The sequence below is a fragment of the Vigna umbellata genome, chromosome 7 (assembly GCF_029865625.1).
Source record: "Vigna umbellata cultivar VRB3 chromosome 7, Vumbellata_1.0, whole genome shotgun sequence".
Taxonomy (NCBI): Eukaryota; Viridiplantae; Streptophyta; class Magnoliopsida; order Fabales; family Fabaceae; genus Vigna; species Vigna umbellata.
The window spans coordinates 49,009,386-49,081,474 of NC_142171.1; the positions used below are offsets into that span (position 1 = coordinate 49,009,386).

At 38.4% G+C, this 72,089-nt stretch overlaps 3 protein-coding genes across 3 annotated transcripts; 1 reads left to right on the plus strand and 2 right to left on the minus strand.

Annotated features, from left to right (window-relative positions):
• Positions 1–37,850: 37,850 nt before the first annotated feature.
• LOC124836565 (uncharacterized) lies at positions 37,851–55,477 on the minus strand. Its single transcript, XM_088094307.1, has 18 exons — positions 55,276–55,477; positions 54,913–55,198; positions 54,183–54,401; positions 53,281–53,339; positions 52,271–52,408; positions 50,799–50,873; positions 50,641–50,724; positions 50,493–50,554; positions 50,259–50,328; positions 40,384–40,459; positions 40,154–40,284; positions 39,333–39,392; positions 39,109–39,183; positions 38,918–39,022; positions 38,748–38,843; positions 38,564–38,644; positions 38,398–38,499; positions 37,851–38,300 (listed from the first exon to the last, which is right to left on the minus strand). Exons 1-18 carry the CDS (start codon positions 55,315–55,317, stop codon positions 38,232–38,234), a joined length of 1,830 nt encoding a protein of 609 aa, XP_087950433.1. The 5' UTR covers positions 55,318–55,477; the 3' UTR covers positions 37,851–38,231.
• A 620-nt stretch (positions 55,478–56,097) lies between these two features.
• Positions 56,098–56,698, plus strand: LOC148196487 (uncharacterized). Its single transcript, XM_088094146.1, has 2 exons — positions 56,098–56,312; positions 56,389–56,698. Exons 1-2 carry the CDS (start codon positions 56,121–56,123, stop codon positions 56,659–56,661), a joined length of 465 nt encoding a protein of 154 aa, XP_087950272.1. The 5' UTR covers positions 56,098–56,120; the 3' UTR covers positions 56,662–56,698.
• An 840-nt stretch (positions 56,699–57,538) lies between these two features.
• LOC148196488 (uncharacterized) lies at positions 57,539–58,679 on the minus strand. The gene is made up of 3 exons (XM_088095407.1): positions 58,519–58,679; positions 58,190–58,447; positions 57,539–58,109 (listed from the first exon to the last, which is right to left on the minus strand). The coding sequence occupies exons 1-3, from the start codon at positions 58,677–58,679 to the stop codon at positions 57,539–57,541; spliced, it is 990 nt and encodes a 329-aa protein (XP_087951533.1).
• Positions 58,680–72,089: the final 13,410 nt, after the last annotated feature.

Sequence of the window (72,089 nt, forward strand, 5' to 3'; positions counted from 1 at the left end):
ATGATTTGAATGTTGAATTCCTAAAATATATGAGAGTGGATAAGATGAAATTGACCCCCAACAACATATTCATACATTAATATCATTGAAAGTGTTTATCTTTTGCTTTTTGCCATTGATCAAAACTTCATGCATACATGTTTATTTTCTGTCTTGCATATTAAACTCCAAATATTTTGTCTGTAAGTCTTAGCTAATTAAGAAACCACATAACTAAACTAGGCCGTGAGTCCTTTGGGAAGAACGATACTTGGTCTTACCAAGTTTATTACTTGAATGATTCGGTCATACTTGCCGATTGAAAAACAAGTTTGTGACATCATATTTTGGTGTTCATAAATTTGTCCATCAGGAATCTTCTTCAATGTTTCCATGTCCATCAGACATTCTTCAATTAATTTCTCTTCTCCTTCATCTAAATCTTCACAACCATCAATAAGAGTTTCCTCTAATGGAGAGGTACATCAGTTAAGAGTTTTCTCTACATCAATTAAAACTCTAGCAGTCTTCATAAAAGGTCTCCCAAGAATGAGAGGTACATCAGTACTCCCTACCATCTCCATTACAATAAAATCTACTGGGAATACAAACTTGTCAACCTTCACTAAAACGTCTTCAACCACTCCATATGGATATTTAAGAGACCTATCTGCCAGTTGAAGAGCCATTCTGGTAGGTTTGATTTCCAAACCCTCAATTGTTTTACACATGGTTAGCGACATTAAATTAATGCTAGCTCCCAAATCAATCAATGCTCTTCCAACTTCCAAGTCTCCTATGGTGCACGGAATAGTGAAGCTTCCTGGATCTTTAAGCTTAGGAGGTAATTTTTGTATGATTGCACTACAGTTACCCTGTACCTTGATAGTTTCCTTCTCAATGTACTTGTTTTTCTTTATAAGGAGTTCCTTCAAAAATTTTGCATATGATGGCATCTGTTGCAATGCTTCAGAGAATGATATAGTAATCTCCAGCTTCTTAAACAACTCCATGAATCTTTCCAACTGTTTTTCTTTCTCCTTCCTTGAGTAGTTCTTTGGATAAGGTAGTGGTTTTTCAAACTCTCTTTCATTTTGTCTCTCATCTCTCTCTCTTCTCTCTCTTTTTTTTCTTTCTTTTCATCTTCTTCTTTCTTTTTCTCTCTCTCAACTCTTTCTTTCCACTCACATGTTTCTTTTTCACTCTCATTTTCTTTCTCCTCTCTTTCTATTTTTCTCTCCTCTAACACCTTACCACTTCTGGTCACAATAGTCTTACATTCCTTTCTGAGATTACCATTTTTCATCTTGTCAACTATTCGCTCAATATGGATCTTCATATTTTTAAATGCAACTTCCACATTCTTACAATAAGATGCATTCGTCTTCAAGAATTGTTGGAAAGTCTCATCAAGTTTTGTTGTCTTCCCAGATAGAGTAGGTTGCATTTGCCATTTTTGCTGCTGCCATTGAACCATTGAAATTTTGTATTTCTTGTGGTAATTGAGAAAGTTTCATAATTACTTCTTCCAACTGAGAAATAATTTTATTTTGAATAAGCAGGGCATCATTTGAGTGTAGCAACTCCTTCTGACTAGGAGCTCCTCTTTCACTGTTCAGCTCATTATCATTAGTAGACATGTTTTCAATTATTTTTGTGGCTTCCTCTGGAGTCTTCCATTTGATATTGCCTCCAACTGAGGCGTCAAGCATCATCTTGGTTTGTGAACCAAGACCTCCAAGGAAGGTTAGGACTACTTCTACTTCATCAAATCCATGCGTGGGAGTCTTTTTTAATAGGCTTTTGTATCTATCCCACGCATGACCTAGTGATTCCTTCATGCCTTGCCTAAAATATGATATCTCTTGCTTTCCTTTATTTACCTTGGATTGTGGGAAGTATTTGTTCAAGAATCTTGTCACCACTGCTTCCCACTCTGTAAAGCTCCCTTCTGGGAAAGAGTTCAACCAAAGCTTAGCATTGCCTCCTAATGAGAATGGAAACAGGCTAAGTTTGATTGCTTCGTCAAGCACCCCATTTATCTTCACTGTATTGCAAATCTCATCAAAAGTTGTGAGGTGCTCATATGGGCTTTCATGAGACAACCCATTAAATTGGTTACTCTTAACCAGGTTGATTAATGCCGGTTTCACCTCCATATTAGCTGCATTGACCCTTGGTCTTGCTATGCTATTGAAATGCTGAGGGCTAGCTACATTAGTGTAATCTGCAAGAGTTCGTCTGACATTATTATTCTCCATCTCCTCAGTGCTATGGTAAGAACCTTGTGGTGAAGGTTGTAAGAGATCTTTCGGAGGAGGGAAGAGTTCTCTAGATGTACGGATTCTTCTTCTCCGTCTACTCTCGTCTAAACCTTCAAGAAGAGGTTCCGAGGTTTTCTTGCTTCTAGTTCGAATTGCTTCCTGATACACAAGAAAACAAGTCCCTAGAAAAATATAAAATCAGAGATAAGAAGATAAAATAAAAACAGAAAAAATAAAAATAGAAAACAGAAAAAATAAAAACAGAAAATAAAATAAAATAAAATAATAACTGAAAAAAATAAAAACAGAAAATAAAATAAAATAAAATAAAAACCGAAAAATAAAAACAGAAAATAAAAACAGAAATTCAAATTTCAAAATTCAAAATTCAAGTCAAAGATAATCAATAATCACACAAATGAACTAGTTAAACCATGAGTCCCCGGCAACGCGCCATATCGATAAGACCAATAATCCTGACATCAAATGAGTTAAACAATGCATGCTTTGAGCAAAGAGGAAAAACCCTAACTAATGATGAGAGAAAGCATGTATCTCAAATAAGATGTTTAAACACAAATTCCATATATGAGAGCTTCACAAGATTTCATTGATTCCCCAACAACAATACAAGGTTTAGTTCACCATATTCTTGGTGAAACTAGATGAACAATAATGAAAGAATGAAAGATAGAACCCTAGAAAGATGAGTAGGTAGCCTGAGCATCCAAGATCTTCCTCCAATGGGTGGAAAAGTGAGTGTTTGCTTCGTCGCCAAACAAAGATACTAACCCTAGGAAGTCCTAAAGCTTATATACTATTCGAAATATTACAGAAAAGTGGGCCTAAGCCCAAAAGACCACCGCTCAACGGTAAACTGCCGCTCAGCGGTACCAGCGCATAGTCAATTCTCCCCTCAACTGCACTTTCACCCCTCAGCGGAGCCAACAGGTGTTCCTGAGTGCCGCTCAGCGGTAAACTGGCGTTGAGCGGTACTTGCAGCTTCTCTTCTTTTGCACGTTTTGAGTCCTTTTCTGATCCCATCTCTATCCTTCTTCACTTCTTTCACCAAATTCACCTTAAAACCTGCATAAAAACTGAAATCAAGCATAAACCTGTCCAACTCTCTTATTTCTAAAAATATGAACAAAAGCATGATTCCAAGCTAGTTTCTAAGTGTTAAAGGTTGCTTTTAGTATCAATTTTAACATGAAAATAAGAGTTTTTCAACCGTTATCAACATTCTCAACATCAATCAATATCAAAGCATCATCAAGCATTACTTATCACACAAAAGTCACAAGCAAACCATCATAACAGACCAAGTTTGAAATTGAGTACATCAAACCCTATTCTACTAATAGAAGCAAATAAGTTCAACAGATTTAGAACAAAAGATAGAAAAAAAAATTCCTGCTCCAGTGCTGATAGCATCCATTAGTAAATGTTATCTCAGCTCCTCATCAGCCTGTGTTGTCATCTGTATCTTCCTCCTCTTCATCATCCTCAACGTCTTCAAATGCGTCCTCATCATCATCATCTTCATCATCCTCCATAGCTGAAACTTCAGCTGCTCCAGTTCTACTACCCTGGGCCTGCTCCTCTGGCCATGCCACCACGTTATGAAACTCATCCCGGTCCACCTGTGTGCTGGGGGTGTATCATACATCCCAATGATCATCTCAGCTGTGGCCACCTGTCCTCTATGGATGGATTGCATCTAGGCATCTATAAAAGACATGTACATGTCCCTCATCTGAAATGGCTCTGCCTCATGAGTCTATGCAGATGCCTGACCCTGTGCTGGTCCTCTCCCTCTATAAGGACGATGTGGTGGGACTGATTGAGCTGCCTCCTCACCTTCACAGTACTGTCTGTAGTAGGCCTCATCAATAGCTTTCCTCGACCTCTCAAACGGTTGGGCAGAAGTATTCACCCCAGCTACCTCACACAGGTGCGTAATCAAGGACGAATTTCCCAAAGATGCCTTGTTGTTCTTAGTGTTTGCACACACGTGTATCTCATTGGCTATCACCTGGCCAATGTTAATGCTCATATCTCTGAGTACACAATATAGAAGAAGTTCCCTACTGACAGCGATGTCTGAAACATGGGAGCATGGTTGAATGTTGGCATGAGAGAATGTCATCAATACTTTGCTAGAAGAGTTAAATCAGTTCTCCTAATGTTCATCACTGCACCATTTCTGTTCCTCTAGAAGTGTCCTCTAGGTACACATAGAACACTCTCCACATCATCAAAATCAGTTCCTTCCTCCATGTAGGGAGCGAACTGACACTGCTCACCAACCCATTCAATATCTAAGAATCTGTTGATAGAGTCAGGATCGTACCGAATGATGTGGCCTCTAACATAGCTCAAGTAATCTTCAACAGGATGATTACCCAACCTCTTTGCGTTGGTGTAAACTTCTTTCACCACTGCTATGTTAGCTAGTGCAGGGTATGTGGCTAGTCTCCTCCAGTTCTTGCTCACCAATTGCTCTCCAAACTGTGGAGCAATATTAGGAATCAGTCCATCTTTCCTTTCAATTAGGAGCCTCCTATCTTGGACAATCTTAAAGTGATTCTCATGCTTGCGAGAAAGGAACTTGCTAGAATGGGTGTGTTCTGGTTCCTTATCCTTCCTCTTGGAAGTTGTAGTCTTGAATCTCTTGCTTGAAGAGGAGGCCATCCTTACATCAAACACAATTCATAAAACCAAAGACATGTTGTTAATCATTAGTAAACCACAAACATCATCCCAAACCAATGCCAAACCACCGCTGAGGGCAAACAGAGCCCCTCAGTGAAACCTGCAAGCAAACCAGCAAGCAAAAGAACCAAAAATTCACTTCTGCCAGAATCGCGCTCAGGGGAAATTTCCGCTGAACAGCGATTCTGCAGATTTTTCAAAACTCCTTTTTTAATATCCTATTCTCCACCCACATGCAATCTTCTTAGTTCCAGACCCAAATCAAACATTTTAATTGGTTCAAACAACAATTAAGTCATCAAATCATGTATAGAAATCAAAATCCCTAAAGAATCAAGCTTAAACAACCATATTCATATCAATTCATGCTTTCAAGAACCCTAGAATGAAAATTTCTTGACTTACTTGGGTGGAGATGCTAGATGAGTGAAGAATGCTCTAAGAATGTCAAGAAATCAGCCCCTAATAGCAATGCTCTCACCAAACCCTAAACTTGGATGGAAACTAGATGCAAAAGTGAGTAGAAGAGAGGTTTTATGAAGGGGGAAGAAGGGAAAAGTGAAGGGAACTCTTGGGAGAGTGCTTGAGAGTGTGTGGGAGGAGTGAGATCTAAAAGTGCCTACCAAATCGCGCCCTAGGGTATGAAAAAGACCTAATGAGCCAAATCCCACTGAGCCCAATTGAACCAAACCAATCCACCCAACTTTGTAATAGTCGCGCTCAACGGTATTTACAGTTGAGCGGTACTTGCGACATCAACTCACCTTCTTCCGAGCTTGCCCTAGGTGTCTTATACTAATGCCTCTCACTCACCCAATGCATTTTAAGTTCTCTCAACACTCAAACATTCAATCCCTATAATGCATCTACATCAAAATCAAAACAAACAAAAATAAAGTAAATCAACTAGGTTGCCTCCCAAGTAGCGCTTGTTTAACGTCGCCTGACCTAAAATCTTCCAGCACCCTTTAGTAGATGCAAATCTTTCTTACCAACACCCATCAGTAGGTGTATACATTTTTCAACAACACTCATCAGTAAGTGTCTAGTAGCATAGTATCCTTCAGTAGATACTCTTCCACCCAACATCCATCAGTAGATGTAAACCCTGTAATAAACTTATAACCAAAACAAAAATACCAACAGTTCAAAATTACATCACCAAACCAAAAATTAAAAGTTTTTAAATCACTGGGTTGCCTCCCAGCAAACGCTCTTTTAACGTCACTAGCTTGACCCAATAAAGCTCAAGTTCCATCTTCTTTTTTTTTTTGCTGAACTTCTTCAGAAATTTGATAAAATCAGGAACCTGTTTCAATGTCTCAATCATAGGAACTCTAATCTCCAACTTCTTGAAGATTTCCATAAAGCGTTTAAAATTCCTTCTCCTTCCTATGATACTTCTTTGGACAAGGAGGGGTTTTTTCATATGATTCTTTCTTTTTTCCTCTCGTCCTCTTTTTCTTTTCTCTCACTTTCTTTATCTTCACACAAATTTTCTTTTCTCTCACTTTCTTTTTTTCTTCTCTTTTTCCACTCACTTTCTTAATCTTCAAACAAATTTTCTTTCTCTCTTCTCTCTCAACCACTTCTCTTTCTTTTTCTACATCTTTATCTTTCTTACTCAGCTCTTCTTTTTCTTTTCTCTCTATCTCTTTCTCATCTAAAGTCTTGTCACTTCCAAATATCATGGCTTGACATTCCTCCCTAGGGTTAACTTTAGTTTCAACCCCAAAATCTTTCAATCTCTCAATGAAGTGACCAATCTGCATCTGCATCCTTTTACATGATGCTTCAATGCTTTTCTGAGTGGAGATGGAATCTTGCATAAATTGTTGAAAGAGATCATCCATCTTTGCCATTGATAACGAGCTTTGTTGCTTCCATTATTGTTGTGGTTCTCAAATTGTCCAGCAACTTGCCAAAATTGACTTTGATTCATGCTTGAGTGAGATTCCTTCCAATGGTTGAAATTACTTTGGTAGAATTAAGTGCCCATATAGTTAAATTCTTGTTTGTACTGCATCCTGCAAGCATTAGGCACAAAACCCTAGAAAACATTTGTTAGCAAAAAAAAATATAAAAGATAAACCAAAAAGATAAAATGATAAAAAGATAAAAAGATAACAATCAAGTCAAAGTTAATCAATAATCACACACATAGAATAGTTCAACCATGAGTCCACGGCAGCGGCGCCAAAAACTTGTTAACCCTCGACAAGTGTAACCGAATCGTATCAAGTAATAAACATGGTAAGACCAAGTATCGTTTTCCCAAAGGACTCACGGCCTAGACAATTATGTGATTTGTTGATTATCTAAGACTTGTGACCAAATATGCATGCAATTTGATCAATTGGACAAAAGTGCAAAGATGAACGGGTTTGACATTATGGAATGAATATGTTGTTGGGGTTAGATTTCACCTTGTTTACTCTCATGTATATACGAATTCTACTTCTTCATTAATGTCAATGTCACTCTCTAAAACCCTTAAAACCTGATTCCTCGGCGAAGTAAGCCTATCCTTAATTATTAGTTCATACAATTCCTAACATTCCTAATAATTAATTATGAAGAACAGGAGCTTAAAACAACCAAAACTCATACCCCCATTCTTGAGCAATACTACTTCTGGGAATAATTCTCCATATCATGAATTGTAATCTACCTTCCGGTACTCTGTTAACCCTCGGCAAGTGTAACCGAATCGTATCAAGTAATAAACATGGTAAGACCAAGTATCATTTTCCCAAAGGACTCATGGCCTAGACAGTTATGTGATTTGTTGATTATTTATGACGTGTGACCCAATTCTTGTAGGTTTAAATGCAAAATACTGATAAGTAAATATGAATGCATGTATTGATCAATGGGCAAAAAGAATCAAAACACGTGGTTTGAATATATGAATGAATATGTTGTTGGGGTTTATCAATTTCATCCTACCCACTCTCATGTATTCAATAATTCATCTTTCTTCATTAATGTTAATGCCACTTTCTAATTTACCTTAAACCCGATGTCTCGGCGAAGAAAGCCTAATCATAATCACTAGTTTACAATGTCTTGTCTCCCTAGTAATTATTCATGCATTATAAAGCACAGAAGCTTAAAGGCAACCAACCATCATACTCCTATGTATAGGTTTATACTACTGTTTGGAGAGATTCCCCAGATCTAGATTTCCCCGTATGTGTCCATATCGACAAAATCATCTATCATGCTATGAATGAGTTAAATAATGCAAGCATTAAGCAAAGGAGAAAAACCCTAACAATTAATGAAAGAAAACATATATATTAAAGAACAAATTCAATACATGAGAGTTTCAAAAGGATTACATTGATTCCCCAACAACAAAAGAAGTTTAGCTCACTATATTCATGGTGAAACTAGATGAAATGCAATGAAAGAGTGAAGGATAAAACCCTAGAAAGGTGAGAAAGGAGTTGTAGCATCCAAAATCCTCCTCCATAGTGTGAAAGAATGTGTTTTTGCTTCGTTCCAGCCAAAGATACTAACCCTAGAAAGACTAAAGCCTTATATAGACTTCTAAATATTATAGAAAAGTAAGCTCAAGCCCATTAGAATACCGCTCAGCGGTAAGTGCGTGACTTCTATTCTACCCCTCAGCTGTAGTTTTGCCCCTCAACGGTGACTGCGGGTCTTCAAATTGCCGCTCAGCGGTAAATGGCGTTGAGCGGTACTTACGGCTTCTTCCTTTAATGCACTTTTTCTTCCTTTTATGAATCCAACTCCTAGCTCCTTGACTTTTTTTACTCAATTCATCTTAAAACCTACAAAAACAAAGAAATCAAGCATAAAATTTGTCTACCTCTCTTATTTCCAAAACTTCAACAAAAACATGATTCCAAGCTAGTTTCTAAGTCATAAAGGTTGTCTTTAAAGTCAAATTTAAGTATAAAAATAACAGTTTTTCAACTATTATCATACTCATGCAAATCAGACATCATGCTAAAGAATGAGTTAAACGAAGCAAGCATTACGCAAAGAAGAATTATCCTAACAATTAACGAAAGAAGCATATAATATCAAGAATCAATTCAATACATGAGAGTTCACGAAGGTTACATCATCCCTAACAACCAATAGAGTTTAGGTCACCATTAACATGGTGAAACTAGATGAACAATGGAAAAAGAATGAAAGATAGAACCCTAGAAATTGAAGATAGGAGCTTCCGCATCCAAATCCGCCTTCAAGGGAGTGAAAAGTGCGTTTCTGAGCTTATTTCGTCCAAAGATACAAACTCAAGGACGTGCAAGTCCTTAAATAGAACATAAAAATAACAGAAAACGGGTCCAAGGCCACAAGACCGGCGTTCAACGCCCCACTTATGGCGCTCAGCGGTGTGCGGGTCAGAAGTTGCCTCAGGGTCATCTTAGAAGGCAAGCAAGTGTGGTGCATCTCGTCGTAGTTGCACTCAGCGCCCCTGAAAAGGGCGCCCGGGCACGAGCTTGGAACATCCTGCATTGAGGGCTTCAGAAAAGGGCAGCCAAGCATGAGACAGTTTACTTTGGCGCTGAGGCCCCAAAAGTGGCGTTCAGGGCTGTTGCGATCTCCCTTCTTTGATGCTTTTCCATCTTGTCCTGAGTTCCAACTCCTTACTACTTCCAAATCTTCTTCCAAATCATCTCAATTCTTGTTGAAAACACTGAAATCTAGCACAAAGCCATTAAATTCACCTTCAACTCTCTTATTCATCAAAACCATGGTTTCAAGCTAGTTTCTAAGTCAAAAAGGGTGTTTTTAGTATCAAAATTAAGTATCAAATAACTGTAAATTCAACCATTATCACATACCACCACCAATGGCCATCATTTACAATTGGGATAAACACCTACAAAGAAATGCATATGTCAAAACATTTACAAACAAATAAAAAAACACCTATGTGGTTACAATTTACAGCTTACTCACAAACTCAGCTGACATTATGTCTTGAAGTCCAATTAGATCAGAACAAAAATAGTGGTGGTCATCATGAACTTACCACACATGTTGATTGACTGGAAGTTTCCTATAGTTGTGGAGGATATGGGTCTGCAATCAATAAAGAATCATCAGAAAACAATGCCTTCTACATAAATTGTACCATGAAAAAAGAATGCCTTCTTGATAAATGTTTTACCTCATACATACGACTGAATACAATTCTATTTACTACTCTAGACAACTTTTTCTCAAAATATATGAATATTGTTGATGCAAAAAATAACACCTACAAAATAATAAAAAAGTTACCATCAATATAATCAAATTAGTATATTCATTAACATCATGATTAATTAAAGTCATGTAAGTGTATAATTACCAAGTTGTCTACATATCTCCTTGGCCTTAAAGACTGACATTCATTTCTGCTGAAGATTTAACCAATTATTTCAGATACAAGCCTGAAAAAAACAACAATATTAAATCACATACCAACATGTTTGTTCAATGAAAAAACAACACTATCATCCATTACCTTCATGGAGTGTCTCTTAAGTTGATTGAGTGGTACAACTTATCAACATCCACAGTCGTTGCAGGATCACCAACATAACTACGCAACAAGGGAATCAACAAGGGTACATCATGAACATCTCCTTCATCATCATCATCAATGTGAATCACAACTCGTGGATGGTCATAGGCTACACCTGCAGGTTCTTCATCAGCTTCACTTACAGGTTTTCATTATCTTCACCTGCAGGTTCTTCATCACCTTCACCTACAGGTTCTTTATCGACTTCATCTGCATCTTCTTTATTCCCCTGACCTTCATCATCAACACTAACTACATGACTTGAAGGACCCTCTTCTAACTTTGAAGACTTTCGATAACGACGAAGTTCCTTCTTAAGGACTCAACGATCATTCCTGACAGTATTTTCTAACTACATTGATTTAGACTATGTAAAATAATTTATGTACAACAGTAGCCCAATCGTAATGAAACAAACTGTCTAAGTCATCTAACATTGAACAAGGCATGTTAGAAACAAACTTAGACTTCCTAGGAAAATAGAATACCACAAAACACACTAATATATACAAATGAAAACTACATCTACCTCAATATCATCATTATGCACAATCACATTAAACATATTTATCATGTCTTTCAAAGATGTTGTTTTCGAATTAAACATTTCACCTACAATACCAACTACTGATTCATCGTAGGGCACGTCTAAACCCCCTAATCCTAAACCTAAAGTCATGTTTAAACCCCCTAATCCTAAACCTAAAGTCATGAATACATCCACCACATTGAATGGCACCATATGTTGGCTAACCCTAAAAGGTTGATGGTGCCCAACCCACCAACAAACCATCTCCTTCAGCAATTTTAAATTGACCTCTAACGGGCTAACAATGTCCAAACACCACTTGAATAGAGTCCTAAAGATGCGTGTTTCATGTCGTACTCGTAGTAAGGCTTTCATATCTATAATGTAGGATGTATCCATCCATGTTTGTAGGCACCACTACAAGATATCCATAAAACAGTACGAATTTCAAACTAACAATCAATGTTCCAATACAACACACAAAACATAAATTATCAAACTCTACTTACATTGCTATTAGATGCTTCCATTTGTGTTTCAACTCAAGTATACCTTTAAACTCGAAAATTCACCTGCAATAACACAACGACAAGGGCAAAACCAAAAAACCAAAATCAAATTTCCAAAAGCACAAAATATTCATAAGCTTGGTTTAGGACGAGAGTGAGAGTTCACAGAGAACGTTCCTTATCGCTCGGTTTTTCGACTTAGGAGTTCGTTTTGGAACTTCCTAGTGGACGAGAGTGTCAGTCCTTGGAAGGTACAACACCGCTCGGTTTAAGACAAGAGTAAGAGCTCACAGAGAATGTTCCTCACTGCTCAGTTTTTTGACTTAGGAGTTCGTTTTGGAACTTCTTAGTGGACGAGAGTGTTAGTCCTTGGAGACATGCAACACCGCTCGGTTTAGGAAGAGAGTGAGAGTTCACGGAGAACATTCCTCACTGCTTTGTTTTTCGACTTAGAATTTTGTTTTGGAACTTTGATGACAAATTTATAAACACCGAAAAACAGCGCCACAAACAAGTTTAACAATCGGCAAGTGTGACCGAATCGTATCAAGTAATAAAACTAGGTAAGACCAAGTATCGTTTTCCCAAAGGACTCACGGCCTAGTTAGTTATATGATTTGTTGATTATTTGAGACTTGTGAACAATTGTTTGTAGGTTTTAAATGCAAAAGACAGTAATTAAACATGTATGCATGAATTTGATCAATGGAAAAGAGGAAAACAAACACTTTAATGAATTAGATGGATGAGTATGTTGTTGGGGTTATCAATTTCATCTTATCCACTCTCATATACTTTTAGGAATTCATCATTCTTTTCATCAATTGCTAATGCCACTCTCTAAATCACCTTGCAAGAAGGCCTATCCTTAATTACGAGTTCATACAATTCCTAGCATTCCTAGTAATTAGTTCTGAAGTGCATCCTCCAATGCTGGCATTTTTGCCGATAGAAAGGGTTGTTGCTGCCATTGTTGTTGTGGTTGATTCTCAAATTGTCCAGCAGCTTGCCAAAATTGACTTTGATCCATGCTTGAGTGAGGTTCCCACCAGTGGTTGAGATTACTTTGGTAGAATTGAGTGCCCATATAGTTAAATTCTTGTCCGAATTGCATCCTGCAAGCATTAGGCACAAAACTCTAGAAAATATTTGTTAGCACAAAAAGATGGAGAAGATAGATAAAGAATCAAAAGAAATAATTGAAAAGATAGGAAGATAGGAAATAAAAACAATAAAAAAAATAAAAAAATAAAAAAAATAAAAATAAAAGCAGAAAATAAAATAAAATAAAATAAAAACAGAAAATAAAATAAAATAAAATAAAATAAAATAATAACCAAAAAAATAAAAACAGAAAATAAAAACAGAAATTCAAAATTAAAGTCAAAGATAATCAATAATCACACAAATTAACCAGTTAAACCACGAGTCCCCGGCAACGGCGCCAAAAACTTGATGGACAAATTTATGAACACCAAAATATGATGTCACAAACTTGTTTTTCAATCGGCAAGTATGACCGAATCATTCAAGTAATAAACTTGGTAAGACCAAGTATCGTTCTTCCCAAAGATAATTAACATAATCGGGGAATAGGTCATGTGCATTACCTTTTGCTGGTCCGACATGAATGTAAATGATGAACTTACTTCCTCCCCACCGAGATCTTCAACCAGAAGTTGAAGGAACCATTTCCAAGTATCCTTGTTCTCTACTTCGACCACGGCATACGCAAGAGGTAACATTTGATCATTTGCGTCTCTACCAACAGTAGTTAACATTTCACCACCATACTTTCCTTTCAGAAAAGCACCATCCAACCCAATTATTGGCCTGCAGGACACAAAACTATCCTTGCAGGCCTTCAGACATGTATAAAACCTCATAAAACTGATTCCATCCACATTCTCTTCAACTTTGACTTTTACTGTGGATCCTGGATTACGAACTAAAACCTCATTGGCATAATCATAAATCCTTCTATATTGGTCTTTGAAAAACCCATCAACATTTTCTGAAGCAATGGCCTTTGCCCTATAAGCCATACATCTAGATACACCCACATTCCATTTTCGATTTATCTTCTCACGAATTTCCTTTCCCTTTACTTGTGGATTTTCTCTAACAGTTTTTTCCAACCTTTTACTGAGCCATTTTGCATTAACTAATCCTAATTTGTGCTCTCTACTACATTTGTGGTCATCAACAATAGTCCTTAATTGCCACGTATGAATGGCTTCCATATAACCACAATATGCCATCCAGGGGAACTCTCCTTTAGCACCCATACATTTTACCCTCATTCTCTTCTTATCATTTTTAATATATTTAATATTTCTGCCATTTTCTATTGCATATGTTTTAATGGCATCCACAAAGTCTTCCTTGTTAGCAAAATAAGTTCCCACATCCCATTTATAATCTACCATTGTCTTAGGCATGCAGAAGGTTACAAACTTCCCATAACCCTCCTCTTCCGCATCTTCTGCTTCACTTTCTGCTCCACTGTCTAATTCATCAGATTTCCATTCATCATCGGACAAACCTCTATGATGATCACTATTGATTCCATGATCCACATCACTATCATCAGATTTCACATCAACTTCAACATTACCAAACCAATCTGCCACTCTATCTCCTACCTCCTCTTCTAAATCACACTCAACATTAACATGAACCAGACCTTCCATACAGTCGTAATTAACCTCCTCATTGCCATCATCATGACCACTACTGGTCCAGCTTCCAACATCACAACCATCCTCTTCAACCTCACCCACACCAACATGTGTTTCAATTTCTCCTTCAACAACATCATCATCCTCACCTCTCTCACCTTCATTAACAGCCACCTCAAATTCTCTTTCACTGTGTTGTTCACATTCTGTTTGAATTTCTCCTTCAACAACATCATCAGCCTCAACTCTTTCTTCTGACACCACAACAGCCTCAACATCATCACCCTCACCAACCTCTGTTTCAATTTCTCCTTCAACAACATCATCAGCCTCAATTCTTTCTTCTAAAACAGGTTCAACAACCATACCCCCAACTTCCTCTTCACCTTCACCCATAACCATACCTACAGGTTCAACTTCTACTTCATCTGTATTTTGAGGAATATATTGTAACATATTTATCACCTCAGGTTCAGAGACATTGTGAACAACAAATAGATGAACCTCACCATTAAGCCTGGCTAAGGTAATCATGTGCATGGCTCCTATGTCATCCAACAAAGGTTCCAACCTATTTTCCAAAACAGAACCACCACCAACGCAGTACAACAACTCCTTAAACCCATCATAACCTAGACCTTTTACTACACTGACTACAAGGAAATAGCTCCACATGTCTGGGTCAAAGGATAAACTTGTACTCTCCCCCTCATACTTAAGTTTTCCTTCATTTATGAACTTCCCACCATGGTGAAAAACAACTTCAAAATTTCCTTCCATTACGTACAACACAACAATTATATTTTAACCTATAAAGTAAGAAAAGACTTTAACAATGGGGGACCACAAAAAAAAGCATTAACAATATACACAACCCACTGAAAAAGACAATCAAACAACGCTTTAATAACGAGGGACCACATTGCAATCGAAAACGAAACAATATACAACATACAACAGGTTACGACAACCATAAACGACAAAATCATCACAAAATTCAATCAAAAGCACATTTACTAACCTGAACACGTGGTTCACTTCGAACACTTTCGTCACTGCTTTCCACGTGCTTCACCGCCAACACCTTCCTGATTCTACCGAAATACCACCGATAGATCACTCGCAAATCTAGAAACGATACCTATTGTCCGCCAAATTGGAACCACAAAACACAACCGACAACCCTCGACAAAACCCTCTGCAATTTAGGGATTTCTCCTTCTCATAAAACACTCACTGATTGTGTTCAAAATCAAAACGTTGCGTTTTGATTTACCATAAAAAAACTCTTTTTAAAGCCAGCTCAATGCCACGTCAGTAACATTTCCTCATCTCAGCATCCCAGTCATCAATTTTTTAAACGCCGTCCACCCAACTTAACGGGAAGGACTCAATTGATATGAATTTTCAAAATTAAGGACCATTTTGATACACTTTAAAAAACGAGGACCCAATTGAGACATTCGTACATAAATAGGGATGTACTAAAGGATTAAACCTAAAATAAAATAAAATAAAATAAAAAACAGAAAATAAAATAAAATAAAATAAAATAAAATAAAATAAAAACAAAAAAAATAAAAAACAGAAATTCAAATTTCAAAATTCAAAAAGAAGTCAAAGATAATCAATAATCACACAAATGAAATAGTTAAACCACGAGTCCCCGGCAACGGCGCCAAAAACTTGATGACAAATTTATAAACACCGAAAAACGGCGCCAAAAACTTGATGACAAATTTATGAATACCGAAAAATGGCGCCACAAACTTGTTTAACAATCGGCAAGTGTGACCGAATCGTATGAAGTAATAAACAAGGTAAGACCAAGTATCGTTTTCCCAAAGGACTCACGGCCTAGTTTAGCTATGTGATTTGTTGATTATTTAAGACTTAAGAACAATTTAATTGTAGGTTTTAATGCAAGAGACAGTAATTAAATATGTATGCATGAGTTTGATCAATGGAGAAAAACAGAATACAAACACTTCAATGAATTAGATGGATGAGTATGTTGTTGGCAGTTTACCGCTGAGCGGCCCTATTTTGGGCTTGGGCCTAATTTTCTGTATTTTTTAGAATAATATATAAGCTTTAGGACGTCCTAGGGTTTGTATTTTTGGCAGAGACGAAGCAAACACTCTCTTTTCCACCCCTTGAAGGAAGATCTTGGATGCTCAGGCTACCTCCTCCTCTTTCTAGGGTTCTATCTTTCATTCTTTCATTATTGTTCATCTAGTTTCACCATGAATATGGTGAACTAAACCTTGTATTGTTGTTGGGGAATCAATGTAGTCTTATGAAACTCTCATATATGGAATTTGATTTAATGTCTTATATTAAGATATATGCTTTCTTTCATCTTTAGCTAGGGTTTTTCCTCTTTGCTTATTGCTTGCTTTGTTTAACTCATTCATTGCCATGATTATTGATTTTGTCGATACGGGAACGTACGGGGAAGTCTAGATCCGGGGAATTTCTCCCAATAGCATATTGGTTGCCTTTAAGCTCCTGCACTTTAAGAACTAATTACTAGGAATGCTAGGAGTTGTATGAACTCGTAATTAAGGATAGGCCTTCTTGCAAGGTGATTTAGAGAGTGACATTAGCATTGATGATAAGAATGATGAATTCTTAAAAGTATATGAGAGTGGATAAGATGAAATTGATAACCCCAACAACATACTCATCCATCTAATTCATTGAAGTGTTTGTATTCTGTTTTTCTCCATTGATCAATATCATGCATACATATTTAATTACTGTCTCTTGCATTGAAACCTACAATTAAATTGTTCTTAAGTCTTAAATAATCAACAAATCACATAGCTAAACTAGGTCGTGAGTCGTTTGGGAAAACGATACTTGGTCTTACCTTGTTTTATTACTTGATACGATTCGGTCACACTTGCCGATTGTTAAACAAGTTGGTGGCGCCGTTTTTCGGTATTCATAAATTTGTCATCAAGTTTTTGGCGCCGTTGCCGGGGACTCGTGGTTTAACTAGTTTATTTGTGTGATTATTGATTATCTTTGACTTGTTTTTGAATTTTGAAATTTGAATTTCTGTTTTTTGTTTTTTCTGTTTTTATTTTATTTTATTTTATTTTATTTTATTTTATTTTTCTGTTTTTATATTTTCTGTTTTTATTTTATCTTCTTATCTCTTATCTTATATCTTCTTTTATATCTTTTTGTGTTATCCAATTTTTCTAGGGTTTTGTTTTCTTGTGTATGCAGGAAGCAATCCGAGCAAGAAAACTGCAGAACCTCTTCTTGAAGGTTTAGACGAGAGTAGACAGAGGAGAAGAATCCGTACATCTAGAGAACTTTTTCCTCCTCCGGAAACTCTGTTACAACCATCACCACAAGGTTCTGACCATAGCATTGAGAATATGGAGAATAATAATGCCAGAAGAACTCTTGCAGATTACACAAATATAGCTGGACCTCAACACTTTAACAGCATAGCAAGACCAAGGATCAATGCAGTCAACATGGAGGTTAAGCCAGCATTAATCCAACTGGTGAAAAGTAATCAATTTAATGGGTTGTCTCACGAAAGCCCATATAAGCACCTCACAACTTTTAATGAGATCTGCAACACGGTGAAAATAAATGGGGTGCCGGATGAAGCAATCAAACTTAGCTTGTTTCCATTCTCACTAGGAGGCAATGCTAAGCTTTGGTTAAATTATTTTCCAAAAGAAAGCTTTACAGAGTGGGAAGCAGTGGTGACCAAGTTCCTAAACAAATACTTTCCACAATCAAAAGTAAATAAAGGAAAGCAAGAGATTTCATCATTCAGGCAAGGCATGGAGGAATCACTGGGGCATGCATGGGACAGGTATAAAAGCTTATTAAGAAAGACACCCACGCATGGCTTTGATGATGTGCAAGTAGTCCTAATCTTCCTTGGAGGTCTTGGTTCGCAAACCAAGATGATGCTTGACGCCTCAGCAGGAGGAAATATCAAATGGAAAACCCTAGAGGAAGCTACAGAAATCATTGACAATATGGCTACTAGTGATAATGAACTCAACAGTGAAAGAGGAGCTCCTATACAACAAAAAGGAGTTCTACAGTTACAAACCCATGATGCCTTGCTAGCACAAAATAAGATACTAACTCAACAACTGGAGACTCTTACGAAAACACTTGCACAACTGCCAAAAGAGTTAAAGACTGTTGCACAGGCTCAATCACAATTGTGTGAATTATGTGGAGGTGACCGTATCAATGGTCAATGCGATTTTCCAGGAGAAGCATTAGAGGATGTAAACTTCATGGCCAATCAATACCGTCAAGGGAATTTTAATCAAGGGTGGAAACCACACCCAAGCATTGGTCACGGACAAACTGGGCAAGCTGGACAAACTGGGCAATTCAATAAGCAACAACAACAACCAACCTTATGGCAACAGATTGCTTTACTTAATGAAAGGTCAATAAGGATGGAAGAAACTCTTCATCAATTCATACAGAAAACTGAGTCTACTCAAAAGAGCACTGAGGCTTCTATTAAGAATTGGGAGACTCAAATGGGTCAGATTAAGAAGCAGTTGGAAGAGAGGCCAAACAAAAATTTTGGGGCTAATACTGAGGTTAACCCCAGGGAAGAATGCAAAGTGGTGGAGAGTACAAATGATGAGAGAATTGAGTTAGAAGAAGGAAAGCAAGAAAAAGAAGAGAGAGAAAAGAGAGAAAAAGAAAAAGAAGAGAGAGAAAAGAGAGAAAAAGAAAAAGAGAGAAAAGAGAAAGGAGAGAGAAGAGAGATAGAGAGTAATGATATTTTTCCTTTTCCAATAAATCAAGAGAAGCAATTTGATTTTACAGAATTATTCAAGATGGTGGACAATGATGTAGCTTGGAATCAGATACTACAACAAATTGCAGTTTATACTAAACCTGAAGAAGAAGTCTCTACAAGGAAAAGACGTAGAGATGCTAATACAAAAAAGTATAAAGCTGTTAAAAAAGAGCCATTCCCTCTAAAGGCAAAAGATCCAGGAGGTTTCTTCATTCCATGCACAATAGGGAAGAAGAGGATAAACAAAGCCTTACTTGATTTAGGATCAAGTGTTAACTTGATACCTTATTCTTTACTGGAGCAGATCGATGATGTTGATGTGAAGCCTGTAAAGGTTAACTTAGTAATGGCAGATGGATCTTCAAAGGAACCCTGTGGAATCGCAGAAGATATTATAGTTTGTGTGGGCAAACTCCAGTTCTTGGTAGACTTTGTGGTGATGGAGATGGAGAATGAAAAGATACCCATTATTCTTGGAAGACCATTTATGAAAACGGCCAAAGCTATCATTGATGTGAACGAAGGTATAGTGGTGCTCCAAGACAGAGAAGAGAGAGTTGTTGTAGACGTTTTCAAAGATGAGAGGCAGATGCAGGAGGAAGAAGCTAGTCATAAAGCTGCATTTCAAGATGTACTCATGACTAGCTCTCAAGATGAAAAGCCCAAGGTTAAAGGTAAATATTGTTTATTGTTTCAGGTACCGGAAAAAGAGAAGATTGGAAGAGGAAGGAAAGTTCCTGATGACTGGATGAAAGAACAACTCCAACTGGGTACACGTGTGAGAGTCAAAAACAAATTGTGGGTTGTGAAAGGCTATAAAGAAAAGGAGATGATAGAGATAGAGTCTCCATATTCTAGAAGAGTCAAAATAGTACACCGGAAGCAGTTGAGGAGTTGGTGGAATATGGACATCAACCAGGAAGAAGGAACTTGAACTTTATTGGGTCAAGCTAATGACGTTAAAAGAGCGCTTGCTAGGAGCAACCCAGTGATTTAAGAACTTTTAATTTTTGGTTTGGTGATGTAATTTTGAACTTTTGGACATTATTTTTGTAAATATTTTGTTGGGAAATAGCATCTACTGAAGGATGCTAGGTGGTTAAGTATCCACTGAAGGATACTAGGTTTGTTACACCTACTGATGGGTGTTGGTAAGAAAGTTTTGCACCTACTGATGGGTGCTGGTGGATTTTGGGTCAGGCTTGTGACGCTAAACAAGCGCTACCTGGGAGGCAACCCAGTTGATTGATTATATTTTTGTTTGTTCTGCTGTAGTTGCATAATAGGATTTTGCATGAGTAATCTGAACGTGTTATTGCAGGGAATAAGTGAGAGGCATGGGTAGGAGGCACCTAAGTTAAGCTAGGAAGAAGAAGAGCACTTCCCGAAAGTACCGCTGAGTGGCAAACTACCGCTGAGCGGTAGTGTCGCAGACTGGGCTTAGGTTGCCCCTAAGCGGAATCCGAGCCCATTAGGGTATTTTTATACCCTAAGCTGCGCCTTAGTTTATCTTTTCAGATTGTTCTTTGCACACACACTCCTACATACTTTTTCAAAGGTTCTCTACAACTTTTCCCTCATCCCTCTTGAGAAAATCTCTCTTTCACTCATTTTATCACTAGCTTTCCATCCAAGTTTGGGGTAGGAAGAGAGAGCATCATAGCTTGAAAGCATTCTCAATTCATCTAGCATCTCCACCCAAGTAAGTCAAGCATTTTTCATTCTAGGGTTCTTGAATTTGAATTTGATTGTTAAAGCATGAATCTTTAGGGGTTTTGATTTTTATGCATGATTTGATGATTTAATTGAAGTTTGAACTGATTGAACTGAATGATTTTGAATTGGAAAACTGAAAATTGCATGTGGGTGGAGTTAGAACAGGTTAAAACGAAGTTTTCAAAAATCTGCAGAGTTACCGCTCAAGGGTAAATTGCCGCTGGGCGGCACTCTGACAGACAACAGATTTTTTCTGAATTGTGTTCTGGATTGCTGCACTGGTGGCGCTGAGGGGTGATTTTTGACCCTCAGCGGTGGTTTAGCTTCGAAATAAGGTGTTTTCTATGTTTTACTAATGATTAACAACATGTTTTGTGGTTTGGTATCTGTGTTTGATGGAGGAATGGCATCCTCTTCAGGCAAAAGAATAAAGACCATGGCATCCAAAAGAAAAGAAAAGGAACCAGAACAACCCCATTCTAGTAGGTTCCTATCTCGCAAACATGAGAAGCATTTCAAGGTGGTCCAAGATAGGAAGCTACTGATGGAGAGAAAGGTTGGAATGATACCTAACTTTGCTCCTCAATTTGGAGAGCAATTGTTAGGGAATGATTGGGGAAAGCTAGCCACATACCCTACACCTGCCAATATAGCTGTGGTGAAAGAATTCTACACTAATGCAAGAAAGATTGGTGATTATCCAGCTGAGAATTACCTTGGCTATGTCAGAGGCCATGCTATCAGGTATGATCCTGATTCCATCAACAACTTCTTGGATATTGTGTGGGCTGGTGAGCAGTGCCAATTTGCTCTCTGTATGGAAGAAGGAGCTGATTTTGAGGATGTAGAGAGAGTTTTATGTGTGCTTGGAGGACATTTTCAAAGGAATAGAACTGGATTTGTGGTAAACATTAGGAGAACTGACTTGACTCCTCTTGCAAAGTATTGGATGGCATTTTCTCATGCCAACATTCAGCCATGTTCTCATGTGTCAGACATTATTCTTAGCAGGGCACTCCTCCTTTACTGTGCAATCAGGAACTTGAATGTCAATATTGGACAGGTAATAGCTGATGAGATAAGGGTATGCGCTAACACAACAAACAACAAAGCACCCTTAGGACATCCATCTTTAATCACGCACCTCTACAAGATAGCTGGGGTGGATACTTCAGCTCCACCCTTTGAAAGGCCAAGAAAAGCAATTGATGAGGCCTATTATAAACAATACTGTGGAGGTGAGGAAGCAGCTCAACCAGTTCCACCACGCCGTACTCGCAGAGAAAGAGGGCAAGCACAGAGTCGGGCATCTGCTGAGACACATGAAGCAGAACCGTTCCAAATGAGGGACATGTACATGTCTCTTATAGGTGCACAGTTACAATCTATCCACAGAGGGCAGGTGGCTACTGCAGAGATGATTGTTGGAATGTATGATACACCTCTAGCACACAGGTGGACTATGGAGGACTTTCATAATGTGGTAGCTTGGCCAGAAGAGCAGGTACAAGGAGGCAGAGCTGAAGCAGCTGAAGCTTCAGCTATGGAGATGGAGGAAGATGATGAAGCTAATGATGATGATGCATTTGAGGATGCTGAAGATGAAGAAGAAGAGGAGGATACACATGACAGCTCAGATTAATGAGGAGTTGAGATAGCATTTACTGATGAATGCTATCATAACTAGAGCAGGACTTATGCTTTTGTTTGGTTTTGTGTTCTAAACTTACTTTTGTTTTTAGAATAGGATTTGATGTACTCAATTAAAAACTTTGTCTGTTATGATGGTTTGCTTGTGATTGTGATTGCTTGATAAAGTAATGATTGATGATGCTTTGATATAGATTGATATTGAGATAAACACATGCTTATACAGGTGGTTCACAAGCTTTGTGAACAAATGCATGATGTTGTGATTGTGATTGTGATATTAAGCAGGATGTTTATGTCAAATGTGAATGAGCTTATGTGTGAGGTTTTGAGCTCCAGAGTTGTTATTGAATGAATGCTATTACTTTGGAAGCATGAATGACTTTGCCCAGGTTTTCTATGATTGAATCAATTGCTTGTTTGCATCATATGATCAAGGCCATTTATTGGTAACCCTTATATTAGCCAAATTTCATGATTAGCCTACTAAAAGAGAACACTATGTGTTTTATCCTTTGAACCCTTAGCCTTGAACATGATTTGGAAACCCTTGTTGAAAAGTTTTACCTTGAGTTAAGTAGAAAATATTTTGTGGTATTGATAAATGTTCAAGTTTGGGGTTGTTGTAAAATAGAAAGGGAAATTGAAAGCATTGAGCTAAGAGCTAAGAAATAAGAATATGAAAAGAAAAGGAAAAAGAGAAAGAAAAGAAAAGAAAAAGCAAAGCTCAATGCAAAGGAAAGTTGGGAAAAGTAAGAATGATTGTGTTGATATGATTCTCTTAACTCAAGGGTTTTGTGATCCAGAAAAACCAATTTTCTTGTTAGCCCAGCCACATTATGAGCCATTGAAAAAGTCCTTGTGATGATGCATGCTTGTGAATTTATTTGATTGTGGTTAAATGAAAGGCAAAGACAATTCATGTGACATTATGATAGTAGAGTGAATGAGTGATTACCTCTTATACACTTGTGTTTGAGTGAAACACTTTACCTAGTGAGGAAATATTCATTGAGCACATGAACATCCATGTTTAGTTGATTGATCATTCATGAAAAATAGCATTTGTTGGATAATAAGTGACTTTGTGAACACCAAAGCATGTGCACGTCTTGATTGAAATCTTTGTCATGAGTTTGATTGAAGTCTTTACTTATCTTGAAAAGAAGATTTTTGAATGAGTGAACCATTATAAGGATTAGTAGAAGATTGAGTTACATCTTGTTTGCTTGAGGACAAGCAAAGTTCTAAGTTTGGGGTTGTGATAACAGTTGAAAAACTATTATTTTCATGCTTAAAATTGATACTAAAAGCAACCTTTAACACTTAGAAACTAGCTTGAAATCATGCTTTTGGTTATATTTTCATAAATAAGAGAGTTGGACAGGTTTATGCTTGATTTCAGTGTTTTGTGCAGGTTTTAAGGTGAATTTAGTGAAAGAAGTGAAGAAGGATAGAAATGGAATCAGAAAAGACATCAAAAAGTGCAAAAGGAGAAGTCGAAGTTACCGCTCAGCGGCAGTTTACTGCTGAGCGGCACTCAGGAACCCAAGTTGGCTCTACTGAGGGGTGAAAAGGCCGCTGAGGGGAGAAAAACAACTCACGCACTTACCGCTGAGCGGCACTATTTTGGGCTTGGGCCTAATTTTCTGTATTTTTTAGAATAGTATATAAGCTTTAGGACGTCTTAGGGTTTGTATTTTTGGCAGAGACGAAGCAAACACTCTCTTTTCCACCCCTTGAAGGAAGATCTTGGATGCTCAGGCTACCTCTTCCACTTCTCTAAAGCTTGGAAAAGTGGTGAAAGATGAAAATGGTCTACCTGGCTCACAAATGTTGCTCATATATGCCTGGTCCTCAAAATCTTTCTCGGTCTCCTCAGGTGCAAGAGTGGGACCATCTGAAGGTGGGAAAGTATGTGGCGCAGTAGTAAGCTCATGACTCTTCTCCCCATCTTCTATGTTGATGCCACTATCATCATCATCTGGAATCTGAACAGTCTGAAATGGTAACTCTGAATCTTGAGACTGTTCCTCAGTGAGTTGAGTGGCCATCTGCCCTATCTGATCAGTCATACTCTGAATGGCAGCTCCTATTTCTTGCTGGAACTGCATGTTCTCTTGCTGAAACTGAAGGTTCTGCATGGTCATCTGCTCCACCAACTCCTGCAATGTAGGCTCAGAAGTAGAAGGCTGAGGAGCTATTTGGGCAGGAGCATCATATTGCTGACTCTGATATTGCTGGACTGGTGGAGGCATGAAAGTATTCTGGAATGGTGGTTCTTGATATTGATGTTGTGGAGCATTATACCATCCCAAAGTAGGGTCATTCCATCCAAGACCGTTGCTGTAAGCATATTGCACAAGGGAAAATTTGCTCAGAAACTGATGCTCAAGATATCCCCAATCAGTAACGGATCTCAGAGGAAGAGAGTTCTTCCAATCCTTAGCTGCTCCTTGTAATGAATGCGGAAATGCGCTCAAGAAAATGTAATCAAGAGGGACATCTGGAGGCTTCATTGAAGAGCACATGATGTGGAGCTCCTCCAAATGTCTGTGTGGGCATTCTCCTGCAAAACCATGAAACTTAGGCAGCAAATGTATCAGTCCAAGGGTGAGATCGCAATGAAGATCATCCTCCTTAAGTGAAACCGGCTCACAAAGAGCACTCTCAGAAATTAGAGGATGAGTCGTATTGTTCTCAACATAGAAATCAGCAGAATATGAATTACAATCAGAGTAACATGCAGAAGGAGAATCATAATCAGAGGCACTAGCAAAACAAGCAGTGTTCACGAAATCAAAATAGGTAGACATGGAAAAAGAAGAATACTAAAAATCACGAAACAAATAAAACACAACACATTTATACATGCAACACGCACACACAAAACAGAACATCACATCACATCACATCACAACACAAGACAAAACACAACACACACAAACACAACAAAAACCTAAGACCGAACCGTTGGTCCCCGGCAACGGCGCCATTTTGATGAGAGGGTCGCACCTCCCACAAAAATTGTGCATAAAAGAATGCAGTATAGTGCTAGGAAGTGACTCCTAGGTCGTCTCACAAGGACCAAATTTGGTTCAAGTCTCAGATCAAACACGTGGTGGGGGGGTTTTGAAAGTGTTTTTGTGCTTAGAAATGAACTAAATTAAAACGCGAATGTAAGCACGGATGTAAACACAGATATAAACACAAAATTAAAATGACAGGTCACTTGAGCTAACATCGTAACTAAAATATCACAACCACGAAACATAGAGGACATTTAAATTAAAAAGTGCTTAAATCAAATTAAAAGTGCAACATTGATCTACACAATTAAATGCAAACTGAGAATGGCAGGCAATTGAAATGAATGCTTAAAGAACATTTAACATTAAATACTTGAAGTAGTAGGAAAACTAAAACCACTTGGCACTCTGCTTCATCCAATACTGTCTAGCTTGAATTAAATAAAAGAAACTTTGACCCATGCACCGTGTGCTGCACCAAACGTGACACCAAGTGCTTCATTCTCCAAGAAAGAAATTAAAATTCATTACCGTGCAGCACCTCTCCCAAAGACTGAATCAGCGTGCACCAAACAAAAAGTAAATTCAATCTCAATCTAATAACCGCATGTGCCAGCTCCTTTCTCTTCCGTGGAGCACCTCATTCCAGCATGGGTGAATCACCGTTCCATTTCTCTTTTTCTCCAAAGCAAAATGAATCCCTTCTAAATGAAAGATGATGCTTCTAGGCTGGCGTGAATCACCGTTTGTGTGCAGTCCATACAATGAAAGCAGCATTCCAATTCTTGAAGCTGGATGTGGCAGCGGCAGCGTGTCCTTCCCCTTCCGTGACACCACACTTCTTAACTCCGAATCACTACATCTCAACGCTTCTCTCTTCTTCACGTGACATTGCTATTTAAGCTAAAAAAAATTGAAATCCAAGAATCAGCGTGCACCATCTTTTTTTTAAGCTAAAATATAAAAACATTCCTACATAATGAAGCACCCTCCTAGAAGAAAAGAAAGAAAAGGTTTATCCCATTCATCCCCTGAAATGATGTATGCACCCGTTGGCAAAAGAAAAGTTGCTTCTTTTTATTCCATTGTAACAGCGTTAAGAAAATGTTCCAAAAACCTTCAAGCCTCAAACAACGTTCAACAGTAAAAGCCAAAAACCAAAACCGAGAGACCCCAAGTGAGTGGCAGCTGCACTCCTTTTCTAAGGGCCGTGTGTCCTCTTTTTTTAGGGTAGGGTCCACACAATAAAACCCTAGGGTGCCAAGTCACTAACTTCTAATTTTTGGGTCTAATCTAATTTACCAAAAATTGACCCAAAATATAAGAGTCGATACAAAAATTCTAAACTACTCAATTACAATTTAATTAATTCACAAATGTCTGTGTGGAGAGTCTTGAATTTATTTGGCACTCTTCCTGATGTCCCAAAATGTATTTCCGAAATTTTCCTGCACTTCAAAAATGCACTTAATCAGCTCAGAAAATCCAAATTAGCACAATTACAAATTTCCGACCAAATTAAGCAGAATTCGGAAAAACGGGGAAATAACAAGCAATTAAACACAATTCCCTGGTTTATTTAAGTGCAATAAACTAAATATAATTCAAGAAATAACGACTCATCAGTCACACTTGCCGGTTGTTAAACAAGTTTGTGACGCTGTTTTTCGGTATTCATAAATTTGTCATCAGTCGACAAAACCAATAATGATGACATCAAATGAGTTAAACCCTAACTATTAATAAAAGAAAGCATGTATCATATAAATGATCTTGAAGAACAAATTTCATACAAGAGAGCTTCTAAAGATTTACATTGATTCCCCAACAACAAAATAAGTTTAGTTCACCATATGCATGGTGAAACAAGATGAAATATGATGGAAAAGTGAAGGATAGAACCCTAGAAAGTTGAGAAATGAGCCAGCATCCAAAATCCTCCTCCAAGGGGTGAAAGAGTGCGTTTTTGGTTCGTCGCAGCCAAAGATACAAACCCTAGAACGTCCTAAAGCTTATATAATATTCTAAAAAATACAGAAAAGTAGGCCCAAGCCCAAAAAAAGTGTCGCTCAGGGGTAATAACGCGTGACCACTTCTTCCCCTCAGCGGCTTTTCTCCCCTCAGCAGTGTCAACGGGTCTTTGAGAGTGTCGCTCAGCGGTAATTGGCGTTGAGCGGTATTTGCGTTTTCTCCTCTTTTGCACTTTTTGTGTCCTTTTCTAATTCTATCTCTATCCCTTTTCACTTCTTTCATCAATTTCATCTAAAAACCTGCAAAAACAAGGAAATAGAGCATAAAACCTATGCAACTCTATTATTTCCAATAATTCAACAAAATCATGAGTTCAAGCTAATTTCTAAGTCATAAAGATTGTAATTGAAGTCAATTTTAAGTATAAAAATAACAGTTTTTCAACTGTTATCAGGTAATAATTTGAATCAATATTATGCTAAGAATTATAAGCAATAATTAAAATAGTATATTAATATAATTTGTTGCGTCAGTTGCTTTTAAAGAGGAAAATATGATTTTAAAAATGGACAAATTTTCTAACAATAATTATAATTAATATTATTTGATTTCTTTTTCTTCGAACCAAGACACTTTCTTTCCCTATTTTGTTCGTTTTCAATTAATTCACAATTAAGGGCAAGATTATCATAATATTACAATGTGTGTATATAAATACACACCCTGTCATGGAAAAAAAGGGGACGGAAAATAGAGAGAGACTCTGAAATAATAGAGATAGAAAGAGTATGGGAGAGTATGGAGAAAAGTAAGTTCTCATGCTAGACGGACTCTACCAACAGAAACTATCAAGGAAGAACTAGAGCAGTATTGAAAGCTGAAAAGGTATGTGATCTCTGCACCCTTCTTTTTTTCTTTTCGTTGAAGGTCTTTCTAAAGGTATTATTTTTTTTTACTACACACCAATAATGTTTTTTTTTCAAAAAAAAAAGAATATCTTCTCTCATCTATTTTGATATTGGTTATATCTCCTTCATCACGTGATATCTATTTTTATAAAAATAAAAAAAAAAATATTTTTTATCACGTATTTTCTTATAAAAAAATAATAGTAACTCATAAAATAAATTCCATAAGTACTCGTCAACCTATGGCCAGTTTCTTTCCTTTTTTCAAAATAAAATAATTTCTTAAAAATAAAAAAAAAACGATGTCAATCCTAATTGAGTTCACTTTTCAAAAATCCAAAATAATCTATAATAATTTTCAAACAAACTCACAAATATTTTTCTAGATAAAGAACTACGCAATCCCTGATTGTCCATCATAAATGGATATACGTAGGAACAAGGTCAATCCTTGTCGGGTTCATACAACAAAAAAATATTTTTGTTTCTTAATAATTTCTTTATATTTTTATTTTTGGGGAAAATTAAATATTTGGGAAAACCACGTCAATTTTACACATTTAATTAAAGGTACTACCTTTGGGCAGGCGCGGTAGGGTGCTAACACCTTCCTTACGCCTAACCGATTCCCGAACCCAAAATCTAGTTTTCGTAGACCATGTCATATTTTATGGTTTTCCACAGTTTTTCCATAATAAATTATGGTGGCGACTCCCAAAATATTTTCTTAAACCCGTTTTGTTTTTCGGCTCGTCGTCCCGTCGTGATCCTGGTTGCGACAGATGGCGACTCCACTGGGGACGCTAGAGAATCAGGCCTATTTAATTAAATGTGCAAATTGATGTGGTTTCTCTTTATTTTATTTTATTGTTTTTTTCCTTTATTTATCTATATGTTTGGTCTTTGTTCATTTTGGTAATTTATTTATATTCGTTTTTTATTATTGTTGTGCTTATCATGAGTGGGATCCTATACCCGGGTCTGAGTGCAACATAGAATTAGAGGAGTTGCGTAGCGGTGTCACGTCTGGACTACTTCCAGTTTGGCTATCGTGAGAATCTCAGCCAGTGTCTGTTCTCTTCACATGCAATTCACACCTAGTTGCGTCTCAACTGTTATGGAAAACGCTGTGAAAAGGACCATAGCTCTAGTGGCCTTGATTTTAGGTTTAGGAAGCCATCCTTGTGAGATTGCATATATAATGCTTAAACTTTAAGATGTTGGACCTACCTTAAAAGCATAAAAACATGTTGCCCTTTAATCATTATTTTACCGGTCATAATGGAAATCACATGAATCAAGAACTAGTGATTTCTGCTTGTTATCAGCATGCATCATTTTTGCATATTCAATTTCATCTAATTCAAATTAACAAAACAGTATAAAATTAAGTAAAAAAACAACGACGGGACTTCCACGACATCCTTATAGGACTCGAGCAAACTCTGAGGCTATGGAAGTTTGGGAAGAGGAACGTGAAGCTATTAAGGTAGATATTAGCCAACTAAAAGATCAAGTCGGTCAAATCTTGGAGGCTTTGAAAACCGTGAAGAGTGCAGGAGAGACTTCGCCTATAAAGGCCGAGGATAATGCTCACCCTCAAGTACATAACACTGTCGGCACACAATTCACGTTTCCAATGTATGGTTTTCCACCAAGTTACACACCGTCCATTGGAGATCATTCAGAGGCAGAGCACACTTCTTTGGCATTTCCCATAACAAATACCGTACTTCCCATTAGTACTCAAGGACCTATCTTCATGACAGACAAGAAGGTGAATGACACGTCCAAGTCTCCTCACACAGTTGTTGCACATGATGTTTCGACTAAGGCCACCATACACATGGGCACAAAAGAAGAGAAAAGTAAACTAAAAGTACTGGAAGACAGGCTAAAGGCCATAGAGGGGTTTGAAAGTTACGGGTTTGGTGACGTGGCGAAGTCCAGTTTGGCCCCAGGAGTGACAATTCCACACAAGTTCAAGGTGCCATAATTCGAGAAGTACAAGGGTAACACATGCCCCAAGAACAACTTGACCATGTATTACCGAAAAATGGTTGCTTACGCTCATGACGAAAAATTACTTAGCCATTTCTTTCAAGACAGCTTGGCCGAAGCAGCGTTGAGTTGGTATACACATCTGTAATCCTCTCATATCCGTTCTTGGGCAGATTTGGCAGATGCATTTGTAAGGCAGTACAAATACAATATGCATGTCGCGCCAGACAGGTTACAATTACACTATATGGCAAAGAAAGAGGAGGAGTCTTTTAAGGAGTACGCGCAACGATGGAGAGAATTGGCAGCACAGGTTGAGCCACCTCTATACGACAAAGAGATGGTTACAATGTTTGTGAGTACACTACAACCACCCTTGTATGAGCATATGATTGGGAATGTGACTTCCAATTTCACTGATATTATCATCATAGGCGAAAGAATCGAGATCGGGCTAAAGAATGGGAAAATTACATCTGAAGACACCACTCTAAAGAAATCTATTTTTAATCTGGAAAAAGAGAAAGAAGGGGGAGTGCATGCAACGTCAGAAATACCCATATGGGGAGGTCATGCGCCCAACCATATCTATCAACCAAGTCTGAGTTACCCTACTTGCGTGAACGATGCAGTGTTTGGTCCCCAAACAAGATCTCAACCGCTAGGGTATTATCGACCACAACAGGCTTCGAATAATGCTTGGGGCACTAGAGTCGACTTGGGTCCATATCAGAACGTTGACGAAAGGCTCGTCCTAGGAGGAACCAGAGAAAAATTTCACTCCCATTCCTATGACATATACGAAACTGTTACCCCATCTCCTTAAGAACGGTATGGTCGTTGTTTGCCCAATGAAACCCTTACGACCTCCATACTCCAAAAGTTTTGATGCAAATGCGAGATGCGATTTTCACGGGGGAAGCGTTGGGCATTCAACGGAAAAGTGCACGTCCCTTAAATTCAAAGTACAATCTCTAATTGATGCAAGATGGTTGAAGTTCCAAGAGGATAAACCTAGTGTTAAAGTCAATCCCCTTGTCGAGCATGGAAATACCTCAACAAATGCCATCGAGGTTAGACGACACAAGCTAGTAAAGAATGTAAGTGAAATTTGAAGTTCAAAAAGGTTTATTTTTGAAAATCTGGTAAAACTGGGTTTGCTAAGGAGCGAAGGTGACCTTGAGGAGGCATGTGGAGTCCATCCAGGAGCTGAGCATGTCATTAATGAGTGTACCAAGTTTAGAAGCCTTCTCTAAGATCTAATTGACAGAGGTTTCCTACAAATATACGACAAGGATAAAGAAGAAGTATTTGCAAACCCAAGAACTGCAAGATAAAGAATTTGCCTATGATGCTTATTGAAATGTAATCGTTTTTTAATTAACCTCATTGCTTTGCCTGGAGCCTTGGGGTTTCTGCGTTACGGGTTGACACTTTCTTTTGCATTTGGTTTAACATTAAATCATGTTTGTTTCATTTTTTCCTCATCTCGTGTCTTAAATTTTTTAACTCAAATAATACGGATATGTGATAACAGTTTAAAAACTGTTATTTTCATGCTTAAAATTGATACTAAAAGCAACCTTTAACACTTAGAAACTAGCTTGAAATCATACTTTTGGGTATATTTTTAGAAATAAGAGAGTTGGACAGGTTTATGCTTGATTTCAGTGTTTTATGCAAGTTTTAAGGTGAATTTGGTGAAAGAAGTGAAGAAGGATAGAGATGGAATCAGAAAAGACATAAAAAAGTGCAAAAGGAGAAGCCGTAATTACTGCTCAGCGGCAGTTTACCGCTGAGCGGCACTCAGAAACCCACGGTGGCTCCGCTGAGGGGTGAAAAGGCCGCTGAGGGGAGGAAAACAACTCACGCACTTACCATTGAGCGGCAGTTTACCGTTGAGCGGCACTCAGAAACCCACGGTGGCTCCGCTCAGAGGTGAAAAGGCCACTGAGGGGAGGAAAACAACTCACGCACTTACCGCTGATCGATAGTTTACCGCTGAGCGGCATTATTTTGGGCTTGGGCCTAATTTTCTATATATTTTAGAATAGTATATAAGCTTTAGGACGTCCTAGGGTTTGTATCTTTGGCTGAGACAAAGCAAACACTCTCTTTTCCACCCCTTGAAGGAAGATCTTGGATGCTCAGGCTACCTCCTCATCTTTCTAGGGTTCTATCTTTCATTCTTTCATTATTGTTCATCTAGTTTCACCATGAATATGGTGAACTAAACCTTGTATTGTTGTTGGGGAATCAATGTAGTCTTGTGAAACTCTCATATATGGAATTTGTTTTAACATCTTATTTTAAGACTTATGCTTTCTTTCATCATTAGTTAGGGTTTTTCCTCTTTGCTTAAAGCTTGCTTTGTTTAACTCATTCATTGCCATGATTATTGATTTTGTCGATATGGGAACGTATGGGGAAATCTAGATCCGGGGAATTTCTCCCAATAGCATATGGGTTGCCTTTAAGCTTCTACACTTCAGAACTAATTACTAGGAATGCTAGGAATTGTATGAACTCGTAATTAAGGATAGGCCTTCTTGCAAAGTGATTTAGAGAGTTGCATTAGCAATTGATGAAAAGAATGATGAATTCCTAAAAGTATATGAGAGTGGATAAGTAATTAATGGTGGGTAAAAAGGATAATAACTATAATACCGGACACAATATTTTTGAAATTTTAGTTTAATATAGTAATAATTTGAATCAATATTATGCTAATAATTATAAACAATAATTAAAATAGTATATTAATATAATTTGTTGCGTTTAAAGAGGAACATGTGATTTTAAAAATGGACACATTTTCTGACAATAATTATAATTTATATTATTTGATTTCTTTTTCTTGGAACCAAAACACTTTCTTTTCCTATTTTGTTCGTTGTCAATTAATTCACAATTAAGGGCAAGATTATCATAATATTACAATGTGTGTATATAAATACGCACCTTGTCATGGACAAAAATGGGTCGGAAAATAGAGAGAGACTCTGAAATAATAGAGATAGAAAGAGTATGGGAGAGTATAGAGAAAAGTAAGTTCTCATGGTAGAGGGAGTTTGCCAATAGAAACTATCAAGGAAGAATTAGAGGAGTATTGAAAGCTGAAAAGGTATGTCATCTCTGCACCCTTCTTTTTCTCTTTTCGTTGAAGGTCTTTCTAAAGGTATTAATTTTTTTACTACACACCAATAATTTTTTTTTTCAAAAAAAAATAATATCTTCTTTCATCTCTTTTGATATTGGTTATATCTCCTGCATCACGTGATGTCTATTTTTTTATAAAAATAAATAAAAAAAATATTTCTTATCACGTAGTTTCCTATAAAAAAATAATAGTAAGTCATAAAATAAATTCTCTAAGTACTCGTCAACCTATGGCCGGTTTCTTTCCTTTTTTCCCACCCTTTTCAAAATAAAAGAATTTCTTCAAAATAAAAAAATGATGTCAATCCTAATCGAGTTCACTTTTCAAAAATAAAAAATAATCCATAATAATTTTCAAACAAACTCACAAACCTTTTTCTAGATAAAGAACTACACAATCCTTGAATGTCCATCATAAATGGATGTAGGAGCAAGGTCAATCCTTGTTAGTTTCATAAAACAAAAAAATATTTTTGTTTCTTAATAATTTCTTTATATTTTTATTTTTGGGGAAAATTAAATATTTAGGAAAACCACGTCAACTTTACACATTTAATTAAAGGTATTGCCTTTGGACAGACGCGGTACGGTGCTAACACCTTCCTTACGCGTAACCGATTCCCGAACCCAAAATCTAGTTTTTGCAGACCATGTCTTAATTTATGGTTTTCCATAGTTTTTCCATAATAAATTATGGTGGCGACTAGGGATGGCAAAAAATCTACGGCTGCGGATATTTATTACCCGCGGGTAACGGGTTGCGGGTATTTTAATACCCGCTTCTAAACGTGTCAGATGCAGGTATTATACTATCCAACCCGCGGATACCCGTTACCCGAAAAAATAATAATAAAAATTTCATTAATATTTTTTTAAACTAAATTTTTTTATTACTCTTAAAAAAGGGAAATTTTAATAAAATGACTTAGGATTCCTCTCAATTTTATCTCTTTTAAAAGAAAAAAAGAAAAAAAGGGGTTATATTACTTTTGACTTAACCCTAATAGAGATATCAGACATATACATAGAATCTCATTGGAAAATTCTCTCTTAATGGAGGACTCTTTTCTTCTTCCTTCTTGTTCAGCTCGCGTAGGGAGTAGGCTTCATTCCATCTTCTTCTCTCTCTTGGTTCTGATTGAGATTTTGTTCCGATTTGGGATTTGAAATTAGGGTTTTATTTGTTATATGATTTTGGAGGTTTCTTTTGTACGTTTTGATCCGCGTTTTGGGAGTTTTTTTTTTATTTCTTCCCTATTGATTCGTGATGCGATTTTGGGGTTATGATTCAAATGAGTGTTTTGAGTTTTTTTGGATTTTAGTTCATTGATCCAAATTGAATTTTGAAGACCCTGGTGGTTATCGCAGTTTGGAGATTTCTGTGATTGTGTTCGTTTTCGGATTGTGTTCGTTTCGGGAATTTGGGTTTAGGGTTCCTGTTTGCGTTCTCTTGAAAATTCTTTATCTCTCTGTTTCATACATTAATAGGTATTTGTGGGTTAATCCTGTGACTAAATTGAGACTTCAGTTACTGCGTGTTTCTTCCTCATATCTTTTATTTTTTTTCAAAAGTTAAGTGTATTTGTTTTCTTTAACTTGTTGTCATCCCTAATGGCGATTCCCAAAATATTTTCTTAAACACGTTTTGTTTTTCAGTGCCATCCCATCACAATCCCGGTTACTATAGTTTGTATACATATCCGAACAATTTACATTTTATTCACTAATTACTCGATAATTTTAAAATATGTAATCACATTTGAACTTTTTAAATTGAAACAATTAATTTATACTAAATATTAATTTAATGAGTGGTCTTTGTTTATTTTTTCTAAATTTATATGGTTCAAAACGAAATATTAAAAAAGAAATTAAAGCCAGAAGCCTTAAATTATATTAAATATAATTATTTTTAAATTCATTTAATGTTATAGAATATTGTTAATATTTGTAAATATTATCATTGTTAAAATAAATTCAAAATTAATAATTTTAAAGTTTATTTAAGTTTTAAGCGTTCATAAATTTGGTATTTTCAATATATTTATTATTAAAATGTTTGTTTTATTGTCTACAATATTTCTTATTTTTACTTAAGTGCATGTTCTTTTAATTGTACTCTTAGTAAAATGAAGTTGTCATTATAGTTGACTTTCCATCTTTAATTTATCAATCAACTTGTCTATCCTCTCTACTATGTTCTAATTTGTCAATCCATTTGCTGGTGGAGAAGGAAAAAATAAATTAATCAACGAGTTAAAAAATTGGCTTAAATTAGGAGGACAATGGGCTGGGTAAGACATGATGTTTACGTATTATATTCGTTATTTTGTTCTTCGGTTACTGTGTTTAGAAAATATTTGTAGATATTTAAAAAAATATTTTATAAATTTTTAAAATAAAATTTAAATGATATTGCAATAAAAATAATATAATTTAATATTTACTTTTAATTAAATTTATCTAATAAAATATAAATTAATTTTTATTTAATTAAGTTTAACTTAATAAGATATAAATTAAATTTTAATTTTAATCTTTTTGCAAATAATGAATATATGTGGGTATGAGTAGTATAATACCCGCACTCAATCCATTTATAATCAAATATTAAAACATATGTTACTCACCAATAATAAATACATATGAGTACCAACTATATATTTCTGTGGATAGAGATATTTTTGTCATCCCTAGTTTAAACCTTTGATTAATCGCTTATTTGTTCGAAAATTGTCCTCAAATTTTTATTCGTTTCAATTGAATGCTACTTTTGAAAATGTGATATAATTTGGTCATTTCTATTAGTATTATGCTATAGCTACATTAACTCATGTGCCACATGTTCATTTGTTTTTTTAATTTCATTTCAATTTTTTTAAAAATCATTTTGCTACATGTCAAATGAGGATCGTGTTATGTGACAAAGATAATGTGACATCATAATAGTGTCAGTGTAACTGATAGGACAAATGTTATGTAAAAAAATTTAGTTTAGTCCATGTATTTATTATTTTTTCACAATTTAGTCTTAATATTTTTTAAATAAAACAATTCACAACTCTTCAAATTGAGACCAAATTTAACTTTTATATAAATGTTATAATGATATTTATATTAAAATTGATATTTTTATTAAGATTAATTTATTTAAATTTATATTTTACATTAACTTTATTTAAAGTTTATTTTAAAATTTTAAATATATCTGTTCTAAATTGTTATAAAATGTTTTGAAATTTTACATTTAAATTTATAAAAGTGTTATTTTTAAACCAACTCTAACATTTATATAAAAGTTAAATAAAATTGAATGGATGGTCTTATCACCTTGCAAAGACAGTGAAAAATGATTGATATATAAATATTTAAAACAATTTAAATAAAGTTTAATATAAAATATAAATTTAATAAACTTAATATTATTAAAAATATTAATAAAAATATCATTATAACATTTATATAAAAGTTAGATTTAGTTTCAATTTTGAAAAAAAAAAATAAAATTGCTCCAATTTGAAAAAAAAAAATAGGATTGAATTGAAACTAAGAAATATAAAAACTAAATTGAGATTTTTCACGTAATGACACTACCATATCATACTTTCTTTGTCATGAGAATACTTTAAATGACAAAAATAAATAAAAAATTAAAAAACCTACAAGCTTACACATAACACATGAATTAATGTCATTAATAATACATTACTAACAAAAATAATCAAATTGCATGACATTTTCAAAATAAAGACTCAATTGATATCAATCAAAATCTCATAAACTAATTAAGATTTTAAACCTAAAAAATTATAGTGGAAAAGAAATGAATTAAAAATAAAAACAAAAAAAATAACATCATCTTATTGGCACAATAAAAACTAAACGTAAATTCATAGACAATAAAAGAATATTTCAAACACTAAAATCGAACAATTTTTTTTATCAAAAACCTAATTGAATACAAACAAATTTATCGTATCTCTAAATTTTAACTAAATCTAAGTTTTACAGATTTTAAGGCCACCAATGTTGAAATTGCTCGACTATAAAACTATGATTAATAATTTTATATAGTTTAGTAATTTAGACAAATTTCATGAACTAGATTAAGAATGAATCAATATATCCAATCCATCATTCATTACCCTTTTGCTGTCGAATTCTCGAACGAGTGTGCAATCTTCTTCGGAGATGAAAAGTTAAAGAATTAGTTTATTAATTCTTTCTTTTTTTATTTTTCTTCTTTTTTGCGTCTTTAACTGATCGCACCAATTTTATAACGCGAGCATCAAAGTAGCGTATCAATCAAAGCACACAAGGTTCATAAAAGAGATGGAAACAAAAGACTAGAGTGAGCTTCGAGCACACTACCGTATGCAACAAAATTAGCAACATAAATTAATAATTCAAAACTCATCTTAAAACTTCCATTTGATAACTCTACGTAATTTAGCAACTATGATTCGGAGGAAAAATCTGCTGCTGCCAAAACTAAACTCCATCTGCACATGATAACTATACCGACAAGCTATCACTATTGTTGTCAACTGTATCATCCAACCGCTGTAACGGTTTCAAGATCAACAATATAAGGCTAAACTGCGAACAAATTTCTATACTTTCCCTCGATAAATTGGTTAGAACTAAAAAATTTGACATGACGAGTTCTTACCAGTAATTGCCGGCAGCATATATGCAAAATTAAAAGAAAAATGCTCTTTTATAAAAAAATATTTATTGCAGAATATAATGTCTTCTAGAGGAAGATGTTGATTTCCTTTTCGGTCATCTCCAAGACATGGTCTCTTGCATCAGCCAAGGCACCCTGCATGTGAAGTATATTTAAACTCACGAAAATAAAATGAAATTGACATTAAACTGAGCAAAAACAATAGCAATAGCAATAGCACAATATACATCACCTGCCCAAATTTTGTAAGGAAGTTACTTGCAATGTTAAGGGATGTAACAGCTACATCATCATTAGACTTGAGTGCTTGAGCAATAGCAAAAGCTCCGTCATCCTATGAATCAGACAAAATTAGAGACAATATAATTTCCTAAGGAACCAAAAACATATATTCATACCCTTATTTCATTGAATCCTAAATCTAGGGAGGTTAAAGCTTCATTAACCACTTTCAAGCTGCGAGCCAGGCACTGTGCACCCTGCAGTAGTTGATTTTCATAAAACAACAGCATACTCAGAATGACTGACGAAGGTCTGAAAAGAGATTAAGAGAAAAATTGACTCAAGGTACTGAAAACAAACTTCATCTCGTAGTCCGTTCGCTCGCAAGTCCAAAATTGATATTGTGGTATTGTATTTTAAAGCATCTGCAATGAACTCTGCCCCTTTTGCTCCTATCTGTAATGTTATTCTATGTCACAAATAAAAGTTATAACATACAATTTACAAGTAGTGCATGGTCAAAAGGTTACCTGGCACCAACCAAGCTTAAGGGTTTTTATGTTCCCATGAAACTTGAGAACTTCAGCCAAGGCCTTGGCTCCATCTGGTCCAATGGGATTATAACTAAGTTCCAACTAAGAATGAGACAAAATCTGTATTAGAGTATAGAAAAGACAAGCAGAACAAAGACGAGAAATTAAATAACTGTTGAGACGCTTACAGTGGTAATCACTAAATTATCTTTTAAAACTTGAGCAACGGCATTAACACCATCAGCGTGAATGTTATTTCCACCCTGCAACGTTAAACTCAGACAAATCATGTCCCAAGCAATAGTATTACATTACAGCCTCGATATTTTTTTTTTAATGATCAGAGCAGGGGGAGTAACAAGACATGTACAGAGAGCAAACATAAGGAAACAAAAATAGGATCTCTTCTTACCAGATCCAATGTTGTTATTGACCGATTTTCCTTTAAAGCAGCTGCAATTTTTCCGGCTCCCTAACAATTATACACAACTAGTTATTGAATATAATCAGAGATCCTTGTCCTCTTAAAAATCTGCCTTTGCAGAACTATTTATTTTGTTGTAGTAGTTGTTACTGAAGAATACTAAGGGAAAACATAAGTTTTCTCAAGTATGGCAATTTGGACATACAGGGTGACGCATGGTGATAAGGTTTTTAAAGAACAAAAAAGTTTTAAGTGAAGACTCAAATGGAATATGGATGATTGTTATTCTCTGCAGAACAAGAAAATCAGTAAGATATGAATATCTCACTGCCGAGAGCCAAGCTCCTTAGAGAAACCAAGAATGGTTCCTTTTCCACTAAACAAAATAACCGTCCTCCCCCAAAACTTCACTGATTCTTTTTAAAACAACCACACCCCTTTCTCTCTCTTCTAACCAACCTATTCCTCCCTAATATGCCACGTCAGCCTTCCTAGTCTTTTTTCTCTCATATACTCTGCCCCATCTATTCTTGATCTTTTCTTCTTGGATCAAGGGTTCATTGAGCCCAATAAAGTTTGGGTCTGTATCACATGGTTATTTCTGAGTTATACACATCGATTTACTATTCATATATAATTGATAGTTTATGCATCATATAAGTGATATTTTGACATAATAGAATGCAATTTCTACTGATAAGTTACGGGGAAAAATAATCCTTAAACATCTTAAGGATCGTAATTATCATATGACCTCACACTGACACAATATCAACAAGATTTATAATGTGAAATAGGGGACAGAATACCTCATCGCCAATGTCATTCATATAAAGGTTCAACCACAAAAGGCTTCTGCTCTTCTTAACACACTCAGCGACATGGAATGCACCTTTAGATGTTAATGAGTTGTTGCCAATGTCTAGAAGTGTAAGTTTCCCTTCAGAACAAATACTGCTTGTCAGTTAAATGTGTAATACTGAAATGAAATTGTGGAAGCATAAATGACAGTCAAAATCATAAATTAGAACAAGTTAACCTTTATGTGCAGATAATCCCGCCATCAAAGAACGGATTCCTTCATCTCCAATAGAATTTCCATGTAAATAAAGTTCCTGTCCATATATTAAAGTTCAGGGTAACTTGTTCTTGTTTAAGGCTGCAGCCAAATATTTTTCTAGTGGATGCGGCAACATTTTCTAATTGTGACTAGATCATACATGTTGTGATAGAATTTTAATTATGCAGATGCTCTGTTTTAATTTGAATAATGTCCTGATTTATCAGGAGACGTAGTCATAGGAAGTTTTATTGTTTTTCTCTTTCTGTTACCACTAGCCTTTAATTTTGCTAAGTGGGTTGTTTCACGGTTAATTGGGCTCGGCCCATTCTGTATTAAGGGCCTTGGCCCATATCTTATATTATAAATAAACTACCCTATGTGTATGCAAAAGACATAAGGGATATTTCTCCCAATCTTCTCTATTTCTCACATGGTATCTAGAGTATAGGATTAGTTCAAGCCAACTCCACGGTCTCCGGCACACATCACCGCTGTTGTCACCACAGTCGCCGTCATTGCCGTCGCCGTCATTGCCATCGCCGTTGCCGCCGGAGTTCCAGAATCGACCGACGACCACACCATCGGAATCGTCTCGACCGGGCGACCACCGTGGTACAAAGATCGCGGCGAACGGACCACCCACGCGCCGCCGCAACAGTTACCGGCTCTGCTGCTTCCTGCCGCGCGTGCCGGCGCGTCCTAGGAGAGTTCCGCCGCCGATTAGAACCATCGTGATCGCCTCCTCGTCCTCTTTCTGGATCTGTGGTCGTTGCGTTAATCGGAGCACTTTGGATTTTTAGGGTTTCTCCCTCTCCATGGCGTCTTCCTCGTCTACAAACACCTCTGTTGGAGGCTCATCTTCTAATCCCTCAATATACACCAATTATGTGAATGTACACTTGTCCATTAACAAGTTAGATGGCACAAATTATGCAACATGGGCGTCCGACATCAAACTTTGGTTGAAGAGTTAGGGGTACTTAGATCACCATTGGTTGAAGAGTTAGATGACGCTTCTCGCTGGATGAAAATTGATGCACAGTTATGCATTGTTATAAAGTCCACCATTCACTCCTCACTGAAACAAATGTTTCGATCATATGAAACATGTTCAGAAGTATGGGCACAAGCGAAGTTGTTATACACAAATGACACTCAGCGTCTTTTTGGTGTTTGTCAGGACCTATTAACTGTTATTGGTCCGTGCAGTCCTGGTCCCATGGCAAAATATTTGGGTAAAGTTCATGCCCTTCTTCATGATTTTAATGAGATATTACCTCCTCCTTCCACTCCTGCTGAAGAACTGAAACAACGATCAAAGTTCTTCATGTTGTTGGCATTTTACGGATTCTCTGATGTTGTCTCTCATGTTTGTGATCAGATTTTGGGTTCTCCTGTCATACCCAACTTTACTTCTACTTGTTATGCTCTTTTGCGTATACCGAGCAAACCAGTCACTGAGACATCTCCTCATAATGATGATTCCTCAATTATGGCTGCCCAACGTGATGATCGAAATCGGCCTCGCAAGCCAAGTAAAGGATGTCCAAAATGTGACCACTGTGGCAAGTTAGGCTACAAAATTGATAGATGTTATGCGCTTCATGGACGTCCTCCTCGACCTGTAGCAATGGCTAATTTTGATCCACCTCCCCGATCACCGTCTGCAGACCATCCTACTTCATCTAATACTGTAGAAAACCCTGCAATCTTTCACGAATTTCTCATATGGTATGAGGATCGTCAACACTCTAGTTCCACTACATCTGCATCTGTTGCACGTACAGGTACACCTTTTGTTGGTCTGACTCACTTTCACTCCCTCGGACCTTGGGTCCTTGACTCAGGAGCCACCGATCATATCACTAGTAACAAGTCCTTGTTTTCTTCCTTGTCATGTCCGGATAATTTACCCTCGGTAACAATGGTTGATGGGTCTAGAGTCTCATCTCATGGTGTTGGTACTGTTCATATTTTTCCGTCCATATCCATTGATCATGTACTTTATGTCCCTAGGTCTCCCTTCAAATTATTGTCCATAAGTCGTCTAACTCGTACCCTTAATTGTGTTATTTCATTAACTAAAGATTTTGTTTGGTTGCAGGACTGGAGTTCGAAACACATGATTGGCACAGGATGTGAGTCTCATGGCCTATATCATCTCCGCCCTTCTCCACATGTTGGCGTAATCATGGAGTCACCATCCCTTCTTCATGCTCAGTTAGGTCATCCTAGTCTTGTCAAACTGCAACAACTTGTCCCGAGGTTGTCGAAATTATCAAGTTTGTCGTGTGAGTCTTGTCAGTTAGGAAAGCATACTCATAGTTCCTTTCCTCGTAGTGTCTCACAACGAGCGTCCTCCCCCATTTCATTGGTTCATTGTGATATTTGGGGGGACCTAGTCGTGTTAAGTCCACTTTAGGTTTTCAATATTTTGTTACCTTTATTGATGATTATTCAAGATGTACTTGGTTGTTTTTAATGAAGAATCGTTCTCAGTTGTTTCCTATTTTCCAATCATTTTTCAATGAAATAAAAACACAGTTTGGGGTTTCTATTTGCACTTTTCACAGTGATAATGGCCGTGAATACCTTTCTCAACCGTTTAAACATTTTATGGCTTCTCATGGCATTCTTCACCAAACCTCATGTGCTTATACCCCTCAACAAAATGGGGTGGTTGAGCGCAAGAATAGACACCTTATTGAAACAACTCGTACACTTCTAATTCATGGTCAAGTACCCTCACGTTTTTGGGGTGATGCAGTTCTCACTACATGTTATCTTATAAACCGCATGCCATCTTCAGTCCTAGATAACAAAATCCCTCATTCTATCTTATTTCCTCAAGACCCTCTACATCTGATAGACCTGAAAGGAATAAGGGGAAGTGGATAGTGTACAAGAGAAGGAAGAGGCACAACTGATGCGATTAACTAACTAACGGTCTGGCACTTAACTGCCTTTAGCAGTTAAGTGAGGAGGGAAACCATTATAAATAGGAGAGTTAGTGTAGGAGGGGGGATTTTTGGTTAATTGTTTGTTAGACAGGTTCTATCCTGGGGAGAGGGTTAGGCCTCTATTGTTCATTGTATACAGATATTCTTTTGTGAATAAAAGAGATCTTTCTTCATTACCTGGTGTGCTGGGTGTGAGTTTGGAGTCTTAATTAGGTTTGTTGTGGAGGATTCTATCAAATTGGTCCGACCTGCCAGATCCATTGATAGCCGAACGTGATGGAGGGAAGAGTGGTGACGGTTGCGGAACAGATGGAAGCGGTGGAGGTGGCGTTGGCAGAAACGAAAGCGGAAACGGTGTACCTGCGACATGAAACCGGGACGCTGAGGCAGAACTGAGATGATGCGCCAAGATATCCAACCGATTTTGACGATCTTGAAAGACCACAAGACCGATAATAGAGGGGTGCGACGGGATGGGAGTGAATCGTTTGTAAATCATAACGCCGGAGGAGCAGGAGACGAAGGGGGCCAAACCGGAGCAGGACGTACGGGGGCGATGATCAATTGGCGGAAGCGGGTGGAATTGCCCGTGTTTGAAGGTGGCGAACCCTGGAATTGGATGAGTCGGGCGGAAAAGTTTTTCGAGGTACAGAAAGTGGAAGAAGAGGAGAGGACGCAACTGACGTTTATCAGCATGGAAGGGTACGTCGGAAGCTGGTTTCGATTCTGGCGGGAGAAGACTAAGAACTACTCGTGGGAGGGGTTGAAAAGAGCGTTGGGAATTCGCTTCGAAGGAGGAACTCGGGGAACCGTCTATGAGAAGCTATCGGCGATCAGACAGACGGGGCCGGTGGAAGACTACACCAGGGATTTTGCGGTGTTAGTGGGTCAGACGACTCAAATTCCAGAGGAGCAAATCCTGGGTTATTTTATGGCGGGTCTCAGGGAAGAGGTGAGCGACCAGGTGAGACCGCATGATCCGCCAGACCTTATGACCGCGATGCGGGTCGCGAGGGACGTTGAAAAGTTTTGTGCGCCGTTGAAGACGGGAGGAGGATCGGGTTACAAAAATCTAAGTTCATGGGGGCGGTCGGCGGGAACAGTCGCGTGGGTGGACCCACCTAGAGAAACGCAGAACCGAGGGGAGCCATCGAGAGTGTCGGGTTGGGTAAGAGGGAGACGGCCCAAGGAGGAGGCGTTGCTAGAACCACAGGTGACGAGAGAGATCGAGGCTCGCGAAACCTACCTTATGCGGAGTACTTGAAAAGGAGAGAGGAGGGCAAATGTTTCCGCTGCGGAGGGCCGTTTGGTCCGAGTCATCGGTGCCCGGAACAGGGACTTCGCATGTTGATCGTGGTGGATGAGGAGGAGGAAAACAACGGCGAGACGGAAACAGAAGTGAACATCGCTCAAATGGAACTGTCGGCTTTGTCAGCAGGGGGGTTGTCGTCCCCCAAAACGATGAAGTTGTGGAGGCGGATAGGTCGGCGAGAGGTCTTGGTGCTGATCGACAGTGGCGCGAGCCACAATTTCATTAGTCGCAGAGTAGTGGAGGAGCTGGGGTTGAAGGTGGAGGATACCCAGCCGTATCTCGTGTGCTTGGGGGATGGTCAACGGAAGAAGATTAGGGGGTGTTGTGAACAGGTGGCAGTAAAGGTCGGAGAAGCTGATATCGTTGAACGGTTTTATTTGTTCGAGTTAGGAGGGGTAGAGTTAATTCTGGGGATAGACTGGTTGAGGAAATTGGGGAAGGTGACGGTGGACTGGGGAACCTTAATCACGACTTACCGACAGGGAGAAGAGGAGATCACCATTAAAGGTGACCCCACATTAGAAAGAAAGATCGTGGGACCCAGAACTTTATCAAAAGTAGATGACGTGGAAGTCTGCTTACTGATTTGGGAGTTGGGCTTGCAGGAGGCCCAGAACGTGAATCAGAATGGCAAGGACCTTTTTGAAAGACAGAGGGAGGAACTGGAAAAATTATTGGGCCGGTATCACAAGGTGTTCGCAGAGCCCACTAGTCTTCCACCTGAAAGAGAGAGGGTGCACCAGATAAAGTTGAAGGAAGGAATGGACCCAGTGAACGTCCGACCTTATCGGTATCTGCATGTCATGAAGGGTGAGATCGAACGGCAAGTTGCGGAAATGCTTCGAACTAGGGTGATCCGGCCGAGCCATAGCCCGTATTTGAGCCCAGTCATTTTGGTAAAGAAGAAGGACGGGAGCTGGCGGTTTTGCGTCGACTACAGGGCGCTCAATCGGGCCACCGTACCGGACAAATTTCCGATTCCCGTGATTGAAGAATTGTTGGATGAGCTGAAGGGAGCGTGTTACTTTTCAAAGGTAGATTTGAGAGCGGGATATCACCAAATTCGCATGGACAAGGGGGATATAGAGAAGACAGCATTCCGGACGCATCAAGGGCACTATGAATTTGTGGTGATGCCCTTCGGACTCACTAACGTGCCGGCGACTTTCCAAAGTTCGATGAACAGTCTCTTCCAACCCTTTTTGAGAAGGTTCGTCCTCGTCCTTTTCGACGATATCTTAGTTTACAGCCGGTCATGGGGGGAGCATCTGAAGCATGTGGAGACGGTGTTGTCCGTCCTGGAGCGTGATGGCTGGGTGGCAAATAAGGGGAAGTGTGAGTTTGGGCAGACTAAAGTAAGGTACTTGGGCCATGTGATTTCCCAAAAAGGGGTCGAAATGGATGCGGAAAAGGTATCGGCAGTAAAGGAGTGGGAGAGACCGAAAACTCTGAAGGGGCTGAGAGGGTTCTTGGGGTTAACGGGGTATTACCGGAAGTTCGTAAAAGACTACGGCAAGATCGCCAAATCGTTAACGGAGTTGTTAAAAAGAGGGGGATTCGCTTGGAACGATAAGGCAGAGGAGGCATGGGAAAATCTGAAGGAAGCAATGACGACGGCACCCGTATTATCCTTGCCAGATTTCCGGCAGCCGTTCCATATTGAATGTGATGCGTCTGGTCGAGGAGTCGGAGCAGTGCTGATGCAGAATAAGAAACCTATCGCCTACTTCAGCAAGGCGTTGTCGGAGAGGACATTAAGTAAGTCAATTTATGAGAAGGAATTAATGGCGCTGGTGATGGCCATTCAACACTGGAGGCCATATCTTCTGGGTCAGCGATTTGTGGTCCACACCGATCAGAAAAGTCTAAGACACTTGCTTGAACAACGCATCACTACCCAAAACCAACAAAATTGGATTGCGAAGCTGATGCGGTACGATTTTGAGATCGTATATAAGGCGGGAACGTTGAATCAGGTAGCTGATGCTTTGTCGAGAAAAAAAGAAGAGGAAGGCACGGAGGAGGGAGAACTCAGGGTGGTGGCCATACCGTACTGGCAAGATTTTGAAGAAGTAACCAGGGAAGTCGCAGCGGATCCGATTTTGCAGAAAGTGGTGGAAGAAATCAAAGCAGACCCGAACTCCCATCCTGCGTATTCTCTGGAGAATGAAAGGCTTCATTACAAGGGCCAGCTGGTGCTGTCAGCCAAATCTTCGTGGATTGCCACATTAATAGCAGAATTTCACTTAACGCAGGCAGGGGGCCATTCCGGAGTTTATCGAACTTACCGGAGAATCGCCCAATCCCTATTTTGGAGGGGGATAAAGAAAGACGTGACCGAGTTCGTAGCACGATGCAGTGTATGTCAGCAACACAAATATCTGTCTTCTTCTCCTCAGGGGTTATTCCAGCCATTGCCGATTCCAAACGCGGTGTGGGAAGATTTGAGCTTAGATTTCATTGTAAGGCTACCCAAATCCAGAGGGCATGATGCGATATTAGTTGTGGTGGATCGTTTGAGTAAGTACGCCCATTTTCTGCCCTTAAAACATCCTTACATAGCCCGAACGGTTGTTGAGGTTTTCACGCGGGAGATTGTTCAGTTACATGGGATTCCTCAGTCGGTGGTAAGTGACCGAGACCCCTTGTTTCTTAGTCTTTTCTGGAAAGAACTCTTTTAAGGGATTGGGGACGAAGCTGAAAATGAGTACGGCTTACCATCCCGAGACGAACGGCCAAACTGAAGTCGTGAACAGGGTGCTAGAAGGATACCTCCGATGTTTTTGTTTGGAGCAACCAGCAGGATGGATGGCGGTCTTACCTTGGGCTGAGTATTGGTATAATACCAGCTATCAAGGAGGTATAAAGTGCACCCCATTTGAGACAGTCTATGGGAGGCAACCTCCCTCGTTGCATAGATACATTCCGGGAGAAACTTTAGTTGAGGCGGTGAGTCAAGAGCTTTTGACCCGTGATGAGGCTTTGAGACAGTTGAAATTTCATTTGGAGAAGGCACAAGAACAGATGATAAGGCAAGCGAACAAGAAAAGGAAACCAGCGAATTTTGAAGTGGGAGATTGGGTTTATCTAAGGATAAGACCCCATAGGCAGACTTCAATGCCCACTAGGTTGCACCCAAAATTGTCGGCGAGGTACTTTGGGCCGTTCCAGATCAGTCAGAGAGTAGGGGAGGTAGCTTACAAGTTGCAGTTACCAGATACAGCGCGGATCCATCCCGTTTTTCACGTATCCCAATTAAAAAAAGCTATAGGGGAGCGAAGGGTAGAAAAGGAATTACCGCGAGAATTGCAAGCAGAAGGTCCGTCTTTCTGGCCAGTGGGAGTTTTGCGGAGAAGGCAAGCTCAACAGGGAAAGAAGACAGTGCCACAATTGCTGATTGAGTGGCAGGAAGGAGGTTCGGATGGGGCAACTTGGGAGGACGAGGCAACTATCAGAGAACAATATCCTGACTTCAACCTTGGGGACAAGGTTGAATTTCAGGCGGAGGGTATTGATAGACCTGAAAGGAATAAGGGGAAGTGGATAGTGTACGAGAGAAGGAAGAGGCACAACTGATGCGATTAACTAACTAACGGTCTGGCACTTAACTGCCTTTAGCAGTTAAGTGAGGAGGGAAACCATTATAAATAGGAGAGTTAGTGTAGGAGGGGGGATTTTTGGTTAATTGTTTGTTAGACAGGTTCTATCCTGGGGAGAGGGTTAGGCCTCTATTGTTCATTGTATACAGATATTCTTTTGTGAATAAAAGAGATCTTTCTTCATTACCTGGTGTGCTGGGTGTGAGTTTGGAGTCTTGATTAGGTTCGTTGTGGAGGATTCTATCAACATCCATTACCTCTTAGAGTTTTTGGGTCTACATGTTTTGTTCATGATTTTAGACCTGGTCTTGATAAGTTATATCCTAGGTCTCACAAATGTGTCTTCTTAGGATTTCCACGGTCACAAAAGGGCTATAAGTGTTTTTCCCCTTCCCTTAACCTGCTTTTGATGAATCTTCTTTTTACTTTTCACATCTATCTTCTAGTTTTGTACCTCCACCTGCTATTGTTGATATTCCTATTTTCTGTGATCCTCCTCATGATGTCTCGCAGTGAAGCGGATCATTCAGTGTTCTATCGCCACTCAAGTTCTGGATGTATCTACTTAATAATGTATGTCGATGATATTGTTCTCACAGGAAGAGACTATCTTGGCATCTCTCAGATGAAACAACACCTTTGTCATCATTTTCAAACCAAAGATCTTGGCAAACTCTGGTACTTTTTGGGTATTGAAGTAGCACAATCCAACACTGGTATTGTCATATCTCAGAGGAAGTATGCGTTAGACATCTTGGAGGAAACAGGGTTAATGAACTCTAAATCTGTTGAGACACCTATGGATCCTAACATCAAACTCCTACCAAATCAGGGCGAGCCTTTCTCAGATCCTGAACGATACAGAAGATTAGTTGGTAAATTAAACTATCTTATTGTTACACGTCCTGAAATTTCCTTCGCAGTTACATTGGTGAGTCAATTCCTAAACTCCCCATGTAAAGACCATTGGGATGCATTTGTTCGCATACTGAAGTATATTAAAGGATCACCTGGAAAAGGTTTGCTATATGGTCCTAACAACGATACAAAAATCGTTTGCTATTCAGATGCTGATTAGGCTGGTTCCCCTTCTGATAGGAGGTCTACTTCTAGATATTGTGTCTCTGTTGGTGGCAACCTGATATCTTGGAAAAGTAAGAAGCAAAGTGTTGTGGCAAGGTCCAGCGCAGAAGCAGAATATAGAGCTATGACATCAGCTACTTGCGAGCTTGTGTGGCTTAAACAATTACTTAGTGAATTGAAATTTGGAGATGTCACTCACATGACACTTATATGTGATAATCAAGATGCTCTCCATATTAGCTCTAACTCTGTCTTCCATGAGAGAACCAAGCACATTGAAGTTGATTGTCATTTTATTCGAGAAAAAATCATATCCGGAGATATCAAGACTGAGTTCGTTAACTCAAGCAACCAGTTGGCAGACATATTACGAGGACCTAGAATTGACTATCTTTGTAACAAGCTTGGAACATATGATTTATATGTTCCAGCTTGAGGGGGAGTGTTAGAAGTTAAGATGTGTGTTTAAGTTAATGGGGCTCAGCCCATTCTGTATTAAGGGTCTTCGCCCATATCTTACATTATAAATAAACTACCCTATGTGTTTGCAAAAGACACAAGGGATATTTCTCCCAATCTTCTCTATTTCTCACAGACTATTTAAAGTCAATATTGCAGTTAATAAAACTTGTTTTCAGTCCAGGCTGTTGTGATATGTTCAGTTTTATTCTCAACATGTAGAAGGGTTAGCTCTCAATTTTTCTAAGATACATTTTCGAATTTCAGGTGTTCTGCATGAAAATTCATGAAAACATTGTGTTCTATACAGCACAGGCTTTGGTACGGGATAAGATAAAAAGATCAAGTGGCCAAAGTGGGAATTCTGAAAGCTATATTAAGAACATAAAGGAGTGAGCAATGTTGGAAATTTCATTAAAAAGAAAACAAAAATAGTACCCTTAACGACTTGTTGCTCTCAAGTGCTTTAGCCAATGCATTAGCCCCCAAAGCACCACCATAATTGCCACTTGAATAGTGATAATTTTGGAAGAATTCACAAAAATGGAAAAGAATAAAGTAATGAGTTTAAAGATTTACTCAAAGCAAATCCAAAAAGCATGAAGATCATAAATTAAACTGCTACTTCCTCAAAATTTTGGGGAAAATACTTGATGTGACAATCTTACTCACTTGAGATGTATACTTCGTATGCTGTTATTCTCAAGAAGTGCTCCAGCTAAACTTGAAAATCCCTGCCTCCATTTCCGAGAAACATATTAAAATAATGTTTGGACACTCACATCTACGCTCTTAGAATAAGCTTAGGTAAATTCCATACAGAATATTCAATCATGTTATTGTTCAGTTCAAGAACCCTCAAACTTGAATTTTTCTTCAACATTTCAGCAATAGCTTTTGCACCCTGCATAGCACAGTTAGCATTTCTTAGTTCCATTTGGTAGCCATTATATGACAAAAACAAATCATCAAGCTAACCTCATCACCCAAGTCAGCACTGTTTAGCTGGAGCTTCTGAATGCTAGAGTTGTTCGCCAATATGTCACATAAGCACTGTGAAGAGTGAACAAGGATATTGATAATCAATAGTTAAATACAATAATTATACACAAGCGTATGACAGGGAGTCAATGATCAGCACTAACTGTCAACAAAATTATAGTCTTTTATCTGTTTGAGAGAGGATAGAGATAGGTGATAAGCATATCTCAAACACAGTTCTGATAACAATCATGGTTAGCTATGTAGGCTATAAGCTTCTTAATCTTTAGTCCGTGGTTCTTAATGTCAAAAGATAAATGAATATATTCTAGCAAATACAGTATAAGAGATGATCTTTGTGTCATAACTATTCAGTGAACAAATACGGCTATGTATGTATGTCAATTTTATAATAATCCATTATACTCTTCATCTGCACTTGAATGGATACGTAACTAGCCACAAGATCGACACTCAACAGATTCAATATATTCCAAAGGAGCTATAGTACCATAAACCAGTGAACCAAGCTCCATTAAAATATTTGACTTGTTCTTTCTTGTACAATATTCAATATTATATTTGATTGAAGACAGCCTCATAAACATAAGAAAAATAGCAAATACAGAGATACTATTTATAAACATCAATCTCAATTTATTGTGCAACAGTAACGATTATGAAATTATCTCCATTGAAATATTTGACTTGTTCTTTCTTGTATAATATTCAATATTATATTTGATTGAAGACAGCCTCATAAACAGAAGAAAAATAGCAAATACAGAGATACTATTTATAAGCATCAAACTCAATTTATTGTGCAACAGTAATGATTATGGAATTATTGGAGGCAATATCAAGGATAATCACAGAACATGTATAAACAACCATTGACCAGTCAATAACAAAGCCTCCAGGAAATGATGCCAACAATTTTAGTGACTTGTATAAAGAGAAAGTAGTCTAGAATAATAAGAAAAAGAACAACATTAACAATAACAATGATGAAAATTATGAAATAAAGGAATATAAGGGCCTATGATATATATATATATATATATATATATATATATATATATATATATATGCATGAACTTTATCTAAATTATTATAATCTATCATGACCATGGTATCAAAGCCTCAATGACCAAGTGGTCAATAGATGTCACCCCAATTTCTAAATAAAAAGATTGAACTTCAACATAAGGTACGTTGGCTTGTGCCCTGCCACATTTAAAAGCCCAAATGGCTCTTGTCTAAAGGGAAATTTTATAAACAAAAACATTCACAAGACTTCACTCAACAATTCAAAATTGTGTTATTGACATAAGTATATGAACACGCAATTTTTATAAAAATACAACCTAACATATGTTTTAAGGACCTTTCAAATAATTATAGAAAATAAAGGAACTGTGACAGTAATGAACCCAGATCCTGAATTCAGAGAAACACTTGGGACTGACCTTGGCACCTTCATCTCCAACTAGGTTTCCTGAAAGATCAAGAGTCTTCAATGTGATGTTTGATTGAAGAACGCCATCAAAAGCCCTCAACCCAGCTGCAGTTATTCCATTTGCAGCAAAACTCACTTCCTCTGCAGTCTTTATACAAAATATATTTAGCATGTGCTCAAAGAGAGAGCACCAAAGCGCATCTTTCATTAGACTACTTTCTTATGAACTATAGATCACAGATTGATATTATGAACCAAAACCCAACTTCCACACAGCTAATTTCTCTATAAACAAGATTTGGCTGATATAGATTATAATGGATTAAGTCTCTGCAATCTTGTACTGTATTAAACTACTAATTTATGTGTTTCTCAGTTAATCAACAATAAACAAATGTAATTAATTATTGTAACATATATGATCCTGAAGAAATATAATTCTTTTTGAAAATCTGGTCTATCCAATGTGTTCACAAATTCACTATAAGAAATAAGAATATTTTAGGAGATATGAGTTTCTAATAAGAATGTTTATTTTTCTAAGTAACCTAGATACTTGATAATAGATATATTCAGTATTACTGAAAAGGGGCATGGCAGCACCACAAATAGTTAGTAGTGGAAAATCAGGTTTTGTATAGTGGCTCCTATATTCGGCATTGTGAAGCGGTAGTTCAGAGCAGAAATGGCATACCAAACAGAAATGGTATGAGTAATGAAGGAGAAGAAGCCTACAGTCAGCACGACCCGACCCAAAGGCACTATGCAATATTCTTGAATAAAATTAAGTCCATTCTGCTGCGTGGAAAACACACTTGAGCAAAATCAGAAAATATTTATTTCTCTCTTGACACCCTTTCTTTGGAGCATATTTCATAGACCAAAAGTAGAACCTATGCCAAACTCATTAAGTGGGGTTTTTCAAATACTCATATTAACTGGCCATATAACCTAACAGTTGACCTCGAATGATTACAAGACTAAGTGATTTAGGGAGCATATTTCATTCTCAGATGTTACCTGGTTAAATGCCAAACTCTCAGAAAGGAAGAATAATCCTTCATCACCAAAGTTGCGCCCTGCCAAATTTGAGGTACGATAAATCAATTACTTTTGCTTATACTTATTCATTCAATTCTATTGTACCCACATTTTAAAATAGTCATTCAATCCAGTCAACTGCAACAAAGCAAGAAATATCGACTGTGTTATGAGTGATTCAGATATTGATTTGCTATGTTTTGATATGAACTAATTGGACTTAGAAATCAAACCCTATATTTGTTATCCTACTATGAAAATATGATTTAAATCTTTTTACAAAACACATTTGCGATAAAAGGAAATTTAGTTAGGTAATTTACTTTATAACAGGTAACCCAGAAAAAGCATGGGAACCCAGAAAAAGCTAAGTAATTCACTTTATTATCCTTATTAAGATTGCGGTAAAGTGGGTGAACTAATAACAGCAAAATTTTCAATCAAATAATTAAAACTAAAATGAAATAAAATCCAGTCACAAAATGAGTATATTTCTAGATTCATACAAATCCAAAGGATTTGAATCTCAAATCATTTTGAATTTCCTGAATTACTGAAAAAAACTATTTTAAAAATTAATTCCTAAAAGTGTGAAAGGAAATTAAGTTGAAAAGAGAAAAAAAAAAACTAGGAGACAGACACCTTCAATTGGAAAATGTTACAGTCTTATAGATTGAGGAAAGTCCAATATCAATTAGATTAGAAAATAAAAACTTTGGTATTCATGAAAACAAATGAATCATATCCAGTCTACAGATGACAAAATAATGAAGTTATTTTGAAAAATTATCAGACAAGAAACTCCATTATTGAATCTAAAGAATTCCAGATAACCATAAATATCTTACTCATTTATAAAATTTCCAATCCTGCCAGCATACCTGACATATCAACACTAGGAAATGACCTCAGTTCCCGAGCAAACTCGTTGAGCTTATGTTTAGATTGTCTCTCAATCTTTGCCCCAAGTTGGGACATCAAATTTGTCCCAGCAGCAAAAGACCATTTGAGTCCTTGTGAAGGGAGTTGACCTTCCACAGTCGAAGATTTCAATGGTTTCGGAACAGGAACAAGAAGCTTCTCCACTAATTTCCAGATAACTGTAAACTGAAAACAAATTAATACAAAAAAGAACCATGCTAATTGCACCCGGTACACATGAAAAATTTCTTTAATTGAGTCATGGAAGAGGGAATGGATTGCCGAAAAAATATTAAAGAAAAATATATAGTATGTAATATTGATAGGGCTTCAAAACATTAAAAGGGACATGGAATTTCCAGGGAGACAAAGAAAAAATATCTTTCAAATTAGACATTTCACAAACGTAGAGTAAATGTCTTGTTGACACTGACACACCATTTGTGTCCCAGCTTCGTAGGAGTGAAGAAGTCCTTCCTTGGAATGTTGATTCATATCTTGCCTACAGACTTTAAAAGAGAGTGTACCAAGTGTTGGTCTAGCAACATGGTGTAAGTTAATCGAAACCGCCAACCCGATTCGATACTGGCACGCACAGTTTCAATGCATCATAGATTACCATGCAGGCAAGATATGAATAACTAAAGAGTACAGAAATAAAATAACGAAAAAAAAAAATTAAGCAGGTACCAAAAGTGAGGGCGACCAACACGGCGAAGGGGCCAACAACGTTGGCAATCTGCTTCATCGGTGCACTGGACAGCGGTGCATGGACCTGAGACTGCCGATAGATTCTGCGAGAACCGACTGGGCGCGGACGAGTACCTTCCACGCTGGAAGAAACCTTAATTACAAAGGTTCGGAATCGCACGATGCTTCGGAACCGCATTCTCTGACAGTTTAGAGCGGGAAGCGGCGCAAATTGAACGACGCAGGTCAAGGCAAGCGATTGCAGGCTCTGGTTGCGAAGGCCAACCTGTTTCAACGAAGCATTTCAATGAAACAAAAAAAAAGGAACGGTTATGATTAGCTGTGCGTGAGGGAGATGGTAACCTGCGGGTGAGGATAGAGGGACAGAGGGGAAGTGCAAGCCATAGCATGTTATGACTGAAGGAACATAGAAGAGAAGATAGATGAAAGAAGGAATGCTATTTATAAATAAAGAAATGGCTTTGTGTGCAGATTCTGGCGGAGAGGAAGAAAATTGAAAGCAGAGAAGAATGGAGGAGTCACTCGCTATGAAGTATGTCTCAGTGGCTACATTGCCTTCTATTCTATCAACTACTCTACAGCAACTACTGCGGGTGAACAGTAACTGAAGATAAACTCAGTATGGGCTTTTACTTTCTCCACCCCCACGATACCTATATAAATTTTCAAAATAACCATTTTACCTCTAAAAAATGGTTTAATCATTCACTAAGTCCCTAATTTCGCATGGAATCTCAATTTCGTCCCTTTCTTTCTGAAAATATCAATTGGGTCCCAATTTTATGAAAATTGCAACAAATCGATCCTTTCCGTTAAATATTGTCAAACAGCGTTACGGTGTGTTTGACGTGGCACGCTGTTGTGGACGTGTTATCTGACGGGGTTGAAGAGAGCAGGAGCAGTGGGGCACGTGGATATTGAATATTTTATAAGTAAAAAGAAAAGAATTGTTTTATAAGTAAAAAGCACGTGGATATCGAATTAGGGATTCTTCTCTCTCAATACTTCTAGGGTTCGGTTCGTGCAGATCGAATTAGGGATTAAGGTTTCGTGTAGATCGAATTAGGGATTCTTCTCTCTCAGTACTTCTAGGGTTGGGTTCGTGCAGATCGAATTAGGGATTGAGGTTTCGTGCAGATCGAATTCTTCTGAGTACTTCTACGGTTTAATCGAAGTTGCGGTTGAAGATGCATCCTTGCTCGTCTTCGTCATGCAGCGGGTGGCGGAAGCAAGATAGTAATGTGGTCTGTGGTGGTGCTCGAGGAGTTAAGAACAACAATGGTAGTCCGTTGTGCTATTGTGGGATGAAATGTGTTATCAGAACTGCAAGAACAGTCAAGAACAGAGGCAAGCAATTTTGGGGCTGCCCTAAGTTCAAGGTAAGGTTTTTTGTTGGGTTTTTCGTTGTTCTTATTTTCAGTTCCAGGGTGCCCTGATTGGTGTTTTGTTGTACAGAATGGTGGTGAAGATGGTGGTTGCAATTATTTCACATGGTGTGCAGATCATGGGGTTATTGAAACGGAAACCAGTGCAAAGTGTGAAGGCAAGTCTGAGTGTTTGCTGAACAGAGAAGCAATGGAAGGTGGATGGAAGATTATAAGTGATTTGGACTGCTCTGTGAAGAAATTGGGAAATAGGCTTAATGTACTGTTAGGGATTGTCTGTGTTCTTGTTGTGGTGAACATTATTGTACTTACAATAGTGTTTTTTCGTTCACCATCACCATGATTTCATTGTACTTATGATGGGATGTACTTAGAATGCAATGAACCAAAGTTATTTTGACTATAAAAGTTTGTATTGTTTGTAATTTTTGGTCATATATGTGACGCTCGTTCTTATGATGGAATGTACTTCATGTTGATTTTGCATGTTTTCTCAGTTAGGGAGCGTGCGTTCGGTTTTAATTTGGGTTGAATCTTAAAGCGTTCGGTCTGTGTGGTAGTGTTTGTGAGCGTTCGGTTTTGGCGTTTTGTTATACTAGTGATTGTAACGTTCGGCAGACTCGAGTAACTTGAAGGCGTTCGTTCCTTATATGTGATGTTGATTTTGCATGTTTTCTCAGTTAGCGAGCGTCCGTTCGGTTTTAATTTGGGTTGAATCTTAAAGCGTTCGGTCTGTGTGGTAGTGTTTGTGAGCGTTCGGTTTTGGCCTTTTGTTATACTAGTGATTGTAACGTTCGGCAGACTCGAGTAACTTGAAGGCGTTCGTTCCTTATATGTGATGTTGATTTTGCATGTTTTCTCAGTTAGCGAGCGTCCGTTCGGTTTTAATTTGGGTTGAATCTTAAAGCGTTCGGTCTGTGTGGTAGTGTTTGTGAGCGTTCGGTTTTGGCCTTTTGTTATACTAGTGATTGTAACGTTCGGCAGACTCGAGTAACTTGAAGGCGTTCGTTCCTTATATGTAATGTTGATTTTGCATGTTTTCTCAGTTAGCGAGCGTCCGTATCTAGCGTTCGGTTTTAATTAAGCTGAAGTTCCTACATAAAAGTGCTGTCATACAGACCAGAATATTACATCAGTTATCAACATGAAGTTCCATCAGTTAATATCAACTGCAGTACCAGAAATATTACAAATTTGCATCAGTTAATTCCTACTGTCTACTACGGTTGATTCCCAGAGTGATGTGCTGATGTACTGGGCTGATGTGCTGATGTACAAAATATTTCAGATTGTTGAGTGGATGGAGTTGCTTGGGTTGCTGATGTACTGGGCACAGTTCCTGGTTGGGTTGCTGATGGGCAACGAGTTCTGTTATGGCCATGTTCTCTACATATGCCACATCTCTTTTGCAAGCCAGATTTGGTCATTCTTGATTCATCCTTCCTCATTTCCCATTGCTCTAGCCTTCGTTTTCTCTTTGGTCGTCCAGGCATTACTCTTTTGTGTGGTGGAGACACATCAGGATATGGAGTAATGTTCCACATGTTGGCTCCATTTAAGGGATATATGATTGTTGAATATGTCTCCTCATATTTGGACTTCATGTAGCAAGACTCAATAAATTGTTGTCCATCAATGTTGAGGAACTTCATTGCAGCCAATGAATGACAACAGGGGATTCCAGTCATCATCCAAGTTCTGCATGTGCATGAGGACTCATCTAGGTTGACTACAAACTTATCTCCATTGTTAGACATGTGACGAACTTCGAATAGCTTGTTGCCTGACCAACTGTGTACAAGAAGACAACAATAATTATTAGGCACAGTAGTAAATTAATATATAACATAGAAGTGATTACTGAAATTTACCTAGGAATCCAATTTTGAGTTAAATGACATTCCTTTCTAAATCTGGATAGAATCTTGGGACAGATGGATCCAGTAAATGATGATAGGCTTGACCTGTTCTTTGCCCATCTTTGCATGAGGTAAAGTCGTATCGTCTCCAACATCGTAATGATGGGTTTACTCTTGGCAGAAACGAGGACACTGTTGAAGCCCTCACTCATATTGTTTACTAAGGTGTCAGATTTAGCTCTTTCAGTGAACCTTGATCTTGACCAATACCTACAACAAATAATACAATTATTATTAACATTATATGAATAAGGAATTATGTTATACTTTTGAAGACTAACCTTGGAGGGATGGCAATCAAATGCTTATAAGCATCTTCGTTTACTGCTCTTATGTTTCTCATTTCCATCTCCCATGTTTGTGGATGTGTGGCTGTAGCTGCCCTCCACATTAAACGCTTCAGGTTTTTACCAGGGTATTTCTTCCTGAAGTTGGCATACATATGCCTCACACAAAACCTTTGATCAACTCCAGGAAGCAATTCATCTATTGCATGAAGTAGACCCTGCAAACAATATACAAGTAATGAATACAGGCAACAAATACTTAACAACCTCAAATTAAAATGTACAAATTAATATTACCTTCTGCTGGTCTGATATAAAGGTAAATGTGGAACAAATTTCAGCCCCTCCAAGGTCATCTACCAATAGTTCCAGGAACCACTTCCATGACTCCTTGTTCTCAACTTCAACAACACAGTATGCAATTGGCAACATCTGCTCATTCCCATCTCGGCCCACAGCTGTTAACAACTCACCACCGTACTTACCTTTCAAAAATGCTCCATCTAAACCAATAATTGGCCTGCATGACATAAAACTGTCTTTGCAAGCCTTTAAACATACATAGAATCTCTTGAAAATGACTTTACCCCCCACATCCTCAACCTTTAGTTTCACTGTTGACCCAGGATTTTTGGCCACCAACTCATGGGCATAATCATATAACCTTTTATACTGTTCTTTGAAAGAGCCATCAATTTGCTCTGTTGCTATGTTTTTGGCCCTATAGGCCATACACCTAGAAATACCAATGTTCCATTTCCTTTGAAATTTTTCCCTTATATCCACACCCTTAACTGTTGGACTATCTCTAATAATTCCAACTTCGAATTTCCACATCTGCTTCAACTTCATTCTGTTCTACACCTTCATGTTCACCATCACCATCAACCTCTTCCTCCATAACAGCCTCAACTTCCACTTCTTCACCATCCCCACCAACTTCCTGAACTTGTTCAACTACAACAACCTCTTCCTCCATAACAGCCTCAACTTCAACTTGTTCACCCATCTCTTCCAACACACAACCAACTTGTTCAACTCCAACAACCTCTTCCTCCATAACAGCCTCAACTTCCACTTGTTTACCCATCTCTTCCAACACACAACCAACTTGTTCAACTCTAACATCCTCTTCCTCCATAACAGCCTCAACTTCCACTTCTTCACCCCTCTCTTCAACTTCTCCTTCATCATTACCAACATGTTCCAGCATATGTATGACTTCGGGTTCAGAAACAGGGTGTATCAAAAACACATGGACCTCACCATTCAGCCTAGCTAAATTAACCATATGCATGGCACCAGTGTCATCACACAGACGCTCTAACTTATCATCCAAAATTGAAGCCCCTCCTACAGAGTACCACATATCTTTAAGCCCATCGTATCCCAAAGACTTCACTACACTAACAATCACGAAATAACTCCAAACATCTGGGTCAAACATAAACCTAGATGTCTCCCCCCTTCATACTTAAGCTTCCCATCGTTAACTAATTTCCCTCCATGGTGAAAGACAACCTCAATATCCTCGTCCATGATGCAAAACACTATATATAAGTATTTGTACACCTATAATATAATCAAATCACGACAAAACATGTATTAAAACCGTAACCAAAACACACTCACACACATAGAAAATTATCACTTTAAACATGGGGGGCATGGGGGACCACAACATTGCAATAAAATATGGAACACAATCCGACCAACGGGACCACAACATTGCAATAAAAAATGGAACACAATCCCACCAACGGGACCACAACATTGCAATCAAAAATAAAACACAATACATAGACGGGGACCACCACCCAACATCGCAAGATAAAGGTTTCTAACAAAACCAAACTTTTACTGACCTGGCCACTCCAGATTGCAACTGAAGAAGGTCCCACAACTCCGATGAGGACGACGACAACTGCACACTCTCTGAAGGTCAACCTCGATTCAACCCTAAATACCCAAATTCATACCCCAATTTTCTGAAATGAAATCAACTTTGGACGAACCGAACCCTAGAAGTACTGAGAGAGAAAAATCCCTAATTCAATATCCACGTGCTTTTTACTTATAAAACAATTCTTTTCTTTTTACTTATAAAATATTCAATATCCACGTGCCCCACTGTGCTCTCTTCAACCACGTCAGATAACACGTCCAACGCAGCGTGCCACGTCAAACACACCGTAACGTCGTTTGACAGTATTTAACGGAAAGGATCGATTTGTTGCAATTTTCATAAAATTGGGACCCAATTGATATTTTCAGAAAGAAAGGGACGAAATTGAGATTCCATGCGAAAATAGGGACTTAGTGAATGATTAAACCTTTTCTAAAGTGTATCAAAATGGTCCTTAATTTTGAAAATTGATATCAATTGAGTCCTTTCCGTTAAGTTGGCTGGACGGCGTTAAAAAAATTGATGAGTGGATGCTGAGATGACGAACGAACGCTCGTCCACCAGCGAACGAACGTTCGTCGACCACCGAACGAACGGTCGTCTAGTGTGGAACGAACGGTCGTCCAGCAGTAAGAGGTCGACGAGCGTTCGTTCTCTGGTGGACGAGCGTTCGTTCGCTGGTGGACGAGCGTTCGTTCGCTGGTGGACGAGCGTTCGTTCGTCATCTCAGCATCTACTCATCAATTTTTTTAACGCCGTCCAGCCAACTTAACGGAAAGGACTCAATTGATATCAATTTTCAAAATTAGGGACCATTTTGATACACTTTAAAAAACGAGGACCCAATTGAGACATTCGTACATAAATAGGGATGTGGAAAAGGATTAAACCTAACAAATATTACATAATAAAGACGTCATCATTCAAATATAGAGAACAGTCAGAATACGACATGTAATTTAAGTGCGAAATTACAGTCATCCAAAATAAAATAAACTGAAAATTTAAACTTAAACAGTTTATAGATTCGAACACTACACGTGTTCAGATAGGAAATTCCTAAGAAGACTACTCCACAACCTCAGTATTCTCCAGCTCTTGCTCCAAAGGACTCTCTTCGACAACATCTGCTCCCATCCAAGTGGATGATCATCGCCAAAGAAACATATCCAAACGGCACACAACACAAACAACGCAAGGGTGAGCTAGATATAAAAAGCATGTTATCATACATAGATTTATATAAAGAATAATTTAGGCATGCTCATTGAACCACAATTCACATATTCACACGACTTATCCGGATTTGTACAACTGTCGAACTATTGGTCGTCTTTGCACTTGCATAGTTCAGCTGGTCTTTCTCCAACACTAGCAAGGTGAATCCCCCAATCTGTCTATGTCTAAATTCAAAGACTATAGACGAGGACCTCCCTCTACTCTCACCACTCACATTGTCCTTCTCTACTTGAGTATGAACAATGCTTTGAGTTTAAGGATAGACCCACCAGTTCAAAGCTCCATACAATTATACATAACAACCATAACACCACATAACCACTTTCATCCATCTCTCCCCGAGATGTCCACTTCATACTCACATACATCATTTACATTTACAATCGTACCATCATAGTATTTTATCATATTTCATACATTCTCACATTTTTACATACATCACATTACAGCATATATTCCAAACATTTGTACACATAGTTCAATTCAATAGAAGAAAACATTATTTGTAGAGTACTATATGAACAAGCACTATTCACGTAACACAATGGAACGAACGCTACTGGATGAACGCCATTTCCAAACAACAGGCCGAACACTATTTGGACGGACGTCATCAGATCGTAAACTACTAGGTCGAACGCTCAAAACCGAATGTTGAACAACACCTGCCGAACGCTATCTTGCCGAACGCTACTCTATTTGGACGCATGCTAAAAGATCCAACCCAATCAGGCCGAACGCTAAAACCGAACACCTCCAGTATTCAGCCGAACGTTAAAACCGAACACCTCCAATAGTCAGCCGAACGCTAAAACCGAACGCTCTTGATTTAACATTTCCCGACCGAACGTTATTTTCAACGAACACAATCTGGACGGACGCCATGAAACTCAGGCCGAACGCTACGAACCGAAAACCACACTGTTTGTACGAGCGCTCAAATATAAAACTTCAAAACCGAACGTTCCCTAATACATCGAACACTTCACATTGAAGCCTGAGACTGACTGGTCAAGATCTACACCAAAACCGGACGCTCACGATCACTAATACTACAGACCGAACGCTCAAGGTTAACCGAACGATCAGGATCACTATCCGAGGATACCAAATAAAGACGAACGCTGATATTCCCTACATACACCAAGGACGAACGTTATAAGATAGAATACTAAGAGTTCGACAACTTTTTGGACGAACGTGATGGTTAATACTACGAGACCTAATACTGTTAGGTAATCACTGTTTGAACGAACGCACAATAGACCGAGCACTATCAAGTCACTATGAATACTGTCTGGACGAACGCTCAATAAGACAATACTATCAGATTTCTGTTAAACTATTGGGACGGACGCTATACAGATCAACTATGATAAGAACGAATAATCACTGTTTGGACGAACGCACATACAGTCAACACTATAAGACCGAACGTTCATAGATAATTACAACGAAACAAAATATGTAAACACCGTTTTCAACGAACGCACATAGACGCAATGATATGAGACCGAACACTCAAAATTGAAGCCTATCAATTTAAGGTCGAACGCTAAAATCATAACTTAAGTATATCAGATGAATAACGGACGCTCAAGATTGACACTTAAGGATACCAAATTAGGACCGAAAGCTACAAACACTAAGGCCGACCGTTTAAGATCCAAACCTAAGTACACCCAATAAAACCGAACGCTCACCATTACTCTTACATCAAAACCGAACGTTTAAAAGACTGAGGTGGAATACTGTTTGGACGAACGCTAACACACACAAAACCGAAAGTTAATATATTTCTAACTAAGGACGAACGCGAACGCTCGATACCTTAGAAAACCAAAACCGAACGTTTAATATAACTTTTTCAAAAAGACCGAACGCTATACTAGGATTGAAGGACGAACGCTGACGTTTGCTGAACACAAAATTGAACGCTCTTAACAATGGGACGAACGTCCCATTTTCACTCCCAAAGGTTTGAACGTACGCGCGTTTCTGCAGAATTCTGCAGAATCGCACCAGGTTTTCCAGAAACCAGAAAACCCCAATTTTTCATCCCCTTCTACCCAGATTTGCATCAATACAGTATATTTCAATCAATCAAACAAAAGATCTAGCTCCCCTTACCTCTTGAAGACTTCCTTGAATCACCTCCAGAGAGTTTGATTTCCTTCCAACTCCAAAAGTTCTCCTCCTCTTCTCTCCCACCACTTGCAGAACTCAAGCTTCCTTGCAGCTTCAACTTCACCTCTCAATTTTGCAGAAATGATTTCCCCCCCCTAAGCAGAACCCATACTCCCTTTTTTTTTTATCTCCCACAAGCCTCCCTCTTTTTATTTTTCTTGAATGGGGAAAATGGAAGCAACGTTTGCTGTCCCCAAGTGGCCAAATGCTACAAAACTGGTGCTTTCTCCACCGCTCATTGCTGCCTTCCCTGGTTTGTTTGTTTTTTTTTTTTTTTTTTTTTTTAACCAACACAACCGGTTCCTTACATCTTTCTCTCGCCAATTCTGTTGGTGTAAAGATTCGACCACTTCTGGTCATTCCACGAATGCCTGATATGTTTTCCACAGTCGGATTTGCATATTCTCCCTCATCTAATGCAGTTGCCCCATATCTCCATGGGACGACTTTCTCGTTCTTATAAGGGAAAGGAGTTGGCACTCGGATGACCACAGACGGATTTCCTTCAGTTACCCAGGGGTGGTCCTAGTAAAATGGATCACCAAAGGTTCGGGTAGAGTCACATCAGATTCTCCACCAATTTGTGCAAATACTTCTTCCTCTCTGACCTTGCGGCACACTTGCATCAGATTTCTATCAAGTAAGTCTTGTAGAAAAATCTCGAATTCCATACATTCCTCAATAGAGTGCCCGGCCTCCGGATGGAGTGCGCACGCTATACCCAGATCATAATCGCCCTTCACTAGGCCCTTCTTCAACAAAGCTTCAAAGATAAACCTCCTAGAACTTCGGATGTCGCCCACATCTCTTATCAAATCATGGTCTCCAACCTCGACGGCGTTCGTCGAGGAGCTCCCGTGCCCGAACAATGGATTAGTATCAACGCTGGGCTGGTCCTCTTGAAACTTTAACCAACCCGAATCTATCAGAGCCTGAACTTTGTATTTGAGAGCCATACATCCTTCGGTTGAGTGGCCAACGCCTCCTGCATGATAACTACACCTGGCATTTGTGTCATAACCCTAGGGTACGGCGGCTATACAGGCTTCATCGGGCAAATGGCGACCAGACCCTTTTTGACTAGATTAGGTAACAATTCAGTGTAGGTCATAGGGATTGGGGTGAACCTAACAAATTGATTTCCCCTTGGGTTGTTGTTGTGACCCACATTCAGATTTGGGCCCATGTTTGCGGCCGGTCTTGAAGCTTCGGTTGGGATACGCTGCGGTGGATAATACGCTTGTTGTTGTTGAGGCCTAGCTTGGTGAGCAAACGTGGTGTTAGCAGCATAAGGAGGTGGGTTTAAGTATGGTCGATAATTAGGATCGGGAGCTCGTCCTCTCCACACAGGCATTACCGAAGCAGCATGTACCTCCCCCTCTTTTTTCTTCCCCTGATTGAAGCTGGGCTTTTTGTAGTTTGTAGCTGCAGGTGGGCCATATGCTATCTTCCCGTTTTTCAATCCAATTTCTATCCTCTCACCAATGATGATGGTGTCAGCAAAATTGACAGATACATTCCCAACCATATGCTCATAAAATGGCGGCTGGAGTGTGTTTACGAACATCGACACCATCTCCTTATCAAACAACGGCGGCTCAACTTGCGCAGCCAACTCTCTCCATCGTTGGGCGTACTCTTTGAAAGTTTCATTGTCCTTTTTTGTCATATTCTGCAGCTGCAGACGGTCCGGAGCAACATGAGTATTGTATACATATTGTTTTACGAAGGCGTCAGCTAGATCCGCCCAACAACGAATTCGGTATGGCTCCAGGTGGGTGTACCAGTTCAATGCCACCCCAGCCAAACTTTCCTGGAAAACGTGGATGAGTAGCTGCTCATCATGAGCATACGCAGCCATCTTTCTGCAGTACATGGTCACATGGCTTTTAGGGCAAGTGTTACCCCTATATTTTTCAAACTCCGGCGCCTTGAACTTAGGCGGGATTTTCAAGCCCGGAACCAAACTCAATCTGGCCGCATCTCCAAACCCGTAGCTCTCAACTCCCTCAACAGCTCTCAACCTCGCCTCCAGACTTTCCAGCCTGCCCATAGCTCCAACGAGGCTACCGAATCCCCCAACCACCGTGGCGTGCGGTGCAGCTTCGGCTGAAAAATCCTCCCTAGCAACCACAGGCGGTACTGGGGTCACCCGAATTCCATCAGTTGTGTTGGTCTCATTCATTCCCGTGCCCACCATGGGAGCCGACACTAAGACAGGTCCCTGAGTGCCGATTGGTGGTATATTGACAGTCGCGGGGAACGAGAATGAAGCGTGCTCAGCTTCTGAGTACTCTCCTACAGGAGGAGCGTAACCCGGAGGTAAACCATACAGTGGGAAAGGAATAGATTGGCTCGCAGCGTTGAACATTGGGGGATAAGGGTGAGCATTCCCCCCAACATGCGCAGATGAAGACTCTCCAGTAGTCTTCATGGATTCAAGCGTCGCCAAGATCTGGCCGATCTGGTCCTTCAACTGGCCAACATCCGTTTTGAGAGACTCCTGTGACTCCTCCCAGCTTGCCATGGCTTTTGAATTTGCCCGGGTCCGGTATGGATGTCGTGGAAATTTGGTCGTCGTTTTTTTTTTCACGCGTACTGTTTTATTATTTTAATTAATTAGATGGGAATGAAACATGCTGAACAAAAGAAAAGATGATGCATGCTAGTAATAGGGGGAAACCACAAGATTGTAATGACATCACTGATGGAAATTAACACAAGCAGATGCTAAAAAAACATCTCACACCTTTCATTTAAAGGGAAACAAGTTCATTACATTTCTTAAAGGAAACAAATCATAAAGATCTCAAAATACATCAATTCCTAGCCCGAGTGATAAGGGATTTCATCTTGTCTATCAACCGTTTACAGTGATTAATAAAAAGCTCTATTTCTACTGGTGGGATATAAAAGTGGGTACTCGCTTCAGCTTCCGACACCATTCTGGGGATGTCTTCAATTGCCCCATTTGCCAAAGCAGCCAACTGAGAGAAGCTTTCGTTCCAATGCTTTACGGCCGTTTCTTGCTCTGCGATGTGCTCTTTCATTCGCTTTTTTTTTTTTTTTTTTTTTGAAAATTCTATGCCTGGAATACGTTGTCAATGTTGACGTCAAACGCGATGTCCGTTCGGAATGCATTCAATCAAAATAATGTCAAGAGGCAGTGGGTTCTTTGATGAAAGGAAGAGAACGTAACTAGGGGTTCAAATTCCCTCTAGCACTAGCTTGAACCTGAAAAGGTGCGGGAGATGGGTATGAAAGGTAGATGACGAACGTTCGAAAAATGCTTAATAACGTGCGTTTATTTCTGGGCTTTGTGGGCCAGCGTGGAAACTGGGCTTTTTGGGCCAGTCAGTGTAGGAACTGGGCTTTTTGGGCCAGTGTAGGAAACTGGGCTTTTATGGGCCAGTGTAGGAACTGGGCTTCGAACTGTTTGACTCTGAAAGTTTATAGGTATGTAAGAATGAGTTGTCCATAGGTATGACAATATTCGATCAATATCAATTTAATACATAAAAACGAAATCCATAGAAAAAAGCAATTTATTTGGAGCCTTACTCAAGATAAGGTTGAACTTCATTGCAATTGATCAAGAGATGAACATGAGCTGATCTCAATTCTTCGTCACTTAGCCAATGAGTTGATTCCCTCCCGGAATGACGACCACCTTCGTCAAATACGAATAATGTTGTCGTTTCAATTTCAGTGTCTACTTCATTTCTATTGCTTTGTGGTGTTAACATAAAGTTCTTGAAGTAGTGTGAACAAAAATGAGTTGTTTCTTTGTGCAAATATGATGCCACTATTGATCCTTCAACCCTAGCTTTATTCTTAACTGAACGTTTAGCATATCCCATGAACCTATAATTAAAGAAAGTGGTATGTTAGTTTCAATATGTGTGACATCTAAATTCAACAGTTGAATGAGATATTGTCACCTTTCAAATGGGTACATCCACCTATATTGGACTGGTCCACCAAGTCTTGCCTCATATGGAAGATGTACAGGGAGATGTTCCGTACAATCAAAGAATGAGGGAGGGAATATTCTCTCCATCTTGCAAAGAATGAGCGGAATGCTTTCTTCCATCTTCCGAAGGTCGACCTCATTCAATGTTGTCAGTGAAATTACCTGGACTTGGGCAGCACTTTCGTGAAACGGTGAGTTTTGAGCACCTATAGTTTTTGGGGTCCAATGCTCGACACTTATTTGGGAGAAAAGAATTCCCTCGAGCACTTTCATTTGGAGAAAACCCAAAGCTAGGACAGAGCGAGAGCTGAAGAGAGGAGCACATCACTTACCTGAGGCTCGTGCCACTCCACCGAAGTTGCACACGTGTTGAAGAAGATGATCGGTGAGGAAGAAGCTGACCGGAGCTGCCCGTTATAGAGGATCGAATGGCTGGAAAGGCAAGCTCGAAGCAAATGAACAGTGGCCGCTGGATCAAGAGCAGGAAGCGTCGAAATCAAGTTTCTTTCTTTACTTTTCCTCTCTCTTTTCTCTTTTCATTTTCGACCCTATATAAAGGGCTTTCACCATGTAAATAGGATATATAGAGAACACTTCTTCACACACTTTTTACCCTTTTTGTTTACAGTTCTCCGTTCTAGAGTTTAGGGTTTTATTCGTTTTTCTTAAAGTAGGATACTGTTCTTGATTCTAGATTTCGCTGATGAGATTCACGGAACCGTGACAATCCGTGAGCTCCTCACTCGGTGATTTCTGGTAAAGTGTTTGTAATTTTCCTTTTTCATATTAATAAAGTTCAAATTCGTATTCTCGTTTGTGTTGATTTTGTTCTGTGATTTTGATTTCTGCCATCGTTATGTTATGAGAAAATGAATTGGATTCTGTATCTCTGCATTCCATAATTCCTTTTGGAATTAAATGACTCTGTATTGAGCAATTTTTACCGAGAAGTCTTCTCGAGTTAGAGTTGAATCCAATGCATAAAGATTCATTCGGTTTTGTGTTTCTATTATGTTTCTTTCTATTTTCCAGTATGTGTGATTTCAACTTCAGTGTTGTATTCCTGTTCTTGTGAAAGTGTGCATTGATTGAATAATTGAGTGAGAATTTCCATTTTAAGTTCTGAAATATGAACTCAAAAGACCCCAAGGAGGGCTTACATTTCTCGGAATGTCTTTCTGAAGAGGAATTGAGACTCTTTCATTCAATTTAATGTCCACTTTTTCGGTTTTGATACATGTATATACCACTTCTTTTATGCATATTTAGTTTTATTATTCAGTTTTACTTTTAGTTTCTTGCTTCATTAAATCATAGCATGTATAGATTAATTTTAGTTACTGTATGCTTAGTTAGATTTTATCTTTTCCATACCTTAGGTGCTATTTTTTATTTCTTCCTTGCATTTTATTTTTTTCTTTTATACAGATTTGATTGCTTTATTCTTTTCTTTTTAAATTTCACTGTTTCAATTTAATTTCTTTCCCCACCTTGCATTAGTAATTAATAATTAGGTAGTAAATATACAAGACTAAACTCTACATTCTGAAACTTAATCATAGTTGAGTCCTTGGATTGATCCTTGGTTATCCCTTTACTACATTAGTGGGGAAACTGAGTTTGTTGGCTTTGATGCGACTAAAAGTGAGTTCAACAAATGACGTCGTTGCCGGGGAGTCGGCGAATTAAGTCTTAGAGTGTTGGGTTAGTCTTGTGTAGGTTTAATTGTTTCTTTGCAATTCTTTCTTGTGTTCATATTTGTCCTTTCTAGCTTAGGATCTATTTCTTCTTTTTGCAAATTCTTTTTAGTATGTTTAGGATCTGTTTTTAAAACTGCAATAGTCTGAATTTTGATTTTTGATTCTTTTTGCTGTATTGGTCTTTGATTTTGATAGCTGTCTTGGTGATTATTTTCGGTTGTTTCTGTGTGCTTGATTGGCACCTCTGTTGAGAAAGTTTAGGCTGAGTGTGTTCTGCCAAACTTTGGGGAATTAGTGAGATTAGCTTGGGGTAGTTTTAGTAGCCTAAGAGTGTTGTAACTGAGCTGTTTAGTATGGCTTTTCCTCTGGAGAAGTCCATGAGAGAACTGGCCAACCAAGAAGTGGGTCACCAGCCGGTGTGCACCCATTTACCCCTGGAGCAGAATGCATCTAGAATTGAACTTAAACATGGGTTCATAAGGTTGCTGCCCACCTTCCATGGATGGGAGCATGAGGACCCTCATCAACATATCAGAGAATTTATTCTGATGTGTTCTTCTATGAAGCCGTTTGGAGCTGCTGAAGAACTGGTTATGATGACGGCTTTTCCTTTATCCCTGCAAGACACTGCTAGGTATTGGATAATTTACCAGCAGCAGCCTTTTGGAAGTTGGCAAGAGATGCAGTGTAGATTCTTGAATAGATTTTTTCCAGCATCAAGAGTATCATACTTTAGGAGGCAGATCTGCACCATTGAGCAAGGGCAGAATGAAAGTTTGGCTGATTTCTGGGACAGATTTAATAAATTATGCCTCATGTGCCCAAATCATCAGCTGTAGGATTCTCTACTCCTAACATACTTATACGAAGGTCTGCTGCAAAGAGAGAGAATATTTGTTGATGTGGCTGTTGGAGGGTCCTTAATGAATAAAACTCCAGCTGAAGCAAGACAGTTGTTGAGTAAAATGGCTGAGTGCTCTTATCAAGGATATTTATACAATAAAGTTGCTGTTACTGTACCAGTAATTGGGGCAGAATCCAAAGACTTAAGGGAATTGACTCAAGTAATGTCCCAGCTGGTGGAAAAAGTGAAGTTGCTGAATCAGAAACCTTCCGAGAATAAGATGACACATTAGGGCTGTTAGGCTGGTTTGAGAACACTTTAAATGCAACCTGTGACTCAGCAACCAATAATTTGAAGGTTTAATCATTCACTAAGTCCCTATTTTCGCATGGAATCTCAATTTCGTCCCTTTCTTTCTGAAAATATCAATTGGGTCCCAATTTTATGAAAATTGCAACAAATCGATCCTTTCCGTTAAATTGGCTGGACGGCGTTAAAAAAATTGATGAGTGGATGCTGTGATGACGAACGAACGCTCGTCCACCAGCGAACGAACGCTCGTGGACCTCTTACTGCTGGACGACCGTTCGTTCCACACTGGACGACCGTTCGTTCGGTGGTCGACGAGCGTTCGTTCGCTGGTGGACGAGCGTTCGTTCGCTGGTGAACGAGCGTTCGTTCGCTGGTGGACGAGCGTTCGTTCGTCATCTCAGCATCCACTCATAAATTTTTTTAACGCCGTTTGACACTATTTAACGGAAAGGATCGATTTGTTGCAATTTTCATAAAATTGGGATCCAATTGATATTTTCAGAAAGAAAGGGACGAAATTGAGATTCCATGCGAAAATAGGGACTTAGTGAATGATTAAACCTAATTTGAAAGAGAATTGGGGCACAGTGAATCTGAAGGGATCTCAACAAAATTCTTGGGAGAATGAAAAGATAGCTGGTTGTATGGAAGATGTTGAAGAGAGCAGTGTATCAGTGGAAATTACACCTGCAGAGGAAAAAGAGACCACCAAGTATATTCCTCCCTATTTGAGAGGAACATCTGAACTTGGGAAGATGCAGCTAGCTCATCAACCAAAGGTGCAAGTAAACAGGACTGCCAGTACCAATGCAGTCATGTTAAGAAGTGGAAAGGAATTATATGCTTCAGTGGAGAAAGAAAAAATTGTTGAGAATGAGCAACAACGAGAAATCATAATTGAACCACCTTTCCCTGTCAAATCTGCACCTACAGAAAAGAAATTGGAAACTGATGCTGAGTTATTGAAGATTTTTCAGAAGATAGAAATTAATATGCCTCTGCTGGAAGCAATTAAACATGTTCCTAAATATGCCAAGTTCCTTAAAGAGGTGTGCACCTATAAAAGAGGACTGAGGAGGCCACAAATCAAAAATATGTCTACTGTTTCCAAATTGGAGCTGCCTCCTAAACATAGTGATTCAGGGCATTTTACCATCCCATGCACCATTGGAGAAATTTCCATTGCAAATGCTTTAGTGGACTTGGGAGCATCCATAAATGTCATGCCCAGTTCTGTTTACAAGGCTCTGCAGTTAAGAAATTTAAAGCCTACATCTGTTATTATCCAACTAGCCAATAGAAGCACTGCAAAACCTTTGGGCATTGTGGAAGATGTGCTAGTAAGGGTAAACCAGTTAATGTTCCCAGCAGATTTCTATGTTTTAGAAATGGAGGGTGAGAATT

What these genes read in the sequence shown, in the direction of transcription:
- LOC148196487 (XM_088094146.1), top strand. Translation starts at nt 56,121, where the DNA reads ATGCATCCTTGCTCGTCTTCGTCATGCAGCGGGTGGCGGAAGCAAGAT. An exon ending in GGGGCTGCCCTAAGTTCAAG is followed by an intron (nt 56,313 to 56,388) that starts GTAAGGTTTTTT and finishes TTTGTTGTACAG; the next exon opens with AATGGTGGTGAAGATGGTGG.
- LOC124836565 (XM_088094307.1), bottom strand. Translation starts at nt 55,317, where the DNA reads ATGGCTTGCACTTCCCCTCTGTCCCTCTATCCTCACCCGCAG. An exon ending in GTTGGTCGCCCTCACTTTTG is followed by an intron (nt 54,402 to 54,912) that starts GTACCTGCTTAA and finishes TTCAGTTTACAG; the next exon opens with TTATCTGGAAATTAGTGGAG. An exon ending in AGAGCAACAAGTCGTTAAGG is followed by an intron (nt 40,460 to 50,258) that starts GTACTATTTTTG and finishes ATATATGGACAG; the next exon opens with GAACTTTATTTACATGGAAA.
- LOC148196488 (XM_088095407.1), bottom strand. Translation starts at nt 58,679, where the DNA reads ATGTATGCCAACTTCAGGAAGAAATACCCTGGTAAAAACCTGAAGCGT. An exon ending in TTGATTGCCATCCCTCCAAG is followed by an intron (nt 58,448 to 58,518) that starts GTTAGTCTTCAA and finishes TATTTGTTGTAG; the next exon opens with GTATTGGTCAAGATCAAGGT. An exon ending in ACTCAAAATTGGATTCCTAG is followed by an intron (nt 58,110 to 58,189) that starts GTAAATTTCAGT and finishes TCTTGTACACAG; the next exon opens with TTGGTCAGGCAACAAGCTAT.